Source organism: Canariomyces notabilis (assembly GCF_033297395.1).
Source record: "Canariomyces notabilis strain CBS 508.74 unplaced genomic scaffold N656scaffold_6, whole genome shotgun sequence".
Classification (NCBI taxonomy): domain Eukaryota; kingdom Fungi; phylum Ascomycota; class Sordariomycetes; order Sordariales; family Chaetomiaceae; genus Canariomyces; species Canariomyces notabilis.
Genome location: NW_027041828.1, coordinates 548,748 through 614,254, shown reverse-complemented (window position 1 = coordinate 614,254; position 65,507 = coordinate 548,748). Strand labels below are relative to the sequence as shown.

The 65,507-nt window shown below is 54.3% G+C and overlaps 18 protein-coding genes across 18 annotated transcripts; 8 read left to right on the top strand and 10 right to left on the bottom strand.

The window, feature by feature from the left end:
* Nucleotides 1–1,965: 1,965 nt before the first annotated feature.
* On the top strand, nucleotides 1,966–4,818 carry N656DRAFT_706425 (HD-domain/PDEase-like protein; the record flags this gene model as incomplete). The annotated part of the gene is made up of 4 exons (XM_064811352.1): nucleotides 1,966–2,125; nucleotides 2,213–3,022; nucleotides 3,103–3,701; nucleotides 3,769–4,818. 4 exons carry the CDS (start codon nucleotides 1,966–1,968, stop codon nucleotides 4,816–4,818), a joined length of 2,619 nt encoding a protein of 872 aa, XP_064671794.1.
* Nucleotides 4,819–8,388: 3,570 nt separating this feature from the next.
* Nucleotides 8,389–9,409, top strand: N656DRAFT_843781 (uncharacterized protein; the record flags this gene model as incomplete). The annotated part of the gene is made up of 3 exons (XM_064819106.1): nucleotides 8,389–8,520; nucleotides 8,599–8,836; nucleotides 8,915–9,409. The coding sequence occupies 3 exons, from the start codon at nucleotides 8,389–8,391 to the stop codon at nucleotides 9,346–9,348; spliced, it is 804 nt and encodes a 267-aa protein (XP_064671793.1). The 3' UTR covers nucleotides 9,349–9,409.
* Nucleotides 9,345–11,660, bottom strand: N656DRAFT_777385 (uncharacterized protein). The gene is made up of 2 exons (XM_064814813.1): nucleotides 10,872–11,660; nucleotides 9,345–10,815 (listed from the first exon to the last, which is right to left on the bottom strand). Exons 1-2 carry the CDS (start codon nucleotides 11,389–11,391, stop codon nucleotides 9,653–9,655), a joined length of 1,683 nt encoding a protein of 560 aa, XP_064671792.1. The 5' UTR covers nucleotides 11,392–11,660; the 3' UTR covers nucleotides 9,345–9,652.
* A 944-nt stretch (nucleotides 11,661–12,604) lies between these two features.
* On the top strand, nucleotides 12,605–13,585 carry N656DRAFT_796706 (Shwachman-Bodian-diamond syndrome protein; the record flags this gene model as incomplete). The annotated part of the gene is made up of 1 exon (XM_064817559.1): nucleotides 12,605–13,585. The coding sequence occupies one exon, from the start codon at nucleotides 12,605–12,607 to the stop codon at nucleotides 13,583–13,585; it is 981 nt and encodes a 326-aa protein (XP_064671791.1).
* A 439-nt stretch (nucleotides 13,586–14,024) lies between these two features.
* On the bottom strand, nucleotides 14,025–15,893 carry N656DRAFT_777382 (ribosomal protein S13). Its single transcript, XM_064814812.1, has 6 exons — nucleotides 15,798–15,893; nucleotides 15,395–15,716; nucleotides 14,826–14,899; nucleotides 14,741–14,769; nucleotides 14,516–14,637; nucleotides 14,025–14,456 (listed from the first exon to the last, which is right to left on the bottom strand). The coding sequence occupies exons 2-6, from the start codon at nucleotides 15,416–15,418 to the stop codon at nucleotides 14,235–14,237; spliced, it is 471 nt and encodes a 156-aa protein (XP_064671790.1). The 5' UTR covers nucleotides 15,419–15,716; nucleotides 15,798–15,893; the 3' UTR covers nucleotides 14,025–14,234.
* A 567-nt stretch (nucleotides 15,894–16,460) lies between these two features.
* On the top strand, nucleotides 16,461–18,086 carry N656DRAFT_705940 (uncharacterized protein; the record flags this gene model as incomplete). Its single annotated transcript, XM_064811313.1, has 2 exons — nucleotides 16,461–17,984; nucleotides 18,066–18,086. 2 exons carry the CDS (start codon nucleotides 16,461–16,463, stop codon nucleotides 18,084–18,086), a joined length of 1,545 nt encoding a protein of 514 aa, XP_064671789.1.
* Nucleotides 18,087–20,869: 2,783 nt separating this feature from the next.
* N656DRAFT_577446 (uncharacterized protein) lies at nucleotides 20,870–22,650 on the top strand. The gene is made up of 3 exons (XM_064810163.1): nucleotides 20,870–21,247; nucleotides 21,303–21,464; nucleotides 21,530–22,650. Exons 1-3 carry the CDS (start codon nucleotides 20,977–20,979, stop codon nucleotides 22,558–22,560), a joined length of 1,464 nt encoding a protein of 487 aa, XP_064671788.1. The 5' UTR covers nucleotides 20,870–20,976; the 3' UTR covers nucleotides 22,561–22,650.
* A 1,391-nt stretch (nucleotides 22,651–24,041) lies between these two features.
* On the bottom strand, nucleotides 24,042–25,892 carry N656DRAFT_706055 (uncharacterized protein; the record flags this gene model as incomplete). The annotated part of the gene is made up of 3 exons (XM_064811323.1): nucleotides 24,042–24,483; nucleotides 24,548–25,781; nucleotides 25,844–25,892. The coding sequence occupies 3 exons, from the start codon at nucleotides 25,890–25,892 to the stop codon at nucleotides 24,042–24,044; spliced, it is 1,725 nt and encodes a 574-aa protein (XP_064671787.1).
* Nucleotides 25,893–26,689: 797 nt separating this feature from the next.
* On the bottom strand, nucleotides 26,690–29,433 carry N656DRAFT_728448 (PLP-dependent transferase). The gene has a single exon (XM_064812597.1). It carries the CDS (start codon nucleotides 29,118–29,120, stop codon nucleotides 27,132–27,134), a length of 1,989 nt encoding a protein of 662 aa, XP_064671786.1. The 5' UTR covers nucleotides 29,121–29,433; the 3' UTR covers nucleotides 26,690–27,131.
* Nucleotides 29,434–31,117: 1,684 nt separating this feature from the next.
* On the top strand, nucleotides 31,118–33,425 carry N656DRAFT_796700 (acetoacetate-CoA ligase-like protein; the record flags this gene model as incomplete). The annotated part of the gene is made up of 4 exons (XM_064817558.1): nucleotides 31,118–31,318; nucleotides 31,438–32,021; nucleotides 32,078–33,226; nucleotides 33,296–33,425. 4 exons carry the CDS (start codon nucleotides 31,118–31,120, stop codon nucleotides 33,423–33,425), a joined length of 2,064 nt encoding a protein of 687 aa, XP_064671785.1.
* A 971-nt stretch (nucleotides 33,426–34,396) lies between these two features.
* Nucleotides 34,397–37,750, bottom strand: N656DRAFT_767218 (uncharacterized protein; the record flags this gene model as incomplete). Its single annotated transcript, XM_064813543.1, has 4 exons — nucleotides 34,397–34,803; nucleotides 34,877–36,618; nucleotides 36,673–36,981; nucleotides 37,056–37,750. 4 exons carry the CDS (start codon nucleotides 37,748–37,750, stop codon nucleotides 34,397–34,399), a joined length of 3,153 nt encoding a protein of 1,050 aa, XP_064671784.1.
* Nucleotides 37,751–39,894: 2,144 nt separating this feature from the next.
* N656DRAFT_706343 (uncharacterized protein) lies at nucleotides 39,895–43,012 on the bottom strand (the record flags this gene model as incomplete). The annotated part of the gene is made up of 8 exons (XM_064811347.1): nucleotides 39,895–40,358; nucleotides 40,415–40,563; nucleotides 40,624–40,658; nucleotides 40,683–40,684; nucleotides 42,034–42,231; nucleotides 42,296–42,557; nucleotides 42,616–42,813; nucleotides 42,941–43,012. 8 exons carry the CDS (start codon nucleotides 43,010–43,012, stop codon nucleotides 39,895–39,897), a joined length of 1,380 nt encoding a protein of 459 aa, XP_064671783.1.
* A 1,337-nt stretch (nucleotides 43,013–44,349) lies between these two features.
* N656DRAFT_680390 (uncharacterized protein) lies at nucleotides 44,350–46,809 on the bottom strand (the record flags this gene model as incomplete). The annotated part of the gene is made up of 1 exon (XM_064810548.1): nucleotides 44,350–46,809. A coding segment is annotated over one exon (2,460 nt), but the record flags the coding sequence as incomplete, so codon positions are not given.
* Nucleotides 46,810–48,460: 1,651 nt separating this feature from the next.
* Nucleotides 48,461–49,386, bottom strand: N656DRAFT_788442 (thioredoxin-like protein; the record flags this gene model as incomplete). Its single annotated transcript, XM_064816693.1, has 2 exons — nucleotides 48,461–48,709; nucleotides 48,766–49,386. The coding sequence occupies 2 exons, from the start codon at nucleotides 49,384–49,386 to the stop codon at nucleotides 48,461–48,463; spliced, it is 870 nt and encodes a 289-aa protein (XP_064671781.1).
* Nucleotides 49,387–56,335: 6,949 nt separating this feature from the next.
* Nucleotides 56,336–59,031, top strand: N656DRAFT_705977 (potassium transport protein TRK1/TRK2; the record flags this gene model as incomplete). Its single annotated transcript, XM_064811316.1, has 2 exons — nucleotides 56,336–56,432; nucleotides 56,483–59,031. 2 exons carry the CDS (start codon nucleotides 56,336–56,338, stop codon nucleotides 59,029–59,031), a joined length of 2,646 nt encoding a protein of 881 aa, XP_064671780.1.
* Nucleotides 59,032–60,090: 1,059 nt separating this feature from the next.
* On the bottom strand, nucleotides 60,091–62,589 carry N656DRAFT_767212 (DNA repair helicase-like protein; the record flags this gene model as incomplete). The annotated part of the gene is made up of 1 exon (XM_064813542.1): nucleotides 60,091–62,589. The coding sequence occupies one exon, from the start codon at nucleotides 62,587–62,589 to the stop codon at nucleotides 60,091–60,093; it is 2,499 nt and encodes an 832-aa protein (XP_064671779.1).
* Nucleotides 62,590–62,824: 235 nt separating this feature from the next.
* N656DRAFT_577030 (zinc finger protein) lies at nucleotides 62,825–63,983 on the top strand. The gene is made up of 4 exons (XM_064810162.1): nucleotides 62,825–62,838; nucleotides 63,103–63,185; nucleotides 63,301–63,344; nucleotides 63,448–63,983. The coding sequence occupies exons 2-4, from the start codon at nucleotides 63,181–63,183 to the stop codon at nucleotides 63,765–63,767; spliced, it is 369 nt and encodes a 122-aa protein (XP_064671778.1). The 5' UTR covers nucleotides 62,825–62,838; nucleotides 63,103–63,180; the 3' UTR covers nucleotides 63,768–63,983.
* Nucleotides 63,710–65,202, bottom strand: N656DRAFT_777366 (proteasome component PRE6). The gene is made up of 4 exons (XM_064814811.1): nucleotides 65,081–65,202; nucleotides 65,011–65,017; nucleotides 64,517–64,957; nucleotides 63,710–64,432 (listed from the first exon to the last, which is right to left on the bottom strand). The coding sequence occupies exons 1-4, from the start codon at nucleotides 65,109–65,111 to the stop codon at nucleotides 64,102–64,104; spliced, it is 810 nt and encodes a 269-aa protein (XP_064671777.1). The 5' UTR covers nucleotides 65,112–65,202; the 3' UTR covers nucleotides 63,710–64,101.
* Nucleotides 65,203–65,507: the final 305 nt, after the last annotated feature.

Sequence of the window (65,507 nt, the reverse complement as noted above, 5' to 3'; positions counted from 1 at the left end):
TATGACCCGATGTGAGTAGAGCGCCGAGGACAATAACGTGTAAACTACTCCGTATTTTACTACATCAATATGATACAATACACTAGCTGCCTGTAAATTACGGATTTCCCTGTACAATTACTACAATACCACGGTAGGACTGACGCTCTTCTCCGTCCCGAATTTGCTGATCCAGCCTTCGCGCCCTCGCGCCCTTATCCTCCTCGCCAACCACTTGCATGCCGTCTGGGCGGCGAGGTGAGATTCCATTGTCAAATACTTGCTACCGGGCCACAGCCATGCCTCTGTAGATGGGCTAGGTTGGGCTAGGCCCGGCCGGGCGGTCTGTCGCAATTTTTACACCAAAAAATACTACAATTGCTGCGAGCGGGCGTCTGGCACAGCGCATGTGGATTTGCGCTGCATCCTCGCAGGCAGGAAAAAGCGTGCAATTGTTGTCCCTTTATTTTTGCGCGACGGGGCCTGCAGCAGCTCGTGCCATGGCAGAGTCGAGCTTTTTGGTTTGCAGACGCAGTGTTCGACAGCTCTTCGAGAAGAAAGCCAGAAGGCCAGGGGCAGCTTCCTTGGCCTTCGATGGACCAGTGAGGACCCACCCCGGCTCTGCCTGAGATTGCACCTTTGCCTTCGCGCGGCATCCTCCATCCAAGAGAGCCTTCTGACTGGCTCTCGCCACGAGGAGGAGGGGAAGCATGCATCCACACCTGCACGCATCCCCCGATGAAATGCTGCCCTTCCACGCAGCAAATGCCCCCGCAGTCCTCCGTGCGATGTCGTTCACATCCCGTTGCGAGGTCCTTGCACTGATCAATCACCATTCATCAACCATCAAATACCAGCCCAATCGTAGAAAAAGGCTTTATTTCCCTTTCAATTGATTTGCACCCGGGTCTCACTTGTTTCTGGCACTGTGATTGCCAAATACGGTTCACCAGCGCCGGGCTTGGGGCGACACTGTGCACCTGCTTGACGAGTGCAGTACAACATGGTCCCTGCTAGGGTTTACTTGGGTTTCTCTCTGATAACTTTAGCGGCACGGCTGGCATCCATTCACCTCACCCGGCAACCTTAGCTTTGTCCGCTTCGTCCCTTCACATCCCCGCGACCTTCTGTAGGTTCTGGTCGTCCTCCAACCCATCTCTGGCATTGTCCATGGCCTGGGACCCTCTACCGTGTCACAAGACAGACATCACGTAGTAGTTAGACACTGGGTAAGGCGCAGCTCATTGCTCTGTTCCCCTACACACACGTATTTCCAACGGTCCCTGGTTCATCCTTCTCCCTCTTCTCCACCTTCCCTTCTCCCGTACTCATAGCCCTAAACCCACACGCACCCCCTATCCACAACGGTCCGGGCCTGTCATCGCCGGTCGCGCCGAGTGCTGGTCTGGGCTTTTCTCCCTCTCTCCCAAATCTTCTCGGCGCACCGACCCGGACCTCTGCTTTTCTCAATCCAAGGCCCTACCCTCCTCAACCCCGTCGAGGTCACCGCGAACGTCGTCTCAATACGGTCGATGAGTATGGTATGTCTAATCTGAAGCGGACAGACCCTATAGACGCCCCCGCCTTCTGCCAGTTACCCAAACCTTTATGCCTCGAAATTCCTGATCAGCGCCCGCGAATGTTTCTGTCCTAGGCCAGACGCGAAAACGACACCTCCGTCCACCGCGGCAATAGGATATCTCTAAGCGACTTTTCGTTGTCGCATCACTCTTCACTCTTGGGGCCGCATCCATTGGCTTGCTCGCACCTTGGGCATTCACCTGGAGAGGCCACCACCTCTGAATCCCCCGCCGAACGCGATCGGAGCCGAGCCGCCGTCGGAATCTTCGGACTGGCTGGCCTTCCCTCTTGAGAGACGTTTGCTAAGCGCGGGCGCCGTATCCGGACCCTGTCTGGCCTTGCGCACGTTTAACCCCGTGGCGGAAGCGTACCTAGTCGCAAGACTGGTCGCTTGTCAGGGCCACCATGGAGCATGTCGAGTGTAACGTTATCTATGTTGACCGATCCGTGTCACGGGATCGTTTTGTTAGAGCCAGCGACGAAAGCGGCGACAATGGCGCTGTCGAGTGGGAGTCGGCGCAGGTTGCAGAGAATGTCAAACTTCTACTGGACGTCTTTGGGGAAGGTATGTAATTTACCAACCCCCCGTCGTACATGCATATATACCTTTTGCTCGGTATCGCTCTGGCTAACAACTGATGTCTGGAACTAGTCCATCTGTGCAGCACCGGAGTCGCATGCCTGACTCAATGGCTGGATCTTCAAGAAACCTCGATGGTGGCCCTCAAACCAACACTTTTCCTTCTAGACACCCCATATCAGGAGCAGATACCCGAACGACCTCCCTCCAGATCCCCATCGCCGCTCTCTTCGTCCGCCGACGGCACAGAGAACCATGAGGAGCTATACGGGCTGGCATTGATGCGGAAGATTATCTCAGAATCGTATGTTCGGAATTCGACAAAACTAGTTGTCACGATTCCCGTCATCGCTTTCCCCAACGGTGGCAGGCCAGAAGAGATCGAGCGTTTGGACGGATCCAGCGGCGAAATCCCCATCAGGCGAGCCAATATGAAGATGCTCAAGAGGTGTCTCGATCTCGGCGCCACTGATATCATGGCGAGCCCTATGACCGCCAACTGCGTTACTAACCTTGAGGTTCATGCCTACCGCGCCCGTCGAGACGCTGCCCGCGAACAAAAGGCCATGTTGGAAATCCGTCGAGGCCGAAAACGATCATGGGTTGGCATAACCGAGGAGAAGCCGTTTGCCTATCTTCGAGAAGCCATGGTGTCAAAACTCATGAGTTGGATTTGCCGCATCGGTAACGAGGATGAGGATGGGTTAGGGAACATCAGAGTGTCGGTTCCGGTGGAGAGGCAGGCCGAAGTTTCGCTGGCAGTCGGTCGATGGCACTTTTGCGCCCATCGTTTCACAGACGATGAGCTTGTGGTGGCAGCTGCTGTCATGTTTAAACATGCATTGTCCATGCCCGAGTTGGAACCATGGCGGATCCCAACAGGTGTGTGTCTGTCCCTAGCCGTTCTTCCTGGTGCCTCCTGTTGGAATTCATCTCGACAGACTGCTGACCGGCTTTCTCAGACCAGCTGCACAGCTTTGTTTTAGCCTGCCGGGCTGCTTACAATGGATTCGTCCCATACCATAACTTCCGCCACGTCGTTGATGTTCTGCAGGCAACCTTCCACTTCCTCGTCTGTATTGGGTCGTTACCGCCCTATCCGTCGACCAGTCCTTTGCCTTCTCAGGCAAGACCAAAGTCCCCGAGTGCGCAGCTTATAGCGCCGTTTGAAGCTTTGACGCTCCTCATCACGGCTATTGGCCACGATGTCGGGCATCCGGGTGTCAACAATGGCTTCTTGGTGACATTGAACGCGCCCCTCGCGCAGCTATACAACGACCGGTCCGTCTTGGAATCGTTTCACTGCGCCGCTTTCTCGCAAATCCTGCGGAGGCACTGGCCTGCGGCTTTTTCCGATACCAAGATGCGCAGCCTCATGATCAGCTCCATTCTCGCCACGGATATGGGCCTCCACTTTGACTACATGAAGAAAATGGCGGATCTTCAAGGCCAGTTGCGCGCGAGCAGCTGTGTTGACGGTTGGATTGAAAGCACCTGGAATGAGCAGCAGAAAGCTCTCGCATGTGCTCTGATCATTAAATGCGCAGATATCAGCAACGTGGTGAGTAAAGGCGACCGGAATGTATCGTGAAGAAATTGAGGCGCCCTACTTACCCATCCTTCAACAGGCACGACAGCAGGATACGGCTTTTCAGTGGATGCACGTTCTCGCCGATGAGTTCTCCCGGCAGGCTACGATGGAGAGAGAATTGGCCATCCCTACGTCTCTGATGTCGGAACCGAAGAAGGATATGATGTCGCTGGCCACGGCCCAGTTGAAGTTCATGACCTTGTTTGCCATTCCTCTATTTCAGGGCGTTGCAGATATCCTACCCGCAATGCAGTACTGCGTGGACGAGCTCCAGCTGAACAAGCGCTTGTTCGACAAATGCCTTGCGGAAGAACAGGAGCGTGCCTCGTCCAATCAATCGATACAGAAAGCCGTCGGTGAAGATCTATCACCCAAAACCATAGCCTTCACAAACACACCGGAACCGCCAACTGAAGCGCATCCTGCAAGAGGTCCCACGGAGCTTGTCCCGGGATTCGCCGAACTTCAATTTGCCACAAGCACCGCTATCAAGCAAACTGACTACGACCATCGGCCGGCCCGCGGTTCCGTACGAATGGTGGATGGGATTGTAACGACCTTTGGACCAGCGAATGACTCGGGTTGCAGCGACTCTAACAGCATGGATGACTACCATGCTCGCGGCCTCACCAAACAGAGATCTAGCGAGACCACCGAGGGCAGTTCGGCACCATACACGACAGATTGGGCTTCACAGGCAAACAGCGCGACAACGGGTAAGATGCCGTTGTCACCTAGCACCCAGGGGACTAGCATCGTCAGTAGGGATTCATTCGAACATCCCGGTAGTGTCCCGGTGACAAGCGTGACAGCACCCGAGTCGACAACGACTGTCCCGGAGTCATCAGCGGAATCGTCAATGAGCCAGACGGAGCTGAAGCTCGACAGATATCCGCCGGACGAGGAGGCATCGGTGAGGAATGGCTACACAAACGGAGCAAAGAAGTGTCTTCTAGTGCCAGAGGAGCCCAGTTGCAGGCAGCTGAAAAAGAAGCCTAGCCGTTTCCGAATCAACGGCCTGCATGCACTCTTCAGGAAACACAAGAGCTCGAGTCCGCCCATGCAAGCCGCCGACACGGCCGGATAGACGGATTGCCGTGGATGCTACTGCTTAACCCCGCAACCTCATGCCCGCCAGGCAATAGAGGATATAGGAAAAGCAGGCAAAAACGAGATTTGCAGCGGCGCGCTACGCGGAAGAGCGGGCATTTCAGGGAGAAAAACGCTGGACTTCGAGCCCGATGAAGGACCGCCGATTTGGGTTCCTCTAACTGCTGGAAACAGCCTCCTTAAGAGCCCTGACATGCCTCCTGCACGCCGTCTCGTTCTCGGACTGCAGCATGGACTGAATATAACAGAATGAGACTCTCCTTCCGCATCCTAAGCGGAGGAGGGATTGTACGAAGTCAAGACATTTAGCTGGCGTCGATGTTTGCGATTTTTTTTCTCGACATGCTACGTTGACGCCCCGTGTACGATAATGCCGCTGGGCATTGAACTGTAAGGGGTGATCTCTCGCACCCCTCCTGTTTGCTTACCCTCGCAATCTCCGTCCCCCTCACTCCTTCCGGTTTCACAAAACACTCTTCTCCTGGTGATCCCGAAACGACTTGATATTGCGATATTACACCTATAGGCCCGCCTCGTGCCGTCAACCTCATAGGGATAGCGTTGATGTGAGGGAGAGGCTCTCATATGGCTTGGGAATAACCGGAAAACCGGAAAAGGGAACCGAAGAAGGCATGGAGTCATCTGACAGGCTGTTTCTGCAGATAGCTCTGGAGGTAGGGCAGGGTTAGTTGGATTTGACATTCTACTGGTGTGGTGGTGGTTGCGACTCTCTCACATCTTCACATTGGTTTTGTGGCTACGCGTTTTGTCCGGGTTTACTACTCTATGGTGCTATTTATGGGTTTACGGATGGGATGCGATTGGGGGGGGAGATACCCCTTTGCGGTGCCTACTGCCAGGAGTACTAAAGGAAGAAGCAGGGTGGCTAGGAAGCGGGATATCGTAGGAACGAGACACATGGAGGGCTTGGGAGAGTGGAAGAGGGGGAATGGGATGTGTATATCTGTATGGAAAGAAGGGTGTAAAAAGCTGCGAAATACAATACCGACATGTTCACCATCATCAACTAGCTGGCCAACAAATATCGGGCTGTGACTGTCCCTATCTACCTTCCTTTCCAATGCTACCTAACGTTTGAGGTGTGTTGTCATATCTTGGTCATGATGTTTGCGGTTACTCACTGAGTCACTGGCAGGCTTGTGTACTGTACTGTACATGCAGTCCATTCCAACCGACACTACCGGTATATCAAACTTGTAGCTCTTACACCTTTCACCCCCACTGGGTAGTATGGTAGAGTGGCAGACATCCGAGCCAGCAGACCTGGAGACTCGCAGTTCGAATCATGCTCCAAAGAAGTGGCTTTCTCCAGTTTCAAACTATTGGTATTTCAAAGTATAGCAAGGACTCAATGAACTTCAACTCCCAATTCGCCCCTATGTGCTTAAGCATCCAGAACGCTTCAGACAGCTTTCATGCAAAGTTCAACGGCTTCCTTCCTCCCCTTTGATACCGCCTACGCTCCGGCGGAGCAATCCCATACCGGCGCTCATAGCGGGACAAATCATCCGCGGCCTGGTTCCTGGGCGGCCAAGAGCTCTTGCGTCGCAGGAGATTGACCGCGATATCGTCGCTGTGACGACGCAGGAACATTGTGCTCGGCCATCCAGAACGCTTCAGACAGCTTCCATGCAAAGTTCAACGACGCTGCGGCTCCCTTCCTCCCCTCTGATAACGTCTACGCTCCAGAGGCGCAATCGCATAGCGGACCTCATACGTGGTCAAATCTTCCGCGTCCTCGTCCCTAGGCGGCCAAGTGCCCGTGCGGCGCAAAGGACTAACCGCAATATCATCGTCGTGACGATGCAGGAATATTCGGCCGTCCCGATCCAGGGGCTCGACTGGAGCCCTTCTGAAGCCTTGAAGATCGCCCTCGGGATGGTATATGAGGCCGATTGGGGAACGCCGACCGCCGTTGTTGTGAGCCAGTATGATCCCGCGGGAGGGGCCAGGATCGTTAGGGGGGTTGGCCATGATATCGGCAGCGGTGCGGTTTCGACAATTCTCGACCTGAGTATAAGAAGCAGCGGCTCTGTTCATGTTGAAAGACACACGCCCCGGAACGTTGACAGGGAATTCGTAGAGTCTCTCCCCATCTCTTAGCTATGGTCATTGAACAGCTTCGCAGGTGGCAGCCCTGGTCCTCTGGGTTCGTCTCTGTTCCTGTACACATGCGGAAAATATCGGTTGTTCCGCCTGCGATAGAGATCGTCAGGAATGCTCTTGGCCTGATCCTCGACCACTCTCACAGGAATGACACCGCGTGGGGTATAGTATTGCCATAGCGAGTGGTATTAGCAGCCAGACACTATAGCCCCATCACTTCCATGGCCATGAGCTAGGTCTTAGGGTCCCTACCAGGTCCTCATCCCTCTGTTCCGAGCCACGCCTTGGGCTAACACGCGCGGAGCGGAATGGATCCATGGGTTGGCGTTCAAATCCTCTGACCAGTAACGAACAGTAACAAACGTTGTATATATAAGACAAGGCACTCTATGTCGATCAATCTGCTCACAGTCGTTCAACGAGCGGAACGAAGGGACAATGAAGCTTAGTGGGTAGGAGATGTTGAGGAAATCGTGGTTCACTGATCAATTCCCAGTGCTTGCCTGCCTGAAGTCTGGGGAGGGCTTGCCTTCCCTTTTGTACTTGTCATGGTGACAAGTTCCAGGTGTCTAGAAGAGTACTTGTCATCATGATAAGTTCCAGGTGTCTAGAAGACTGGATCAAGAGATGAAAATCGCCAACTACGCGCCAGCTATTCGTCATACGGATCTGACGCTCTCCCTGCATAGGTTAAAATTAGAGGAATGTCCATGTTTGCCCCGTGATGCCCCGGAACGCTTCAGATCATAGGAATCTGTTGACGCGCCGGCGAGGTCTGTATCCAAGGGCCGAGGCATAGCGTAGCGCTTCCCAAGGAAACCGAATACTCCTATGAACAATAGATATTGGAAAAGTGTTGAAACCAGATCCTAACTTCTATCCACATACGTCGTTCAGAACTATTCCATCGGGCCTAGCTACCCAATGATAACTCACTTGCGGTGGATATGAGGTACTGACGAAACAGGAAAATCGATTGGCCAGATCTCTTGCCTGCGCTAAAATGTGTCAAGTCCACAAAAGATGGCCGGCGCTTCCAGCGGCTAGGGTGTAATAAGCGCTCTGGTTGCGTTGATCGGCTTAAACATGTGTGAGGTTTGTAGAGCACAGCCACTCATACCCCTCAGTTACCTCCAAGCAAGACACATCGTAAGTACGGACGTACACAGTAGTTCGTAGAGCTTTGCGATAAAATCTTAGGAGAGGCCACAGCAGATGGCTGGACTAGCGACCTCGTGTAATTAATAAACAGCTGCACCAACATTCCACTCACTCAACCTGATTTGATTGTGTCCACAGAGTGCCCCTCGCCATAACGCGCTTCGCATTCCCATCATTCCTTAGAGGACCTACAACTCGCTTACAGACTCCTTATCGACTTGCTTTTACTTGTCGCTCGATTACTGCTGCACCTGCGATCATGAATCCTGAGGACACCAAGTGGTTACATTGTCTTGAGGAGGTACAGAAGAGTGACCTCTCTGACGAGGACGAGCTGAAACTACTTGTCTTCGTGAGAGATCTGCTTCTTGCGCCGGATGAGGACGAGGACGTGACGACAAGGACACTCAACGCCATTCAAGAGTATTATCGGGCCACATTTTTCTTCCCAGACGAGCCGTCATGAAAGAAAGATCCGGGGTACGGGAGTGCTATAGTGGTCTCGGCTCTTGTCAACCTCGTCTTCCAAGTCGCTCGGTCGGTCCCGTACAACGACGTCAGGCTCAAGCGGCTTGCCGATCTGCTCATAGGGCTCAAGAAAAGCCTTTGTATCGACGCTGAACATTACAATCCAGAGGATCCTCGGATTATTTGGAAAGACGAGCACTTGCTAGAGGCTGCCAGCGGGACTAGCCATGCATATTCCCGTACGTACGCAATTGCCCACAGCACGATAGCTAATAACAGTGCTTCATACTGACTTGTTTTTGATATACCCGAACCAGTTGGCCCTGACGACAAGCCGGAGTACTGCAGAATGGCTCTCAGTATGTTCACCTTGTTGGCCAGAATCACCGGCGCTGGACTTTGGGGCGACAGGGGAGTATTAGTGGCGACGGATAGCATCGATGAGGGTCTGAAAGGGCCTGCTCCAGCTATTAGATCCAACCCCTGCGCTCTGAATGCCGCCGCCGTCATCGCGGCGCAGTACATCCTACTTGCTGGGGAGGTCCTGGTCAAGTACGCCAACTCACTGGACAATCATATTTATCGTGAAGCCTGGCCAACCCAGGAGAAATGGAAGATTTGGGCCGCGAAATTCAAGGACATCGCGAGATCGGCCCCTGACGAGGACGAGTGGGACCTTAAGAGAACTGCTCAGAAGGCGTACGAGAAGATGATCAGTTTGTGGCCAGAGTTGTTCGAGAGAAATTCATGAGAAGGAGGGCACAATGTTGATTAGTTACTCAATCAAGCCTACATCACATCTTATTTTGAGGATCGATCCAAGGTCTGCTTATTCCTTATCAAGCTACTCGAGCCCTCATCACATTTCGCTGAGAATTGGCCCCAAGTCAGAACTTTCCAATTGTGAGATATGAGATGTGGCAAAGAAACAGTGAATGCGCCATGTCCTTCTGAGCTCAACTCGTTTAAATTCCTACATACAAAAAGTACTTTGACTAACTATTCAACGAGAGCAATCGAATAGCAATTCTCATATACAATACTGGGCATAGCTATCAATGCGCGAACCACTCACCGCCCAACCAACGGTTCAGGAAGTTGAGCGAATTCTCGGGTTGGTCCATGGGCACCATGTGGCCAGCCTGATAGATGCGCATGAAGGTAAAGTTGCCCGAGGCCTTGACCTTGCCGTACTCCTTGTCAGCACCGGCGAGCTTCAGGTCCTTGATCGAGGCCTTGTTGAAGTCCTTCTGGCCCGGCCATTCAAGCGCCTCAGTCCACGCCTGGTTACCGAGCCAGTTGCAGATGTAGTCAGCATCGCCGGCATAGATGAGGACGGGAATTTCCTCGAGGATCTTGGGAACCAGGCGATGGAATGGCTGCATCCAATCGCCCTGGAACAGGAAGTTGCGGTTGATATCAAAATTGCAGCTCTCGTAACCCGAGACCTCGACGCCAAGGGCATCCATAACCGATTTCTGGTTCAAGTAGTCGCTGATATAACCAAGGGCGCTGTAGCAGAGGTTGCCGCTGTCCTCGCACTTGCCACGAATGTCATAGACATTCTGGCCGGTCCGCTGATACGGGCCAATCATGGCGTTGTTGCAGTAGATCGAAGCTGGAACGCAGCTCCACACGCTGCCGCTCTCATAGCAGTTTCTGATCAAGGACTGGCACCGCGGCAGAGCGTTGTCCATGCTGCGGCACTCGGATTCGCTGAGGACAGCGGGATAACCGCCCTCGCCACAGGCCATAGGGCGGTAGTACTCGTACTGCGTGAGGCCATCGGTCAAGCCATTGCCAATGAGGACAGATTTGAGATTGATGTTCCGGTTCTTGTGCGACAGGATCTCGGAGGCAAAGACGGGAATGTAGTGCCCGGCATACGACTCGCCCGCAATGTGGAAGTCTTGCTTTGCGTACTCGGGGAATTGATGGAAGAACAGAGTCAGGAGAGCATAAACATCCTTGCCAGCAGCAATGGTGTTGCTCACGGAAGATCCAGAGTACGAGTACCCAACATTGACGGGTTGGTCGAGGAAGATGACCGAGGCATTGTTGTTCCAGCTGAACTCGTTGTTGACAACCTTGAGCTTCTTGTCGATTGATGAAGGACCAAGCTCAAGGAAAAGGCCAGTCAGGGATGAACAACCCGGGCCGCCATTGAGCCACAGGACGACCGGGTCGTTCTTCGGGTCGTTCCGAGATTCAAAGAACCCTGAATGCTTAGATCAGCAAAACCGTTCTCACCGGCGAGCCAGCAATAGCACTTACAGTAGAACAGGTGCTTATCGTTGGCCTCGTCGTCAAGATAGCCGCTATATTGCTTGACCGAATCGACGCCGAGTTTGGACGGATCGACGGCCTTGACGCGGAGGTTGAAATCCTCAATGCGGCCGTCGACCTGGCGATGGCTTTGGCCATCGGCATCCTGTACCCACAGTTTCTGCACATCAGCACCCTTGACGACATGGTCCCAGTCGCTGCGGCGGCGATGCGGCTTCGGCTTGCTAAACCAAGTGGAATGCTCGAAAGCCTTTTCGGGGACGAGGAGCTTAATCTCGTCCCACAGTGCCTTAGCTTCGGCGGTGATGCCTTGGAAAAAGTCCTTGGGCAAGTCCTTGGGCTGGGAGCTCTCAATAGGACGAGCAATCGACTCAGCGAATGCGTCGCTAACAGGCTTCATGGCTTCTTCGGCCCTGCCGAAGCCATCTGAAAGCACATGCTGGGCTTGCTGCTGGAATGAGGCTGCCGAAGCAGCCCCGAGCAGCACTGTTGAGGCAGCGATCCTCATTGCACTTCCGGACAAAGGACAGTTGCTTTCTTTGATGATAGCTGATGGCAACAAAGGCGAAACTGGGAATTGAACGGTTGGAAGGGTGATGGAGTGATGAAGGGGAGGATGGGGAAGAGAGCTTGGGGGAAGGAAAGACAGTGCACTATGAAACAGAAACTCCAGCTAGACTTGGGAAGCGCTTGCGTCAATCAGGCAGGCAAAGGTTGCGCCACGGCCCCGTTGCTGGGTACCTTGCAGGACAGGTCACGAGAAGGCAAGAAAGTGGGGCATTGACAGCGGAGAGTCGGAGACACCATTCTGCCTCATCTGCTTATCGCGGAGCAGCCAATTGCAGACTAAATACAAATCGGCTGCTAGCCTCCTCCGCACGCTGATAAGTCGCCCTGGACCATCAGCTTCGTCATTGATCCGGCAACCGTTAGGAGATAAGTACAAATTATGCAGTCCAAGCAGTCCTCATGTGCTTTTACATCCGACCATGATGAGATCCTGTAATTTTATTCCTCGCTATCAACTTCAGAGTGTTTGTCCAGAGCGTTGGCCTCTCTCATATCGGCGATTCTGCTGGCGACCGAGACTTCCGCGACACCGCATCAAGGGCAAGGCAAAGGTGAGAGCTCTGATACGGTGCCAGCACATCCCGCCCCGCAGGTGAGGCGAATCCAAACTCTTGACTCATAACGAACCTGCGACAGTAAACGGCCTTACGAGACTCGTCTTCAACAACATACTAAGGTCTTAAATAAAGGTTACAAAACTGGAGGGGGAAATAGACGAGAACGAAAACAGAAAGTGGAAGAACAGTAAGTTGGACTTCGAAGTAAGATCTTGATGCTTACAAACGTTACGGTGTTCGAGCATCTGGCCGTGGTTGTGGTTGTTGTTGTGGATACTGCTTTAGCAGGTTAGTAGATCCGGAATGGCAATTTGGATGGAGAATATCCATTCGTACAGTGCCGCTATTTAATTGTGTTCAAACTTCACATTCTAATGGCGGGGTACATAGGACAGCAAGATTCAAGTAGTATCTGTAACTTGAATGGGAAAAATCTGAAGATATCGACTGCTCACATTTTGTACAACCTGCCGCAGAACACAACCCCAATCTCCCTTCCTCCATCTACCTATATGCTATCGGCCGAGGGCCTTGACTCCAGCGTGAAAGTAACGCAGTCTCGTCCGAACGGAGTCGCATCACAACCCCGCCATCATGGTGATTCAACAACCCTCTGGCCAGATCAAACTCACCAACGTTTCTCTGGTACGCCTCAAAAAGGGCAAAAAGCGTTTCGAGATTGCCTGCTACAAGAACAAAGTCCTCGAATGGCGCTCGGGCATTGAGACAGACCTCGACAACGTCCTTCAGATACACTCCGTCTTCCTCAACGTCTCCAAGGGCCAAACCGCGCCTTCGGCAGAGCTTGCCAAGGCCTTTGGCAAAGATGCCTCGGTCGACGATATCATACTCGAGATCCTCAAAAAGGGCGAGCTGCAGGTTGGCGAGAAGGAGCGCAGCGCGCAGCTCGAGCGGGTGCACAACGAGGTCATCTCCATCGTGGCCAGCAAGCTCGTCGACCCGCGGACCAAGCGCGTCTACACACCGGGCATGATTGAAAAGGCGCTCGACATGCTCAGCTCACAGGCCCACCACCAACAACAACAGGACAAGGACAAAAGCCACACCCCGACGAGCGGGGCGAACAGTGCGGGCGCCACTCCCGCAACGGGCGAGGCAGGCGAGAGCAAACCCCAGCAGCCCCCAGCGAAGGAGCACATATGGACCGGCGTGACGACCAACAAGAGCGCCAAGTCCCAAGCGTTGGACGCGATGCGAGCCCTCATCGCGCGCCAGCCTATCCCCGTTACCAGGGCACGCATGCGGCTGCGTATCACCTGTTCGACCAGCGTGCTGAAGCAGGCCGTCAAGGCGCCTAAAGCGCCAGGGGGCAAGGGCGGCGCCGGTGCCGAGGAAGATGAAGCGGGGGAACAAAAGGCTCCCGGAACGGTCAAGGACAAGATCCTCAGCTTTATCGAGCAGGTCGAGAATCAGGACGTCATGGGATCAGAGTGGGAGATTGTCGGCTTTGTAGAACCGGGCGCCTTCAAGGGCTTGTCGGATTTCATAAGTGGTGAAACAAAAGGGCAGGGGAGGGTAGAGGTCCTGGACATGGCAGTCACTCATGAGGATTAAAAGGATGAGAACGATTTGCGACCATTCTCGATACCCCAGCTCTCCTTTTGTAGCATATGTTGAGAGGCTTTTTGGCGTTGGGCATCAAAATTTCCCCCAAAGATATACATCATATGATGAGGCATCTCTACCAGCACGCAACAGCACCGCAGGAAGACATACCCGGAGAAAAAGGAAAAGAGAAAAGGGAAAAAGAAGACGTACAACACCGAGGATTCGCTGGTCGTCACCGACCCAACTACTAATTCGGCGATCGGTCGCTTATCTAAGGGAGAGCGGACGGGATCCCGAGTTTTCTACCGCCTATGGTCGTACGTGCTGGGCAGAGATTCGGAATGGGTTCATAAGGGCGTTCTGTTTCCGCTCCCCCTTTCCCAATGCAATCCATCATGGTCTATACTTGCATCATCACTAAAGAGCAGGCCACGAGTCCATGTCATTACTTTTTTCATATCCGCGCCAGTGTTGTCATGCTGTAAATCATGGTGGTTCCCTTTATGTCCAGCGAGTTCCCTAACGGATTGCAGAGATCTTCGCAAGGTAAAAAAATCAACCCGAGCCGTCCACGACCACCCCTTAGCCTTGGGATAACACCGCCAAAAAGCCAAGTACAGCAATGCCAAAGAACCCCGCACGCCTGAGAAAATGCTTAACCACCCTTCTTCTTGGACACACCAACGGTCCGGCCGCGACGGCCAGTCGTCTTGGTGTGCTGGCCACGGACACGGAGACCCCAGTAGTGACGGAGACCGCGATGCGCCCTGATCTTCTTCAGGCGCTCAAGATCCTCACGGAGCTTAGAGTCGACACCGTTGGCAAGGATCTGCGAGTCCTTGCCATCGACGATATCGCGTTGACGGTTGAGGAACCACTATCGCCCGGCTGTCAGCTAACAATTGTCACGCATGACTTCGGCGGGGCATAACGTACCGTGGGAATCTTGTAGGCGGTGGGGTTCTGGATGATGGTGACAAGACGCTCAAGTTCCTCAGAGGTGAGCTCACCGGCGCGCTTCTTCAGGTCGACATCGGCCTTCTTGCACACGAGGTTGGCTATCCCCATCCAGTCAGCATCGCATTCTCGAGGTATGCTCGCATCGAGACGGGAAAGGGTCTCTGTCAAGTTGTCACGAGCTCGTGGTGCGGAGGGACATACAGTAGCGCCGACCAACGCCCTTGATCTTACTGAAACAAGCGTTAGTTTGGAGAGATTGAATATTGGATCGATGCTGAGCACTCACGTCAAGGAATAGACAACCTTCTGCTTGCCGTCAACGTTGGTGTTGAGCAGACGCAGAATGTGGTTGAAGTTGCTCTGCAACCCGTTAGCAGGCGCTCCTGGTTATGATGCGGTTCAACACAATTCAGTCCTCTTGGTGGAAGGGAGAAATCCTGCTCGAAATCCGACTTCCTGAGCTGCGGCGGGAGTCGGATAGAGTCCGGTTGCGATGAGTAGTCGCTCCAACACATGGAATGGCGGGCCGGGAGTCATCGGGTCGCCGGCTGAGGTAGGTATGCCCTTATCGATGTGTGCCCCATCTTCTTTAACCTCGAGATCCAACATTTCCACCTTGAAACCGTAGTATCGTTCTTCTTGCTCCAAGTGCAATGCAGTCGATAGGACGTAGTCATCGTCTTGGTCTGCCAGTTCAGCACAGTGGTGTGCTTTTCACCGTGTAATCGAAACCTGTCGATCGGTTCTCGCAATATTCTGCGCCGAAATGCCCACGCAGCTCAGGAAGATCGAGTGGATTGAAGCAACGGAAGGTATCGGCAGCCTGGAATCATATATCGTTTGAGTAAAACATACCTTCTCTCCGGATACCAGAGACATGTTGGGCAACTTGGTGCAGACCGGCACTCGTTGTCCTAGAATTGGTTGAAGTCCGAGATCGTGGGAAGGGTACCGGTAAATTTGTGCCGCGATAAGTTTTGGAATTTCTGTGTGATCACGTGGTGGGGCAAGAGGGACCTCTAAGGTGAGCCTGTGGGGCCATTCTTCTCTGACCGAGGTGAAGCTTTTCAGTTACATAGTACAGTAGTGTAGCACCAACACTCCTTGGCAGCAGATTGTTCCATTGATAGCTCGTCCCACTGCCCATTGCATTGAAAACTCAAACATTTCACCAACTCTACAGCTAACCATCAGCGATCTCAAACTGCAGCGGCAATGTCTAGCTTGCCATATCCTCATCTCAAGTACATTAACATACCGTTATAGGCAGCAAAAGCTCTGATCCTGCCGACGAGCTACTGAGTACTGACTGCCAGATCAGTGGAGTTGCAGACGGCCAGCGAATCCGCTTTCATAGTTCTGTTTGCTCTCTCATTTACCTGTTTGAAGCTGACTGCATGACTCCTTCCTTATGTTTCAGTCTTTTCAAGTTCTTTTGCTAGACTGTCGCTCGGAGCCGGCTCGGGAGAGTCCCACCTCACTCGACTGTGGCTGAGCTAAAGACTGAGGCGATGACGTTGGCTGCAGGCGGGCCGCCCTGTGCCTGTCCAACCATGGCGGGGTTGATCGTCTCCCTCGAAAGCGGGTAACACGCAGGCGCTGACCATCCTCCATGTGCCTCCTGAGCTCAGCCTCGTGACTCGTAACCTGATGGCAGTTTATGCAGCGCTTGACTGACAGGATCCTGCTAGCTGTTACATCTGATTCCTCTAACAAGCGAGTCTAATCCTATCTCACCGCGAGAGATTCGTAGCTCGTCACGGCAGGAGAAACGTGCTTCATCCTAGCAACTCCGGAGGTCTTTTATTACGCGCCGAGGCTTTACTGGCTCCGGTTATAAGGTTGTCCACAACCGCTTCAAGTTGGTTGGCGATTGTTGGATACAAGAATTCCCTCACCAGTACCACAGGCTGCTAGCAAGATGCTCGACGAGAACCTCCCAACCTTCCGGCTCAAGCGATCCTCCGAGAACCCGCTCTCGAGTATCCTCTACTTTACACATAATGGCTCAGACCCGTCAGTCGAGTATCTACTACGACGGCCAGACCCCGCGCTACCCGCCTCCCATAACAAGTATGCAGTTGCACTGTGCGATCCCTACAACCCAGAGGTGGTGTATGGTGAGGTGTTGGTAGAACCAGAATGGACGCAGCCAACACTCTCGGCAGCCGAGATTCGCGCACAGGCACAATCGGGTGCACCACCCGCTCAGGCCATGGCGCTTGTTCCGGACAGCTTCACGATCCAGCTATATAATCCGGATCAGGCTGTTGCGGTCAAAATGGTGCCAGGGACGTGGAATAAGAGCGATAGCTGGGAATTTGACCTACCAACCCAAACATTTCGAAAACCGACCACCAGTGAGCTGGACCGCGAACATCAAAACACATCGCCAGCCGTGGCCGACCTGACCCCCCGCATCATGTTTCGTTGGAAGAAGGACGGCCGGCTGAGCAAGGATATGACATGCTCCATGTGCGGCACTAGGCTAGGGACGCGCAAAAACAAAGAGCCCGACATCACCATAGCGATGTTCAGGGCCGCCCGTGAAAGCATTATGACCGTCTACCAACCAAATCTGCACCGCGTTGACCTCGAGGACCGTAAGGGACTCGAGATAGTGCTGCTACTCGGGTCTGAGGTCATCAAAGATCTGTACTTGATGCCCAAGGTAGACATCTTCAACGTTCAGGGCGGAGCGCCGGTATCCAACGGAAAGAGGAAAAATTCTCGTCCCGCCGGGTCACCTACAGGAGCAGCACCCATGTCCGGAGCACTAGCAGCAAACATACCCCCGAGCGCAGCCGCCACAACCGCGACGCCCGCCACACGTCCCTCCGCCGTAGCCGCGGCAAACAGCACCGCGCCCTCGACTGGGCCTGCCTCGAACCCCGAGATCGAAGCCGAAACCCGCCGACTGCAAGCCATGGTCGAGCGCGAAGAGCGGGAACGCCGAAAAGCCGAGCTCGCCGAACAAAAACGGATCCAAAAGATGATCCAGGAGGAGGAAAAGGAGCGGCGGCGGCGCGAGGCAGAAATCGAGAAGGAAACAGAGCGCCTCCGCAAAAAGTTCGGGGTTGAGGGGCAGCAGCTCCCTTCGGACCGGCCTCCCTTACCTCCTCGGGCGCAAGGCAACGCCGGGCCCAGTCCCGTCTTCTCTCCTCCTCCTCATCCCCACCCCCCGCCGCACAAGGCTCATCACTCTCCCAACCCGCAGCAGCAGCAGGGGCTCAGTCCCTGGGGATACCCCACGTCGTTGGGCACGCCGGCGCCTGCGCTACCGCCCAGGCCGGTCAGCGCGGAGCCGTACTCGCGCCCATCTGCCTCGGCCTCCGCGGGGGGCGGGCAGGGCCAGCAGCTCTGTCAGCAGATGCCTCATCTCGGTCAGGCGCTGGGCGCCGTCTTGAAGGGCGCTGCGGGACAGCTGCAGCAGCTGCAGAGTCGGGTGCAACAGCAGCAACCACAACAACAGAGACCGGGGAGGACGAGGCAGGAGGAGGAGGAGAGGAGGCGGCGTGTGCAGAAGAAAAGGAGTTCCCACTGGTGAAGCTAGGCCAATGACGGTTGTAAAGTTGGATGCGTTGGCGTTTGGGAAGCTGGGATAGGGAGTTTGGCGCGCTTGCTGTTCACTGTTTGAATGTACCTATTGATCGTGATCTGGTATGTGCCGAAGGTAGCACGAACTGCATTTAGAGTTTGCCTTGTGCTATGGTAGACAGCCGTCTAGCTGGAATTGTAGTCCTGTTTGCATTGGTATAGAGATGGAATAGTTGATTACATTTCAGCAAGGTGCTCAGCAGTATTACCTGGCCTTGAAAAAGGGGTCGATGATGGCAAGGCGAAGATGGTGACACAGTATGACTACAGTACGGAGTAGTATGACGCTGGATTCAGCTGGGCTCTTACGAGATTGTTACTATGCTCCAAACGGCAGGCTCGTCATTCATAGGTTGAGGGTTATGAAGTGGAATGTAAATCCGGGGCAGCTTGTATATACCCTGCGTTATAAATCGGTGATTGACCGGATCTACTATGCATACCGAGTACGAGTCAGCATTATGTTGGGCGTATCGCGTAAAACCTACCCAGTCATGTACGCGGTGCAGGATGTTTGAATCACAGATTCGCTATCATAGCAGCCGGACAGAACATATATAGCGGGCTGGTGCAAGTTAAGGCAGCCCTTTTGTTTCTGATAGCTCGCGTTTCAACATAGGTCGAGCTAGCGTCCAAGAGGCCCTCCATAGCCATGTCCGAGAGACCTCGTTTGTGACGGGGCGTCGAATCCAAGAGGGAAGACGGCCATCCACCTGGATGCGGAAGAGATCCCGGATCAGACTTAGAAGGTGAAACGCGGGGAGGACCCGGGGGGGTTATGGAAGGCCCAGAAGCCGACGGTTTCAACTTGGCTGTGCTCCAGGCTTGGCTGGGCTGCATGGCGACACGCGGCACTGCAGCCGGAACTACGACGAACCATCTTCTCGAGGAACAAGAGAGAGGCAAGTAGTTAAGGGGAGGAGTATTCCGGAGTAAACGATTGGATCTCGGCGGTAATAAAGGGCGCTGGGGCTGGAATCGGAACTGGGCTCGAAGGGGAAGGCGGGAAACCAGCCCTATCGGTACTTACATGGCTTCGGAGGACGTTGATAGCTGAGTTTTGACGGACAAACAATGTTGAAGCCTGGGCAAACCGGCAGGCGGAATGATCAAGGCCATTTCCTTGAAAGATGTGTAGATAAAGTAGATAAAGTACCGAAATCAATACCTAGTCTGAAAGCCAAGAGCCCTAAGATCGGATTTTGGAGGTTGCCTCGCATTCTCAGGCTACCAAACAGGGCTGCAAGCGCTGTGTTGCAATCAAGGCTCCCAATAACTCAAACGAATCAAATCTGAGCCCCGATTTGAATTGATTTGCCTCCCGTAGACCATATTTGAGTTGAGTTGAGTTGTTTGCAAATATTTGGCTATCCGCCAAGACCATCCGGGCACGGTTACTCCGACCCGGACCCCCTGGCCGCTGCCTAGAGCCAGGACGTACTACCACCTATTCTTACTATCTAGTGTCTTCGAATATAGTGAGGCTATTTTCACTCTCTAACTATCAGTTAAAGTAGATGACCTTGGGAATAAGACGCTGAACTACGATACTAAAGGGAAAACTGCCTCTAACTACCCTTTTGGGTGAGTAGTGGGCCCTATTGAAATCAAATCAAATTGGAAGCTTCTAAATTTGGCAAATTTATGGTCCGAATTGATTTGTTTGGGTTAGGGCGGATTTGATTTGATTTGCTAGTATTTGAGTTATTGGGAGCCTTGATTGCAATATTGGGCGGGGCTTGATGAACCGTCGCTTGGCTTGGGCTCAAGGGCTTTCTCACTTTCAACCAGGCGCTGGCCATTAACGAGGTGCGAAAAACGTTTGTCGGGCGGCCCGATTTCAGCATTGCTGGAACGAAGCCCTTTGCCGGGGCCCGGAAAAGCCACGGGAGCCTGAAGGCGGGTTACACATGACAGCGAAGTAAAGACGATGGCTGCTTCAAGGAGTTGTCGGCATTGGTCCGATGGGATGGAAGTCCAAAAAGAAAAGAGCAAGCCAGGGCTTAGTAGTGTTGCTGTGGTTGGGCTCTTTTTAACTGGATGGTCAGCAGTGTTCGTGAGCAAATGTGACTTTTGTTACTGGTAATGCAATGAAAGGGGAAACCCCTGAATCAAGATGAAGGTTGATGAGACAAGAAGCTGCGAACTAACGTTGCCTTATAGAGTTAGGTCACGAGGTGGGGCAGGTCGGCCAGGGGCCAGCAACCGGAGAGGGCAGAATTAGTCAGTTAACGTAAGGTTAGGTAACTTAAGTTGGCTAGCGCTAGGCCATTTTGGCGGAGAGGGACAACCGTCGAAACGGCCGAGCAAAGCGGCTACGGCAGCACTGGTGAATCCGCAATCAAGAACCTCCGCCCGCATCGACGACTTTGCCCAATCCCGCCTGGTCCGCTTTGCTGCCGTCGGCCTGGCAAAATTCCCCAAACTGAGAGCCTTACTACAGCTGCCCAGGTGTCACAGTGCACCCACAATAGCACCTTCCTTTTTTTTGACTCTTGCGCAGCCGACGACGGGAGCTTCGACCGCGATATCGCCCTGCCTTGCTTGTTTGCTGCTGACTCCGCAGCACCAAATAGCTCGATCGGCCATCTCCAACCCGGTTCCAAGATCGCCCCTCAGCCGCATCTTATCGAGACTGCTATCCGGCCCTGTCCCCTATCCGGGAGTTGACGTTGAAATTGAGATACCTGTCCCCTTTCAACCGCTGCCGGCTGGACAAGACCACACCATCGCCGGGTTCTCATCCCCGCCACTAGCCGTCCCGAAGAAACAAGACGCATTTGATACCCTGGCCCTCGCCGCGATCCTGGCTGTGAGGGCCCAATAGGCTGCGTCTAGCCATGAATTTCGATTCGGGCACCGCATATGCGGAGTCAGACGCCGACGATGAGTACGAGAGAGATATCCCCGGGAGCTCTCCTACAGCCACCGACGTCGAGACCTCCCCCATCGACTCCGATCCCCCTTCAGCCGAACACACGCCGACGACGTACGGGTATCGCTCAAGTGCCGATCGGCTGCCCGAAACAATCATATCCGAGTGGACTGCCGAGGAATGCGCCGACTTCATCGCCACCATAGGTGTGCAGCAATACGCAGACCGGTTTATAGGTATGTGCACAAGCTTGGCCTTCTACGATCCGCGCCGCTGACAGCCTGGCCCAAGAAAACGACATTGTTGGCGAGGTCCTCGTGGCTCTGCAGCACGATGATCTCAAATCGATGGGCATCCACAGCGTGGGCCACCGTCTGACCATCCTAAAGTCTGTCTACGATGTCAAGAAGGCACAGGACGTTCCTATAGAGAGCGACCACTACATGCCGCCAAGTACGCCGTAGCCCTGAACTGCCTGGACCCTGATCTGTTCCTAGTCGCTGACATAGACACGCTAGCCGCTGAAACCGAGGCACAGGCGTCAACCGCCACCCTCAAGGATATTAAGCATCTTGTGGAGCAGTTACGGCTGCGCGACGAGCGGATGGCACTGATGGAACAAGACATGCGAAGGATAACTGAGGATTTCAGGAGGTTGCGAGAAGACATGCTCCCTGCGTTACGGCTGGTCAAGGACGTCCAGCAACCCCTGCCAAATGTTAACAACGGTCAGGCATACGAGTCCAACATATCACCGCCCGCGCCCACACCAGCAGCGGCAGGGCAGTCTGGGGGAGGCCTGAAGCGCCAGTACTCGACCAAGGTGATGCTTGGCACCACGCCCAAAGCCTCGTCACCGACTCACCTACAAACGAGCCACAACCGCTCCTTAGTCGAGCAGACGCTCGATCCTACGAGCGCCGCCGAACAGGCCGTTCTATCGTCGGCGCACTTGGCGGCAATGAACGGAACCTCTGGAAGCTCAACATCGCCATCGTATCCTTCTCCGAACATGCCATCCCCGACATCACCACCCACCGTCTTATCAGGCACCACCCTTGGAGCACAATCTTACCGGTCGGGCCAGCCCACGCCGTCCTCACGATCCACCTTTGCCAGCGAAGACCACTACCTCCAACCGAAAGCCCCCGCCCCGGCGCCGCGCAGAATGCAGACCCCGGCCCCCGAGACGCCCGGGTCGGTCGAGATCTTCAAGTCGTTCCGCGTCAGCATGGAGGACCCTTGCTACAAGGTGCTCCCCGCGGCGCTCAAAAAGTACCAGATCAACGCGCCCTGGGACCAGTACGCCCTATATATTGTATACGGCGACCAGGAGCGCTGTTTGGGCCTGGACGAGAAGCCGCTTATCTTGTTTAAGCAGCTCGATAAGGAAGGCAAGAAGCCCATGTTTATGCTCAGAAAGACAAACAACGCGCCTGTTGACCCCGGGTCCGCCGGCACCGACGCCGCTCCCGGGAGCGCGGGGCTGGGTGGTTCGTCGGCGAGTCGTACTGCTACCGGGTATGACCCGCCGGGGGGCATTATTTAGGGGGCTTATCCAGGAAATCTTCTTTTCTGCACTTTTCTTGTTGTTGGGTGCCTGGATGTGTGGGATGCGGTTTGCATAGCGTTGCGTCGGGATGGCCTTTACTCTTTATGGACGGACTTGTTGGACTTGCTGTGTGGTGTGAAGGGAGTCGCGGTGTTGAATCGTGACTTCCCTTTCTGGATGTGTGTGTATGTGTATCCATGTAGAAGAGAAGGAGAGGGTCTGTGTTCATGTTTCCTCCGTTGTGTGGAGGGATGGGGTACGCGGCCGGCAAAAGAAAGCCCGGGGGAGTCCCGTTGCGGAAAAGATGAAAAATTCACATCTTCTTCGCCTGCTCCTTTCTCTCCGTCCCCGCGAGCCTCCCTAGGAGGAACGCGGATCGCTGGACTTTGTGAGCTCCAAGATGTACTTTGGAGAATAGGGAGGAGAAAAACAAAACGGAGATGGTTTCTTAGTTTATGTCACTGGATTTAGCGGGAGCAACGAGGTATTGGGTTTGCTTTGGATGGTTTTGGTGTTTTTGTTTGCTTCCTGTTTACACTACACGTATGCGTGTATGTACATAGACCTTTTGTCTCCGACGCATGGCTTTCGGAGGGCCTTTTATGGTGTAGGTATTTCTTGGATATGTTTACATACCTCCTTTCGGTTTCCGTCAAACTTTGGATATCCCCCGTTTCAACCCAACCGGATGCATGCGTCTTGCCAAGGATGCTTGTAGATTTGTAGCCTTGTCTAAACGACTGGAAGAATCATGGGCGATGAGGACGCGGGCTATCAGCATTCGATGAAACAAATGAAACAATCGGGAGGTACATTGAAATACTCGGAGTCCTTCTTTCAGGTTCCCCAAGCAGCACGCCGATGCTGACAACCCTTACAAGTATGAAATACTGCGCATCTGGGACATCCGCTCGCGGCAGTTTGAACTTGTGAGGCAGGCGATGATTACCGGGCTAGCGATATATCGAGCCATCAAGCAGATATTCGAGGGATGAAGAATTTGGAGGAACGGTATAAGCTCAAATGTAGGGCTATGGAAGCTGATATACATACAGATGCGCCTGCTGTCACACACTCCTATTTAGAGAGTGGAACGCAACTGACAGAGACGTCGTGACCGTACATCGCCTGGAGGGCATCAATGCCTCTCTCCCTCCACGGCTCCAATACCAAACACTCAGAGACGACGCCGCTCTGACCAGAGTTCCCTACAAACCTCCCTCCGAGGTTACAATGCCAAACACATGAAGACGCCTCTCTGGCCATATCCCTTCGTGCTCAGACCAGAGTTCTTCACAATCCCCCCTCCGAGGTTACAATACCAAACACATAAAGACGCTGCTCCGATCATATTCCCTACACGTCTCTTCACGCCGGCAACTTATCCCTAGCCGGCTGTGTGGTCGAAGAATGGGCCTGAGAGCTCGTTGCTGAACCCTCCACAGCCACTTCTCCAACCGGTAATACCAGCACCCCATTTACCGGTTGTAACGCCCGGCGGTCGACTTAATCCTGGCTTTCTCAATGGACGCCTTGAACTCTTGATACAAGGCCCTGACCACGCCGGCGTCGACCCACTGCTTCAGAATCTCATCGACTAGCTTGTACTTTTGCTTGGGCCTCATGCGTTCCCGCTCGACCAGCTTTTCCGGGGTCATGTACCCGTCGTCATGGAGGCGGGAATCCACCCAGTCGAGGAGGGCATGCTTCCAGTGGATAAGGGTATGTGCGGTTTCGGCATTGGCGCAGCAGACGACGCCGACGAACCACTGTCTGTTCTGCCTTGGGATCTCGTTACCGTCCTCATCCTCGTCGTAATCGAGGCTCGAATCGGAGTCGCTGTTAGCTTCGACCGGATCGAGAAAGGTGTCCTTGCTAGGGTCCTTAAAGTAGGGCGTGCCCGAAAATTGGATAACCCATCTGCAGTCTGGTGTCAGCCGCTGAGGCATACCAAACTCGTAGCTGTAATGCATTTGTGACTTACTTGGCAGGGTGGTTGCTTCTTCCGCAGGCACCGCAGGTTCGAAGATCGCCGACGTCGTTCTTCCCCAGCTCTTGACTGGTGAAGTAAGGACGGGCGCGCAGAGCCTTGGTGAAGTCTAATTTCCAGGCGGCAGATTCGAACTTGGACTGCGCGAGACCGCGCACCTCATCGTCCAGTTTGCGCCACCCCATCCGGTATAGCTCATGGCCCTTCTCCGAAAATCCAGGGTTAATCTTCAACTGAACCAGCCACTCAACAACATCGCGAAAATGTTCCCTGAGCGGTTTGTGCGAATGCGCTGTGAAGTGAAGGGGCATGTCCAAGTAAACGTCGTCGGGTACGCCAAGCGGCTCGTCGCTGTCGTTGACGACGAAGTCGTCAGTGCTAATGCTCGACTCGTCGTCAACAGGCTGCTCGCTCTTCTTCCCCTTTCGTTTTGTGACCTCCACACCCTCTTCGTCGTCCTCGAAGTCGCTCAACGCCGGGTGATCGGAGTCCGTATCGTAAATTGGCTTCCCTTCAGACGACGAAGTCTCCTCAAGCTCGTCAATAGATTCCCCAGCGCGCTTGCGGCGGAGCAGCTCTCGAGCTCGCTCTTTGGCCGAACGCAGCTTCCGTCCGGTCTTCCGTCGGACTCTCGACGATGATGGCGTCTGAGCAGGCTTATCATCACTTTCGGACCCGTCGAAAAGCGAATCCCTGTCTTTCGCAGGGCTCGATGCATCGTTCTTGCGAACGAGCCTGCGCCGCTTAATAGGCGATGATCGCAGAGGCACATCGTCCTCGTCTTCGTCGTCTAAAGCGATAACTCTCTTGCGGCTAGACTGCTTCGCAGATTTGGGAGTGACAAGAGGGTCGTCATCGTCATCGTCATCGTCATCCACGTCGCCGCCACCCCGGCTGATTCTGGGAGCAGAGCGCTTGTTCAACGAGGGACGTGAAGCAAGGCGACTTGTGCCGGACTTTTCACCCCGCACAGGAAGCTTCACCGCGTCCTCGTCCCGATCAGAATCTGACGACGACGAAGAATCCTCACGCACAAGCCTTCTCTTTTTTGCGCTTCCGTTGATCTGAGAAGACGCCAGGAAAGAAGAGGGAGGGGCGATGGGCGAGCTTTTGGCGCCCCGCAGATTCCTAATCGGTGGACTAGAAGATGCGTCGTCGCCTGGTACCTTGCGCTTTCCGTTTCCCTTTGCCATGGGCGTCTTGGTAGCGGGTCTTACCCGCGGCCGGCCTGTATGCACATTAGTAAGGTACTTCGGAAGCATTTAAGATCGAAAAAGGGTAACAACTGACCAAGAGTAGCCTCCAGCGTCTGTTGTTTCGCCTTGCTAGGTTTCACCATCTTGCCATACAGGTCGTATGACTCAAAAGAAGGAATGATGAAGACGACTGTATGCACTCCAGCTAGAAAGATGCCGATTTAGTATCCCATTCATTATCAGCATCAACCATCAGACACAGCCATCCTCCCCAAGTAGCAAGCACATAGCTCTCACAGCCCTGTCCGGGGAACTCCCCGGCGTCTGGCGGCGCCGAGCCCAGCTACCCCGGACCCCGGATTGCTCGCACAGATGCATGCGCATGCGCATCGCATCATATTGCGTCGCGTCGGGATCGAGCCCCCACGAGAGCGGGGCATCAAGTGCAAATCAAGAGATGACAGAACGATGACAGAACATAAATCTACTTACGCAGCGACAAAGGAAGATGAGGAAATGTGAGAAGGGAATAAGAACTTTGACAACAAGGTATGCGGCCAGCCCAAGGTCGAACGAAATCGGGCGGGAAAAGGTGTCGACGCGATGCGATCAGGTAAAATCCGAAAGGGTGACAAGGGTCAGTTCTGAATATACTTTCACTGATTCCTTTGTTTTCTTGGGGAAAGGCGCCTTGTTTTTGCCGGTTTGTGAGAAAAGGTGACTTTCCGAGGATGACTGTACAGATTGCAGAATCCTCTTGTTTATTTCGCGGGGTTCAGAAATTCGTCGCAGTTTATGTGGGAAACAAAGCAAGCGCGTGAATGGCATCACGAACATCACAACGCGATACCACGTGATGCGGGCACGGGCTAATTAATATGGGCGGTGAAGGAGTTCAACGTGCTTCCGTCCCATCTATCCGTACGTAAGGTAGGTATACACACAAATGCCACTTGGATACTGGTTTGTGAAGTCCTACTGGACCGACGGGGTGGTACAGCTTCTATTCCTAGCCAAAGCCATCCCAACGATGGATTCGAAACCCTTCATCCAACAAAACAAGAAGCCGATGCCCCCAACTGCGCCGTCACCCTCAACCTACCCCTTATAATACCTTATATTACCGGTAAGACTGGGCACAACCACCATGGACTCCCGTAGCAACCAGGGAAACAGGCCTCGACCTTCAGTCATTTCGCCGCGTCATTACATCCGCCGTATCTCCGTCAGAATAAGAGTCCGAATCTTACACATTACCGCAGGCCTTTGACATATCCCCTTCCTCTAGGTCCAGTCAGGAAAGACTGTGTGCACCCATCCCGTTTCAATATGTGCATCCGCCAAACTCCCATATTTACCAAGAGCAACGTGATGACCATGTTTTACCTCAGCGGCTGCTTGCAGTCCTCCACGCCGCGGGCAATGACATCTTCCAGCTTCCATCTCGGGGGCTTGATTACGCCCTCCAGGCCGTTCGCCTTGCGCCATTCCTTCTCCATCTCGGGGGTAACGCCCTCAGGCAGCGGCTCCTGTCCGCCTGCAACGCCGGTAGAAAACTTGAGCTGCAGAATGTCGCCCACCTCGTCGCAGGCGGCCAACAGGCGGTCCATGTCCTCCTTGTTGTGGGCGGCAGAAATACAGAAGCGTGCGCGCGAGCTGATGAGGGGTGTGGCGGGGTAGCCGACAAGCACCACCGAGATCTTGCGCTTGAGCATCTCGTGGCTGAAAGCCGACATCTTACCCGGGTTGTAGAGCATGATGGGAATGATGGGGGAGTCGTCGTGACCGTAGACAATGAATCCGAGGCGCTTGAGGCCCAGGCGAAGATACCGCGAGTTGAAGGCGATGCGCTGCAGGCGCTCTTCGCCTTGTCCAGGTGCGATTTGTCCCGTGATGACTCGGAGAGACGAAAGGATCTGCATCAGGACCGACGGAGCAGGTGATTCACCCAGAAGGGCAGCCGGGTTGGTCATTCTGAGCTTGTCAATGATGTGCTTTTCGGCGGCAACATAACCGCCGTTGGCGCCAAAAGACTTGGTCAGCGTCCCCATGAGAATGTCAATCTCGCCCGGGTCCACGCCGAAATAGTCGCAGACACCGCGGCCGTTGGGGCCTACCGCTCCGATACTGTGAGCTTCATCCATGTAGAGGAAGAACTTGTACTTTCTCTTCAGCTCCAGAACGCCGGGAAGGTCAACCATGGTGCCCTCCATCGAGTAGAGACCCTCGACGACAACCAAAATCTTTTTCCAAGGCCGGTGAGTGCGGGGTTGACCCTGAGCGATGGCCTCGCGCAGCTTCTTCTCCAAATCGTCCATGTTGTTGTGCTTGAACGACCGGATGACAGCGCCGGAAAGACGGGCACCAACGCGAATCGAGGCGTGGTTCAGTTCGTCCGAGATAATGAGGCAGCCCTTGGATACGAGAGCCGGGAAAGTACCGGCGTTTGTCACGAAGCCCATCGAGAATACCATTGCGGCGGGTTTGCCCACAAACTGGGCTACCTCGCGCTCAACCTCGAGGACGAGATCCGAGGTGCCGGCATCAGCCCTGGGGCTGCAAAAACTCATGCCATACTTGCGTACGCACTCCTCGGCAGCATCGGCACAGGGACCCTCTGACTGAGCAAACCCAAGATAGTTGTACGAGCTCACATTTAGCGTCTCCGTGTAGGTGCCAGTGAGTTTGTACGAGCGGTTGAAATCGTCCGACTTGCGGTCCATGAGGGTAATGTAGCGCCCGGGAACACCAGTCGTGGGTCGGGCGAAGCAGTCGTCAAGGCGCCTCTTCAATCGTCTTACATAGAAGTTGTCAAAGTCGTCATTAAGCGGGGCGTATCCGTTGAATGCCTTGAGGGGCCGATAGTGTTTCTTGTCGCCGAAGCGCTTGCCGAAGAAGTCCCTCACGTGGCCACAGAAGATTAAGAGCAGGTAGCTAATATAGGTGGTGAGAAGATAGTAGTATGGGGGCTCGTCTTCAATGGGCGGGTCCAGCCGCTTGCCATGGTGCGCACTGACGTATCGATGACTTGGGCTGAGTAGTGGTCCGAACTCGGCCTCGGCACGCTGCCGCGTCCTGGTCTCGTCGGCCGAAGGGGGCTGAAATAGGGTGGTTGGAGGCTCGTCGCTGCTGAGCTCTCCGGCAGCCGAAGCAGTCGACAAGGAGATGGTCGGCAAAGACATGGCGGTGGATGTCATTTGCTGCGACACGCCCTGCTGGTGGGTCTGCGTCGCCGGGGACTGCTCCTTCGATTTTGTTGAGAAGAAGCCGGCCAGGCGGTTGCCCTTGGACTGGGAAGGCCGGCGCTCGCCTGCCTTCTCAGAAGGTGGCATGCTGGGCGAGGCGAAGGGGTTTGAAAGTTTTCGGGGCATAGCTTCCTTTAAGAGCGCATGAGCTGCGGTGCAGAGCGCTTGTCGGGAGTGACGGCTCCAATTGCGACAGTTGTGCTAAATTGAATGCGCCAATTGAGCCTACAGACAGCATACGTGGTGTCAGCGAGATGTCAAAGGTAGAAAAGGCGGAACAAATTGGGGTCTGGGAACAGGAGGGGCGGTGTGTATGTTCGGGACGCTGCAAGCTGACGGCGTCAGTCGCAGCGGGAGGTTTCCGTGAAAGCGACAAGCCGCCCCCCCTTTTTAGCTCCGCTGTCATGCCACCGCTCCCGCCGTTTAAGCTAGGGAACCGGCACTGCCGTTGCTAAGAATCCAGATAACGGGAAAACGTACGCTATCCGGCCAAGACAAATGCCGTAGAGGATCGAACGTTGAGGAGCAAAAAATCCACGGAACTGGCCTACAGGGAGTTCGTCAATGGCGTGCAAGGCGCGACCGGAGCGTTCGGGACAAAAGAAATCGCGGTCGATAGCTGCAATCAACCGATTGAGCGGCAGTTTTTGTCGGACACAGCTATCAATGGATATCCCGCTGACTTCGTCGTCCAGGTCGCGCGACTCAGCTTCGCACGGTTTCGAGAGAAGACACTGGAGGCGAAACCGAGAACAAGAGACGAATGAAGAGTTCAAGGGGAGTGCATTGATACAGGAAGAAGAGGATTTCGGACAGAGTGAAGATGAACCGAGCAGGGGTGAGGAAAATTGTCGAATGGGGATTGGAAGGTGGGTCGGTGCCTTGCGTGCACCTAATTTGTTGCCAGCCCTGCGCCTTTCCGCTTGGTTGGACCCCTGGAAACCATCGTGCCGAGCTGTCCGACGCTGCAGTGCTGCAGTACCACGATAGCGAAAGGAGGCATCCGATGGATAACAATCATAACATCCCTCAGTCAGCAGCAAGTGCTGAAACTACTCAAAACTTCGTCTCTAGCAAGCCAGACTATGGATACAACCTACCTCGTCGTTGTCTTGTCTGATTCTTCCCTCCCTCCCCCGCTCTTTCTCTCTGCCCTCTTGTGGGCACCCACCAGATCAAATGGTGTAACACGAAGCTTACAAGTGGCAATGACACCAATTTCGACGTGCATGCGTGTATCCAGGTGGACGTTAGCAAGTGCCCACCTAGCTGCATTAAAGGGTCTAGATGCCTAGTATGCTGTAACATACAGCTAGGTAGCGGAAGTGCCGATTCTGTTCCTAGAAGGCTAGCCCGATAACGTTATATAAGCAACTGCCGTGCCTCTTTCCTGTCGGACTCTTGACTGACTGCGGTTTCCCAGGGCGGGGACTGTAACGGACAGCGATCGTCTAATAAAACTCGGATCTCCAAGCCTCCCCTACCTTTGCTTCCGCGTATTTACGTGGGAGTAATTGATCCTCCAAATCGAGTCAAGACAGTGTGGACCATGGACCGTCCCGTCTCCAAATTGGAAGGGCTTTAATGGCATCTTCTGGTTTTGTTGTGTCTATTCTTCTTCTTGGCGGCCAATAGGCGTGCAAGTGCGACACCAACAAGGCAGTGGATGGGTAGGGGAATGGTGAAGATGCGCCGGCGGAACCCGCTCGGGCCTTGCCGGTACTTGTACCTGCATGAAGAGGGAGGACTTGCATCAGAGGGGCGGGGATGCCATCGCTTCCATCAACGATGGAAAGCGTCGGCTTCGGCCGGACTTTGGAGAGACCCAAAGCGGCGGGTCAACCCCATCGGAGCTCGGGACTGGAATCTGGGAATTTGGCCTGTGACTGGCAGGAAACAACAAAACTCGGGCAATCTGCACCTGCCGTTCGTTGCAGAAGGCATGAGGTCCTGATCCTGCTTGTGGGTTTGGTTTTGAGACGTTTTGTGTTCGGATCGCCAATGTAGTTGCAACTGTCGGTCGCTCCTGGAGATCCTTCTTTCCGTAGCCATATCTGCCTTGCGCTTACTCAGTTGTAACAATCACCGTCCATTCACCATTCTATCTCACCCCGCCGTCCAAGATGGCAGTCCCCGAGATCTGGAGGCATGAGAATCCCGAGGCGACACAGATGTGGAGGTTTCTGCAGCATGTCAACTCCAAGTATGGCCTGAATATCCAAGACTACCCGGGACTGTACAAGTGGTCCGTCGACAACATTGCCGACTTCTGGGCCGAGGTTTGGCATTTCACGGGCATCAAGGCCTCAAAGCCGTTTGACCAGGTGAGTGGATGGTTTCGTGCTCGGTTTGACTTAAAGACACCCTCAGGTGGTCCCTGAGGAGCCACCTCCTGTTCTCTCCTGTGATGATCCCCACAAGGCCCAACTAAATATTCCCCTAGATCCTGCCGCTCTCGGCACCTATGTTCCCAAGGCCCGACTTCTTTGCCGGTGCTCGTCTCAACTTCGCCGAGAATCTCCTCTTCCCCGGCAACGCCACCATCGATGATTCGGCCACAGCTGTCATCACGGCAACCGAAGACGAGAGCCAGCTCACCGAGACCTCGTGGGCCGAACTCAGGGAGCAGGTCCGCCGCTGCTCTAATGCCCTGCGCGCCGCCGGGGTCAAGGAGAACAGCGTCGTGGCCGGTTTTGTCGCCAACCATGTGCAAGCCCTGGTGGCTCTCCTGAGCGCCGCAACCGTCGGTGCCATCTGGACGGGTATCAGTCCAGACAGCGGCGTGAGCGCAGTGCTAGACCGCTTGGTCCAGATCAGGCCACAAATCCTCTTTGCCGACAATGCAACGCTGTATAATGGCAAGGAATGGTCGGGGAAGGCGAAGACGCTAGAGGTTGTTGAGAAGCTGAAGATGTGTGGTCTTCAGCAGGTTGTGATTATCAAGGGCCTTGAGAATATTGAAACAGGGTTGGACGAGATCCGGGCCACTGGCGTCCAGACCGAGGAGTACGACGCGTTTTTGAACGGGTATGCTTGTTATTCATATCCTTCCACTCCTTATCTTCTACTGACCCCAATCAAAGATCGCCGAGTTCGCCCTTGTCTTTCGCCCAGCTGCCCCCTTCCCATCCTTTGTACGTCCTCTACTCAAGCGGCACCACTGGGCTCCCAAAGGCGATCGTTCATACCGCCGGCGGCACCCTTCTTCAGCACAAGAAGGAGCACTTCCTCCACTGCTCCCTGAACCCGTCCTCCCGCATGCTTTACTATACCACCACATCATGGATGATGCACCACTGGAGCGTGTCCGCCCTGGCCTGCGGTTCCTCACTCGTTCTTTACTCTGGTTCCCCCTTCAAGCCGCACGGCTACCTGTCCCTACCGCGTCTCCTCTCTTCCCTGCGCGTAACTCACTTCGGCACCTCGGCTGCATACCTCACCACGCTCGAAGCGACCGACACCCGACCCATCGCGGACCCCACCTTAGACCTCTCACCCCTCGAAGCAATCTACTCAACCGCCTCTCCTTTACCTCCCTCGACCTTTTCCTTTGTCTACGAGGCCTTCCCGAAACGGGTTAACCTCGCCTCCATCACAGGCGGCACCGACATCATCTCGTTGTTTGGCGCGCCTTGCCCTCTCCTCCCCGTGCGCGTGGGCGAGGTTCAGTGTGCGGGGCTGGGCATGGCCATTGAAGTGGTGGACTCGGCGTCGGCCCCAGAGGACCCGCGGCCCGTGTCCCCACCCGATGCCCCGGGGGAGCTGGTCTGCACCAGGCCTTTTCCCTGCCAGCCGCTCACCTTCTTCGGCGCCGACGGCCAGGAACGGTACCGCGCCGCCTACTTTGAGCGGTTTCCCGGCCTGTGGCACCATGGCGATTTTGTGCGCATGGTCGGCCCGGCGGGTGGCGGTGGTGGTCTGGTCATGCTCGGCCGCAGCGACGGCGTGCTGAAGCCGGCAGGCGTGCGGTTCGGGAGTGCCGAGATCTATAACATCCTGACGAGGTTCTTCGCCGCCGAGGTGGATGACGCCGTCTGCGTCGGCCGCAGGAGAGAAGGGGACGCCGACGAGACGGTCTGTTTGTTTGTGGTCATGGTTCAGGGTAAGGTATTTGATGACGGGGTGAGGAGGAGGATTGCCGACGTGATTCGCCGCGAGCTGAGTCCCAGGCATGTGCCGAGGGTGATTGAGGAGGGGAAAGGGGGCGTTCCTAAGACAAGTAACGGGAAGAAGTATGTTCCTCTTTCCCTTATCGAGGTTTCTTCGCCGGAACGAAAGGAAACGCTAACACGTCTCTACAGGATAGAAGTAGCCGTTAAGCAGATCCTCTCGGGGATGCAGGTCAAGACCAACGCGAGCGTCGCGAACCCTGAGGCACTGGACTGGTTCAGGGAGTGGGCGATAAGGGCCGATGACAGGCTGCCCAATTAGGTCTATGCCTGTGATAGGTATCTGCTTATAAGACGTGTAATAGAAATGAAATAATACCCAAATCCCGTCCACGATGCAGAAGCATCGTGTATGAGAACTGTTCACTAAGAGGGACAAACCTACGATCCGAATCTAAACCGATGACTTGGGAAACGATTGAGCAAGAGCATCCATAAGCCTGATAGAAAGAGAATGTCAAGTCAAGCATGCTATTCTGCTGCATGTTTTCTCTAGCAGCCGCTGTCTACCTTCAAACAACCAGTAATAGACAGTAAGTGAAGTAGCGGAATGTCGTCGTATCACAGCCCATAGCCCCTTTCGCCTTTTCATCATTCTCTTCCTTTTGTCGACTTCCGTCCTCTCTCTCCTGCGCAGCAGCTGTACTAGTATCTCTGTAGAACCGGCCACTGAGTGTTCCATGGCAAGAAGTAGCTCAGGGGATGGTGTATGCATTGTACAATACATACAGGGACAGACATAGCCTGTTTGAGGTAGCAAGCCCTTCCAATGAATCATGAAATGTATATACGTCGGCGTTGTGGGTAAGGTGAGTAGGACCTTGTACAACCTGGTAGGTAGGGACTAGCAGGAAGTGAAAGCTAGAGAGCAGAAGAAATGGCAGAAAACAAATAGACATGCCTAGCTTTTGATGTTCCTCTTCTCGAATTTCCCGCCTCCTTCCTTACAGCTTCATCAGGGGTATGTATGTCATATACGTAAGTAAGTACAACGAACGCCGGAACAGAACAAGTGATAACAGCCCTCCCAAACATAGCGCTGCACAAAACGAAACCCCATCCTTGACGTTTTCTCGCACTTTCCCACCCATTTTGGACGTGCAAAACAGAATAGAAATAGAAATAAAAGAAATCATCCCTTCCTCAGCAACATTTTCTCGTCTTCTCCTTCTTTAAATTCACCTTGGCCACAGTCACACTCCCCAGACGATCCACCCCTTCCTTGTGCCCTGCTCAAAACCCTTGATCAACCCCAAATCCGTGCGAGTCCATCGGGTCCATGGCCATGTACTCAAGTAAATCAACTCCGCCCACGTTCACGCCCTCGGCCGTCATGGACACGCTCGTGTTGTCCAGGTTCGAGTAGAAGGCCGGCCCCGGAGGGAGGTACCACATCTCGTTGGCCGGGTTGGCCCAGTCCGAGTTGTCAAACATGACACCGCCACCATTGCCACTGCCACCGCCGCCGCCGCCGTCAGCTAAGACTCCGTTACCGTTGCCCGTGTTACCGCCCTCGAACCCTGTGGTCGCGGCCGGGGTGGACGGGCCAAACATGGAGGCGGAGCCAGATGGGTAGGGAAAGGTGCCCGTTGTGAGGTCCCAGGGGGTGGCCGAGATGTTCACCGGGGTGATGGAGCGCTCTGCAGCGGTGCGGTTAGCGAGAGAAAACGGGGAGAGGGCGGAAGCAGGTAAGAAACATGAAGAAGAACTTACCAGGAGCCAGCCCGTCCTTCATCCGGGACCACATATCATTGGGATGTGTCTGGTTCGGCGGCTGCCCATGGCCGTTAGCGCCGCTGCCGCCGGGACCGTCGGCGTGCGTTGCGCCCGGCGATTTTCCTTCGCCGGTGGACACGGGCGGGGGCGGTGCATGGATGAACCGGTTCCTAAGCCGGCTGGTGAGTGTCTCGAGCATGTCGGCAAAGCGGATGCCCAGGTGGACGTCGTCCACCACACAGTTCCTCAGCGCGTCTACCGTCCGGTCCATCAAGCCGATGCTCAGCTCAACGTCGGATTTGGGCGCGCCGAGCGCAAACGTCTTGAGCAGGAACATGGCGCCGCTGATGATGCGGAAGTAGGTCCGCACGGGCGCGTGTTTGAGGTAATCACGGGGTAGCAGGCCCTCGACAACAGTCCGCAGCAAATTCCGGCTGCCGTTGACAACTTCCCTTACATACTCCTGATCCTCGGCACCGAACCCACCGAGCTGCCCGAGCGGCAGCTTTCCATAGTAGTTTTGCGTTTGCGGCGATAGTTGCGGCCCAGAATGGCCCGATACACTCCCGCCGGAGCCTCCACCCGCGTTACTGGTACATCTTTCGACTACGGCTTGCAGAGACAGAGAGTTGATGTATATCCGGACGTACTCATACTCGATGGTAAGAATGTGGCGAATGTAGGGAGGCATCCGAAAGCGCTCGAATTGGTTCCACCAGTCCTTCAGCATGGGCTGGAAGTCTTTGAGAAGTTCGATGTATTTCCCGCTCTGGATGATCTCGGTCGTATGCTTTCGAGATCTGAAGAGTCGTTCGTTGCCTACCTGCATGGCATTACTGATCCCCGCCCAGCAGTGGATAATCTGGTCGTCCAGCTCCAGATCGGGTATATAATTGAACGTATTCGAGAGAGAAGACAGGGTTGTCCCTGGCGTGGTACCATCGACCGAGTGTCGTCGCCTCCTTGAAATCGCAGGATCCGACTTGCGGAGCTGCTCGGGCACCATATTGGTCCACCCGAGGCGTCCGGCGAGCTGGCTGAGGTAAATCAGCAGCAACCTCTTGATGCGGCTGGCCCTCAGTCGGTATGATTCGTCCTCATACTCGGGCCGCGCGAGGGCGCCAGCCGCTAGTAGCTCATCGATGTCATCGAAGACACCGAGCTCGTACGCAAGGCCCATACCCGTGCTCAGCAGCATCCAGCACATCCGATCGCTCCGCCAGGCCGGCTCCAGCCAGCTCTCAATCCTCCTGCCGCCAATTCCGGCTGCCGGCTTCGGGTTGCCATCGTTGCCCTCTGATTGGGACTCGTACGATGGGAGGAGCAACTCATCGGTGGCTTCGTTAGGGGGGAAGTGCAGCGCCCGCGGATGCCATTCGGTCAGTATCATCAAAGACTCGATGGTTCCCAGAGTCCTTAGGCTGCCCCTGCGCAGACCCCGCCACGGAGCCGTGCTCGAGTTGATATCATCTGCCCCAGAGCCACAGAAGCCGCCCCCAAACGCCTCTTGCCCCCACACCACCCGCTCGATCATGCCCCTGAGATAGGTCCACAACTGTTCGTGTATCGCGTGTGAGCGACAATGGCCTCCGGTGCCCGGCAAGCGGCGGTATCTGGATGCAATTGTAAGAAGCGTCACCGTGAGGATAGGCTCCTCTGTCAGTAGCGTCAGGTGGGATGCCGGATTGTGGAATGTCGGCGGTGAGATAGGGGTCAAAGGAGATAGGTATTTGTAGTAACTGTAATGCATTAGTACTAGCAGGATGAGCAGGGGCACGCATAGATTGTCGTACTAGTCTATGTATTCGATTGCCTCAGCTGCTGTGAACCAGCCCGCGCGAACAAAGCGAAACCTCCCCCAAGCCTTGAGGGCATCGTTGTATCCAGGTTCAGCGGATGGTTCCCGCTTGGTCAGCACTGGATCAATCGTCTGCTCTGCTGAAGGCCTATCCTGCCGTGGGGTGTGGCGGCCGTGGTACCTCCCGGGTGCTGGGGTGCTGGATGACACATGCGATTCGGTGTATTGGCGGGTATGGTAAGAGCTTCGCTCCGTGGTGGTTTGGGGAGGGGCCAGCTTTTTGTCCGGTTGATGTGATGAAGTGCTAACAAATCCCACCATATCAGCTGCCTACAACTCTCCCAACAAAGGAGGCGAAAACATGGAGGATGAACTAACTCTTCAGTAGCTGCCTTATACAGCAGATCCAGGGCGTCTTGAGGACCGTAGACTTCCTTCCGCATAACGGCGCGGGCCTCAAAGTTCTCGAGTGGCGTATTGGGCTCCCCATTCCCGAATTCACCGGTGCTATTGCTGCGAGCGCTCTTAGACCCATCGCCGGGTCTCCTTAGGGGTTGCGACCGGCCCTGACTTCCGCCGGGGGTGAGGGGCACGTCGCTGTATAACCGGCGGTCAAAGGTACTACCGGTGGGCGAGCTGGTGCGGCGCAGTTGTTTGCGGCCGTTGCGAAGGATGTAGTCGTCATGGTCAAGGTCTTCGTCGACCGAGCCATCGTCAACCTTGCGCTTGCGGCGCGTGGCGCTGAAATAGCACTCTTTGCTCTCGCGACGGCAGCGTACGCAGGGCGGGTCGTGAGGGTCGTCGACAGAGCCCAGGTCGCAGCGCACTTTGCGGCGGCGGCAGGGGATGCAGGCCTGATAGACACGCTTGTGCTGGGGCGGATGCGGATGGTGTGCGGACTGCGACGTAGGTGTTGCGGCCGATGCTCCGGCTCCGGCTCCGGCTCCACCTGCCCTGGCAGACGGCGGAGGAGGGGGAGGAGCGGGCACTCCGCCGGAGGATGTGGACGAAGCGGCGACGGGCGAAATGGGTGACACGGAGATCTGCAGAGGCGGGCCGGTAAACTGCGCCATGCCGGGCGGTCGTACTGCCGAAAGGTCACAGAATGTCGCTTTCCTGCCTTCTTTTTCCCTCTGTGACTTAATGGGTCCGGGACCCAGAACTCCGAGTGGTGCGCCGTTGCGATCGGCTTGAAGCGGTTTATGATGTGGCGAAGCGGGCAGAGAACCTGGAAAATACCGGGGACGGACGAGCTTTTGGGGCTAGTTCAGTTGAGGGGCCTCCGCCTGCTGGGATGGAGTCCTAGGATCCACTGCAGTTGCTTTAGGGCCTTCGGTACCGCTGCGGGGTGCGATCAAGCTCGCGAGGGGCACACGGCAGGCCTATCAGGCGTGCAGAATCAGATTTCGCCCAGACGAGGCCGCAATCCCAGCTCCCAATGTTGAACGATAGGTCCGGGCCAGCAATTGCGGCCGGATTTCCTAGTTAAAGAAAACTCTCAATTGCCTTCCAGCTTCTGCGGAATTCCTATGTAGCGTGGTTCCACACCCCGCCAAAACGGAAGGCGTAAGGTAAAGTTAGTGTAAGTTGCGCTGCTCTCTCATTGGTCTGGGGTTTGGAACGCCCAAATCAGTGTCTCTCTGTCCGTGGATGCCTGGTAAACCATCAATGATGAGGAATGTGCCCGAGCTAAAAGGAAGAATGGAATTGTGGCAGGCAACAGTGCCTCGGAAACTTTGTCTTTGTCCCCTCGCCGGTGTCGGTCCGTTGTCCTCTCGGGTTATCAAGCTGCACGAAAGCAGCCATCAGCCAGCCCTGCAGGTCCTTGGCGAATGAGACGGGATGATGGCGCTGTTTGCAGGGATTCGCTTCTCATGCCCGCTGACGGAGTGTGTGTATGGTTGATAAGGCACTCCGTCCACTCACCTAGCAAGTTGTATGTACTTGTACATATAATACCTACATAGACATGTTTAATTGTCCAACCAAAACACAAAAGGGAGGGCAATTAGTCAGTATTGGTTTGATTGAATCAAATCGAACCAACATTCTACCATTGACACTGCAATGATTATGTAGCCAACCCTGGTCCATCCGGACTTAGAGTCGATCTGCGCCATTCTCTGCAGGTCACGTTAATGGTAGTCACGCGGGTGCTCGGCCCATTCCTTCACCTTGCTCGGTGACGACAAAACCGGAGGCAGGGCAGGCCCGACCAGAACGAAGATGCGGCGTGGTTCTGGTTGGGAAAATATGGCAGTACGGTATGCCTGGATAAAATAATCTAGGTCTTGTGGACTCGAGTTTGAGGCAATGAGGGTGTGAACCGGGCTTCCTCAGTCCAGGATTATGTACCGGTATGTCAGGGGCATCCATCTCCGAGCCCTCAACGTCCCGATCGACAGTCATCCCGCTGCATGCAACCGAACAGCCCTACGTTAACCTGCCTCGCACAACGCAGGAACGACCCAGCAGTTTGGAGAACCCCATGCGCCTTCTGTGATGGCTGCAAAATGTTTTGCACATGTCGTCAGCAGCCCACCAATGTCACCTGCCGTAGGAAATCCGTGAAGGGTATGTAGACTCGGGCAAGTCCTCGCTGATTTCGCTATCACACGTGGCCCAGGGAGTATGGTAAGCATCAGCCACATCTGGCAACGGCCGACTAAGCTTCCAACAATCAACCCAGCCTTCTAGCACCTTGCCCCTTCCCATAGTCACTCGCCATCAGAGCGGGACGAGCCAGTAACGTTCGTATTATGTCCACGCAGGAATGGCGCCGAGATGCCCATTCCGAGAAAAGACACCCAGTACCACAACGCAATGCAGCGGAGAGGGAAACCAGGGCAGAACTGACCTCCGTGTTATGCTGACCGAACTTGAAGTGCAAGATTACCCCCATCTCCCGTGTCTAGCAGCAGAGGCATCCCGAATCTGTCCAGCCAGGTGTCTTCCTAAAAAGAGAAAAGGAAAAGCCAAAGGTCCATGTTGAACCCTTCGCCACATGTGCAATGTGTGAGGCCAAATCATCAAAGACCGCCAACCGACACCTCGACCTGACGCGGCCATCCAACCCTTCCGTTTTGGCCCCTCCAGACGCCAGACGCCATCGAATGCAGATATCACGCCCGCGTATCGCTCAGGCAGTAATGACCTGAGCCTTAACCTATATGCGGCGTTATGATCAGTAAATTCGCAGTGTTCATCCCGGGGGTGATCAACTTACCAGGAAGTCCCAGAGCATCTTCACGAGCGGATCCGGAAGCGTATACAGATCGACCGAGAACTCACCCGCATCGACGTTGTTTTGAATATAAGTGCTATCATCCTTGTGGTCGTGGATCATCTGGATAACCTGCAGGAGGTCGTCCTCGCTGAGCTTGACCAGGCCGTCGGCCATCTTCTCAACGTCAAACGACTTCTTCTTCTTGCCGCCATCGGCTTTCTTTTGCTTGCGCTCCTCGTCCGAGGGCAAAGGGCCCGTCTCGCGCAGTATATTTTGCAGCGCCTGGGAGGGGTTCCTGAAGACAATGGTGTGGATGTTCTCGTACTGCGGCGCCGAAAAGTTGAGGTCGTGGGTGATGGTTTGTTTTCCGCCCTTCTCAGTCGTGAAAAGATCAATCTGCATCTCAAACTCACCCCATCCCTCGTTGGTGCACGCAAAGGGGGGTTCATGAAAAGCTGCTATGATTAGCATCTGCAGCCTTCTAGCCATGTCTGCGAGCACGAGGACATACTCTGAACGGGGTTCTCAAACGAGGGGTGAAGATGATAGACGGCCTTGGTGAAGCATCTCGCCGGCTTCTCCTTCCCGTCCTGGTCGAGAATGTAGATTTCGACCGTCCATTCTTTCATGGGAAAGCCCTCATTGACAGCAGGCTTGGGACTGTTTGACGCGGTCAGAGTACAGTTCTCCGAAAACGTGTCATCTAAGTGGCTCGCCTACATGTTATGCTGCTCGGTGACAACCTTGATTTTACGCTGTAGTTCCCGTCCAAGTTAGACAACTTTCCGCTGTCCTTCCATACCACAGAAGCGGTACGACAAGCATCCAGGTGGCACTCACCTCAACGATCATCTTGGCGACGACTCTGGCCCGGGTCGATCTGGCAGCAGCGGTCTGATTGGCGTTGAGCGGCGCACCAGAGACAACGATTTGCTGCTCCTGGTCTTGGTGCTGCGGATGGTGCTCCGCTGTAGTTCAAGACAAGAATCCCACAAGCGTCAGTCTTCCCCAGTCTTCCAACACAATGTCAAGAATAAGTAAAATATAGCGCTTCAAGAGGAACGTGGCACGATCGAGTACAGCGTGTTCGCGACGCTGGAAAGACGAGGATGTGTTCGAGGGAGTCGCAGTCTTAGAGGGCCAAGGTATCCGATATGCGTTCGAGGCTGAGAAAGACAAAAATCAGGGATGAATGGGGGTTGATACACAGAACTGTAGTAACCAAGTAAGAAAGTTCGAGTTGAGTCTGTGGCAAGGGCTCGTGGGCAAATCGACGGGCGGTGGCAGGCGAGTTTGGTGACTTTGGTCGACTAGCTTGACGGTCGCAGGTGGTCGCGATGCGACGTGCAGCTCGAGCAATTGCGCGACCACGACTTTGAACAGGGCTTGGCATGTAATTAGGTAACGTACCTTGGTGTGGCGCACGAAGCGCAGCCGACCGGCTACGAGTGGCGCGCGGTGACATGACTGTGGCGGTGCGCTACTTTAGTGTAGGATCGTCGATTCGTCGTCAGCGAAGCTTTGCGATCAAGTTTGTCCGTGCCCAGTCTGACGAAGCGACCAAAGATGGGTCTGGAGTTTTGCACCACAGGTTGTCGAATCAACTGGTGTAGGCATAAATCAGTGCAAGAGTAGAAAGCAACTTGATGCTTTCCAGGAATCGATGGTTGGATTGGGGATTAAGTCATGTGGAATTGCTGTGTTGCGCGTTTTCCTTCTTGCTGGGTTCAAACTCATTGCCTCAGTAAGTCCAGTTTTCCTTCATCGGCAGCCCAGGCCTCTTCTTTGGAAGGGTCAAAGACTCATAGTGCATCATCGCACGCACAGAAGATAAGGAGACTTGATGCAATTTGCTCTATCTACAGCTATCGGCGCTGGTCTTTCTCTCCCGGGAACGGAGCTTCCTCTCTTAGTCTGACTCGATGGGTGGTCGCCTCTGTTGTTGGGATGTTGCGTATATGTGATCGTCATCCCCGCTTGTATCGCGCTTGGAGAAGCGGATATATTGTGTTGCTAGGGGAGGGGGAGGGTGTTCTTGGGACGGGATGGTGCATATTCCTGAGCTCATCGCTTCCATTAACAGTCATAAATTCCTGTCTTACGCACCCTCCTCCTTCTTCTCCTCCTCACTGGTCTTAGCAAACAGAGGCTCATTCTCCTTCTGAGCCTTGAGGAAGGCATCCTTGAACTGGTTGGCGTTGTCCGAGTTGGCGAAGCGGATAGCTAGTGTGATGGCTTCGGGCTCGCCCTCGCTCACGTCGGCAGTTGCATTCCAAACCCAGCTTCTGTCTGACCCAACGTTGGGGGAGAGCTTCAACTCCGGGACAACTATGAAAATGTAAGCGTCCAGAACGATATCACTCGTCGCTCAGGATATGAGGGCGTTACATACCGTAGTGGTTGGCGCAGACCTTCAGAGTCTTGTCGCGACGCATGACCAACCTGGTCTTGCCGGTCTCGCGGTGCTTGAGGAGGCGCACATCGCCAGTACCACGCTCCTTCCACTCGCGCGTCTCGGCAACGTACTTGAAGAGCTTGGCGCGCATCTTGAAGACCTGCTCCTCCATCTCCTCGTTGGTCTTGGTCTCGACCTTTTCGGTCAGGTGGATCACGGGCTCGAAGTGGACATCATCGGACTCGGGCACTTGCTCCTCCTATCCGCATCACGTATTAGCGTAAATCTTGCGCATCAACCTGAAATTGGTTACTGACCTCATCACCCTCCTTGTCCTTCGCAGCAGCAGCGGCGGCTGCAGCAGCAGCCTCGCGCTGGGCCTTGTTGCTGCCAGACGTATCGCCGCGGTCTTCATCTTCATCCTTCTTTTCCTTCTTCGCGCCACCACCAAACATGGAGAAAACAGATGAGGAAGTAACGGGCTTAGCCTCCTCGGCAGCAGCGGGAGCGGGAGCCTAGACGCGAAACAAAGACAGGGATTAGCCAAGCTACACTCCAAACAGCATCAGGACGGGAGTATAGCAGAAGAGGCCCGTTCCCATCCCGCGACTGCTGATGCGCTGATGTTTTGTTTGGACATACCTCTTGCGTCTCCTCGGCCTTGGCTTCAGGCTTCACCTCCTCGAGCGGCTTGTTGTCGTTTTCGGCAGACATCTTGATCGCGAGTTCCTAAGCAAACGACACTGCGTAAATCCTAGGCAGAAAATGGGAGTCGTTAGTCAAAGTCGGTTTCCTCAAGAGCCCCCCGTGTTCAGGATACCGTCACGAGCGCGTTCGCCCCTCCCCCGCCATGGCCTGGCCAGGCGCCTGCACGCAAAAAAATTGGGCGGGGTAACTATGGGCGGGGCTCGGAAATAAGACGCAATGGAAGAGGCCATACCGGATGTTGCAAAAACTTGGAAGCCTTCACAACTACGTGTGTATGTCTTTGCGTGTCGTGATGTTGGGTAGGGACGTGCCTGACGTTGGAGAAGTGGATAAGGCAGGTAAGGTAAGGTAGGGAGGGCACTTTTAACAAGATAAAATGGTCCTTAACATGCAATGTGGTGGTGGGTGGGATGGGAGATTCGATTTGGAAAACGGCTGCCCCTCACTTCAGTTGATCCCAAAAACCAACAAATCAAAACCGAATTTTGCATGAGCGGGCCTGTTTGCCCGGCGCCGATTCTTGATTGACTGCAGAAGCAATTCTTGATATCTGCATAACTAATTATTAGGCAGCTTCAGGTACGGATACATACCAAGCATACTCCGTACATACATATCGCTTTATGCAGACCACCCGGTTACACAATGTATGCAACAATCTGGTGTCTTAATCGTCGAAACCTGGAAGTTCGAAACCCGGAGCATTTCCCACAACTGTCACGACATGTTCCGAACATCGTCTTATGAACTTGCATGACTGCTGTGTATTGTTGATCCAGCCGCCACCGGGATCATGTTCTTACAGCTGAACAAGATGGGAAGCCCGAGCTATAGACGGATCACTGTGGTAGGGATACGTACTTGGTTAAGCCAGGGGAGCGCGTGAAGCAATCGTCCCAGCCAACCCGGCCATGCTTCAGGATAACGCGCATCACAGATGAGGAAGAGGAGAGTTAGGGCCTGAGCCTCAGGTGGTAAAGAAAAAGGTAGCCATAAAAGTGAATTTACCTAAGGTTGTCAGGGTGCACATCCCAAGCAAAACTCCAGTCCAGAACCCCCGGCACCCTTAAACCCTATAGAACCACAGGCACGTACCCCGGCCACCGTCCCGTTTGCTGTCCGTTGGCCCAAACCTATAACAGGGAAAGCAAGAGAAAAAGGGAAATGCTAGTAGAACCGAAAGCCGAGCATCAATCTCCTCCCAGTATCATCTTCTTCCACCGGTTGTCCCGACCTCTGTCCTGGTGGTTGGCCTCCTTAACTCCTTGGCCACCTCTTCCAGAGTCCCGCTTGCATGACCAGCAAGATCCATGCCGCATGCCGAAGAGCAATCTCGACCCTTTTTTCTCCTGGACTTTCTGGACCCTAGCCAGCTCGTCGTATTTCAGCTTGAGAAATTCGGATGCTTTGCGCTGGTATTCGGCATACTCCTCCATCCTTCCCTGCATTTTGAGGTACCACAGCCTCGAAGCGATCTGTGCCTGAAGGATGGAGACATCAACGCCTTTGCGTAACTTCTCAGCCGATTCGAGTTGGCGCACAATGTGTTCCCTGGCTTGGCTCGTGGCCCGGCGCACCGCTGACCTATGATCCCGAGCGGCCGCCAAGGCGTGCCCGAATGCAGCTGACAACTTGGATACAGCGGGTACATAAGTGTCTTCAACCAATTGCGATGCTTCACCGAAGCGGGCGGACACCTTCTGGATAGCGCCTTGAAATATTTGCAGGCCCGCGTCAATGGCCTCGGAAACCGCGCTCTTGCCAAAATCCACCTCAAACGTCTCGTTTATCTTTGGTCGGCGACTCGTGACAACAGAGACGTTCAGAATGCCATATGCGTCTTTCGCCGCGAGCTCGACGAGAACTCCTTCATCCACTGAGGAGAGCTTTGTCTTGAGAGGCTCGGTGCCACGGTACACATCGATATCGATCGCGCCGTGCGCGAGCCACAGTGCCCTGTTTCGTCCAGGGATTGCAACCAACAACTCGGTGGGGCCGTGGATGTGGACAGAGCAGGTCGTCTTCTTCGCTGAGCAAACTGGCTTCTTGATCTCATGGTCGACAGGGGCAGTCAACGGCCTGTCAGAGAGAAGTCCAGCAAAAGACAACGCAGAAGCCAAAGTACTAGTTGTTGGCTTTGCCTGACTAACCTGAACGGTCCTGGTGGAAGTGACATTGATCACAACCGTTGTTGTAGAGGTAGCCACGGTCGGAATATGACTGGTCATACTGACTCCCAGACTATGAGGCAGGTTTGAAGTTTGTGAAGAGTTTCCCGGTCGTGGTGACGCCGGGAAGACCATGGTGAGGAGTGAGACAATCAGGGACATAAGGATGGGCGCAATGAATGCAAGAAGCAACCATTGTTTCGGGATGGGGGAATCGAGGAACTTTGCCCACGCCCGCCTGGCCTTTTCTGAAGCCTCAAACAGCCCCAGTTCTTGGATACCCTCAAAGGTTGAGGTCTCCAACTCACTAATTGGCTCTTCCGGTTCAGTCAAGCCGGCCAAATACGCTAGGTTGCGGTTCATCTGCCGTGCGTCGATATCCACAAAGGATGAATGGTCAATGGGAAAGCGCTGAGGAGCCATTGGTCTCTCTGGGTCGCGAGACTCTAAGCACATATGAACTGTATGCTCGTTTACATACTTCGCCCAGCGTTTCGCAGGCTGCTTGCCGAAACTCTGCCGCTCAGTGATGAATATGGACGGCACACCGTGGCGGTTCATGAAGGCCCAGGCCGCGTCTCTGGTGCGCTGGGACTCGGTGTCTTCCTCTTCAGAACAGTAGAATATCGCGATATTTGGCAAATCCCACTTCGGTTGAACGACCGAGCCGCTGGGGGAGAAGAGCGACAGGTACGATTTGTTATTCCCGACGGTAATAGAGTAGACGGTGTCGTTTGGGAGTGATGCCCCTTCAAAGATGATTTCCTCAGCAGCAGTGCAGTGGTCGACTCTGATTTGGTAGGGAGACGCCTCCATGAGCTCAAGCTCGGGAGAGGGACCAAACGAAGAGATGGGCACGATATTGTATACGCCTTCACGATGGCGGTTGAAATAGTCCTCCTCCTTGGCGCCGTTCTTTGGCGACACCCAGATTGCACTGCAGATCTTGAGCACAATACTCCTCTGTGCGTCCGGACGGCCCACATAGAGGAGTTTTAGAGGTTCCTTGGTCGAAAGATATGCCTGGGACATTGTTTGCCGAATGGTGGCAACGAGCCGCTTCGGGGCGTCGGGCAAGTCCAGGCTTTGTGCCAGTGCGGAAGACTCGACCTCAGTGAACTCCCGAATAGTATGTTTGACAGATATCTTCTCCAGGAGGACCTGGCCGTCGCTGCCGTCGCCGCCGTCGCCGTTGCCTTCTTGAAACTCGATGGAGCGGACGACAACACCAGACCCTTCAGTTGCGGATCCATATTCGAGGCTGCTCATCGGCGGCTGTGTCGAAGGATTCTGGAGTGCCTGATCGGCGTATCTGATAGAAGACGCATGTGAAGAATGGTCGGATTCCTCGTCTGAATCGCTGTTGTAGTGGGCTTCGGATCCGTCTAGGCTGTGTACGTCATCGGGCCGGGAGACAGACAGTGAGCCCGTCGACTCGGTGAGGCGGCCATCCTGGCTCTCACTGTCTGTGCCATTGATGATCTCATACGCCGAGTCCGCCAGCAAGTTCGAGTCGGACATGTTGGGCGGCTGCTTGATGTCGGGGGCGCTGTTAGAGACCCAGTTGGCGAGGTATTGGCTGCCCTGGGGCTTGGGAAACCGGAGGATTGGTAGTGAATCCGAAAGCTGTTGTTCCGAAGGAGGCCGGTATAAGTCGCTCGAGGCGTCGGCTGCAGTAGATTGTGTCTTTATGCACTCGCTGGTCTGTCGTTCCATTACGATGGGCAACTGTCAGCCTTGGGCATGCAACTACATAGCCCGACCTCTCGGCCGATGCATGAAAGGATGAGGAGGTCGAAGACGGTAGAGCACAGTTGAGGTTCTCTTGTGTAAAGAAAAGAGAGGGGCTCTCGAGAAAGATGAGCTCGTCTCGGATATGTGAGGAGATACGAGAGGAAGAAGGAAAACCAAGCGGGCAACTTTCTGAGAAGTATCAGAACGAAGGGAACTAACACCCGGAATCTGATTGCTTATGTTATTTGCTTCAGAATCCTTGAAATAGTTTGTTGAGTCCAAAGCTGTTGCGTTGCGATGGCTACTCTGGGTTTCTGCCTGTGCCGGAGTTGCCTTACAATGGCGGGGGTGGGGAAGGCAGGCTGGAAGCCCAAGTCGTGTCAGCTTCAGGTGCGAGCGAGCCTCGGAAGGCCGTCGGTATGTCGATGACCAACAAGCAAGCCAAATCAGAGCGGCTGCGCTGTTAATCGATATTTGCTGGCATGCGTCCTAAGCAGGAAGGTATTGTACAGGGAAGAAAACGGGTTGTCACCATTGAACAGTGACGATGAGAAGGGGAGGAGAGTCAGGCGGGGCGGTCCTGATGGTGAAGAGCTGAAGATGGTTTGCTGCAGTGCTCGAGGCCGGCCGCATGGTATGGTAAGGTAATGAAGTCACATATTGTCCGGCCCATGACCGACCTCTTTGTACCTAATGCGAGTGCAGTGCTGCTTTGGGGTCACGTTGTTGCCTATCACGGAAAGCAGTCTGTCTCCCCATTAAAGTGTTAGTCGCTGGTGGGGTTGCGAGTCAAGTCTGGAACAAGTACCGGTGCCCCACTATGCGGAGGTGGGGTCGAGGGTAGGTAACGTACCTTAGTTTACATCGTACCTTGAGTTGATACCCAAGGTACAACTGCATAGATATTTCGCCAGGGAACCAAGTGTCAGACCTTGAGTGGATTGAACGGACAGGATTTAATAGCTGGCAAGGCAGTAGTTCTATACCTCATGTCATCCACAGCAGATTGCTTCAAGAGTGGTGCCGGATCTCATGGTTTCCTCGTTTCGCGTTCCAACAAGATTGTGTATCGTTGCTGTATCGTACGGTACCTTATCTTTGGGAACACGTAATACGTCCAGATCCTCGGCTTGGCACCTGCCTTGTTGACGCAGGCTTGCATGTCCCAGTGTCTGCTGAGGACAGTTCCAAACGCCGCCATCAAGCGCCAGGTTTGAAGAAGAGTTAAGTGCTTGATAATAAGATTTCCCGAAACGCCGGCCGGTGATCAAAACAGAGACTCCCTCGCCACCCTGAGAAATTACAATATAAATACAAAAACCAAGAACTCCTGTTTTTCGTCAACCAGACCGTGCAACTCCTGACACGGGTTTATCGTGGTATCTCTCCATGTATCGCATCTCATGCCTTCCAGACCCTCGGATGGAAAATGGGTATCGCCCTACCCGTGCCGTCCTTAAGATGCTGCCAGGAGAAGCCAAGAATTACCGAAACCCTGGCTCTGAACGCAGGGATGTTGATCATAAACGAGAAGGTCATGAGCAGCCTCACGCTACAAGATAGAGTGCTTCATGAAGATCTTCTTGAGTGAATCGGTGTCGAAATCGTCTTCGTCGGGAATCATCTCCAGAATTCCGGTTAGGTTGGCAAAGAGATCGCCCTGGTTGCGATATGCGAGGATCGCCGGGACACCGGCATTGTCAAACTCGATGTCCTCGTAGTGAACCTTAACAAAGCGGATAGCAGGGTAGAGGCCAACAAGGGGAACGAGCGCCGACTCGATCACCGCTGAAACGTCGCACTGTTTGCCGGTTAGTCCGATGCAAGGTATGGACAGTTAAGGAATCAATGGCTGACCTCATTGTCGTAAACAAACACAACGACCACCGTCTCCCTTCCGACCTTTTCTATCGCGTCGAGATAGCCGAGCGCGTCTACTTTCTCAAAGCGGCCGTACAGCCTGACACTAGGGCTTGTTCTCCTGTTTCGAACGGGCTTCCTGCTCTCCTCCTCGAGTTCACGTCTCCGACTCTCCCGCCAATGCCGTATAAAGGATTCCTCGTCAGGATCCTCGACGCCGCTGCCGTCGCTATCAGGCCCGCTACTGCTCCGGTCGTGTCTGGCACTGTCCAGGCCGAACACACTGCGGCGGGCGGCGCGCACCTTCTCCTTGAACTTTGCGCGCCGGGCTGTCTCGTAGGACCTGGCGTCGGCAATGACGCCTTTCACTCCGGTCGACCGGCCCGAGTCGAACGAGGCGGGAGGAAGCCTGATCTCTGTCTGGGCATCCATGGTGGGCATTCGCATGGCCGCGTCGATCTGGCGCGACCGGTACAAGTCTTCCTCGTCTTCGCTTTGTTCCTCGGCCTCTCTGGCTGCAGCGTCGCGATCTTCCGGATGGAACCGGTCAAGGTCCGAGCGGTTGTTCTTGTCGAGGAAGGCGGCAAACTCTTCCTCAGCAGGTGTAGGATTCGACATGGTATGAGAAGGAGTAGTGACCTTTTCTCAATGGGGGGGTGCCGACTTAATAGGAACTGCTTTGTTTCGGGACAGGGGCAAGGGGGGAAACACCGGGTTGGAGGGTAGGTAGGGCGGACTGGGCTGTTGTGCACGGCGAGCCCGGTAGACAGGGGCCACTAGTGTGGATGATCCTGTGGAACGTCGCCTCTGCCAGAAGCAGCAGGTAATTGAGGCTATGTAATAAGGTTGCAGACGCTGAGCTCGGCTGAAGACGGGCTGGTAATTGAGTGATCAGTCGAGTGATTGGGCGCCGCAACTCGGACTGTAAGGGGTTAAGAATCGGGAAAGTCGAGGCCCTGATCTCCTCCTCGAATCACGGTCGGAACCAGAGCACAGAATGTGAAATGCTTGATGAGCCTGCGCTTGATGGAAGATACCGTACGTAGTGTAGTATTGGCCACCACAGAAATACACGTCACTTAGCCGGCCCTGTCTAAAACCGGACTCGAACCCCTGAAAAATGCGTCAGAGGGTTTCAGATGAGAGGGAAGTAGTCACGACGTCGGGGCGGTCGCTCGGAAGCGGGGATGCGCTACCTAGCTGATGATTGGTGGTGCCTCAAGAACGCCAGCAAAACAAGTGCATAACATTCGGGGAAAGCGGCGACTTTTCAGCCTGTCTCACTGGGAGCAAAGAGCGGAAAGAGGAGGGGGTGCAGAGTGGGATCGGCAAGCGGAATTCTGCACTTGCTGCATGCCAGTCGCGTGGTTGACAGGGATCTTAACAGACGCAAGTGTGGAGTCGTACAGGATTGTGGGATTCGGGACAAAGGGTTCGACGGGGCTCATACATTTGTACTGGACCATATTGTACAGTACACTACTTCCCCATGATGTTTGGACAAAAAGGGAACGAGCTTCTCACCCAACGAGCATTACACTAGTGTAAAGGCCGGGGCTTTCGAATTGTGTGGGAGGAAGGCTGAGATGCAGGCGGTGTTAGTAGTAGAGGGGCACAAGGGGCGCTGTTACTTACACTTCGTCAGCTAACTCGAAAAAAAGTCGTTCTTTCCTCATTGCCCATGGCAGCATCACAGTCAGTCCAAATATCTGCTTTGGCCCATTGATCTCTCAGTTTAAGCCCAGGACCAGCCGCTATGACTATGCAGCATCCATGATGCGCAACGAGGCGATGAGAGGGACCAGCGGTCGAATAATGAGAGTACGAAACGGTTTGCTGTGTAAAAAGGATGCGATGGCATACAAAGTAGGGTACGAGTTCCTCCGTACGTGAGTTTCCCTCAAATTGATGTCCCTTAGCGGCGAAGCAACACCAAACACCAATGCTGTGCGGCGGCACGCTTGTAAATTATTGATCCTGCAAGAGTCACAGGATCCGTAATCTTGGAATCCAACGTAATTCAATTTGGAGGTACTAATCACACCTTTGCTAGACTTGGGAGAGTGGCCAGATCAACAATGCGTTCATCTCATCCATTTGCCTGATGATGATTTTTGTATACTCTTGACGTACAATTACATACACACTCGTGGCCTCGATTGAGGTCCATGGCACGAAAGAATCCACAAGTCGGCGCTAATTTTCCGGCTAAAACAATAAGTTTTCCCTTCCGGTACACATCATCACTGCATAGGAGACGTTTCATGCCCTGTTTCATCGTCCCTAGCCTGCCGAGACTGCCAAGACACCCTTGTTTCCCTCTCTTGACATGTGTGGGTCGTCCAAGCATTATGCTAACTTCTCGGTCCACCTAGAGAATTTTTGTTCCCACCTTCCAGAAGGTTTTTCACGTGTATTGCCGCCCCTGAGCCGGCCCCAGACTGGTGCTTCCATCACAGCCGCAAGGACCACGATCATGGTGTCGTACGTTTTCCATTCCCGCGGGACTGGATCTGGGAAAGCGCATCTTGATAGTTCTTGATGGTTCGGGCAAGTCAGGCCACCCGATCGACCCCGATGGTTCGACTGGTGGCACTTCAAGTTTGCGACGACTGAGAATCGAACTCAAGTTCGCCATCCTGCATTCGGGTTCTCGCGTTAACTGCTAATGAGTAGATCGTGGTGGATTCCAATCTGGGATCAGTCGGCGACTCCGTTACTGATCCGTATCGGGTTGCGCTACTGAAACAGGCGTCATTGGTATGATGCCGAGGATGCGTTCCCATTCCAAATCCTGCCTCTTGACCTTACGAGTTGCGACAGCAGGCGATTCTCGATTTTTGAGCCCCGCCACTCGTCTCCGTGACCAGTATCTGCCGTCTTCAACATGGGCTCTTCTTGGTGGCCCAAAAAGACGTTTTGTACCTTGCTTGTTAGTATTTCCCCGAGTCCTCAACTCAGTGTGTGAGTCTGTTGTAACTTTCGCGATGACGACTACGCCACACCTGGAGTCTAAGGCTATACCTAGCCTATCCTCCAACTCTGTCCACCATCGCTGGTACAACAACCTAGCCGCCACCTGACAGATTGGAAGCCGCACCTAGATACTTAGCCCTCTAGATATATCTCCTAGCAATCAAGACCCTCTCGGCGGAGCAGCGGCTTAGAATCACGAACAACTTCACCAGGGCTAGTACAGCCCGGCCAGCAACCTACAGTGGACGCTGCCCTTCCCATTTATTAGATGCTTCTGCCTAGGCACCTGCTAGTATACAATTTGCCGACATACTCTCCTCTTTTAAGCTCTGACCTCCGGAGCAGGCAAGGAACGGCCCTCACGCCTGCTAAACCCCTGTTCGTGTGCCCTTGTGCCATAATTCATTAGACCAGCAATCCCACCTCAAACTCGGACCATTCATCTAGACTCCGTATTGCCTCTTTGCGGTACCTATCAACGAAGTCAGGCGCTACGTTAAAACCAACATGTTTACAGGTAGCCTAGGGAGCGATGGGCCGAGGCCTAGTCGAGTCACAGGCAGTTCCAGTAGTTGACACCTCTGGATAATGAGAAGGCACCAATGTCATTAGGTCATGACTCCGGGTTGCAGTCAGGGGTAAGTCATACTTATATACTGGCGATAATATAACTGCTGCCTCCCGGAAACGCGCTGGCTCCGGCATAATGACTTAAACCTCGTTATGTTTACAATGGATCCAGCACACAACGACAATTCAATTGGTCTCTTGATGACTAGAATGGCAGATCCTTTTGGGCTTGGGGGGTGAAAGGGGAAAGAGGGCCTGAGATATTACCAGTAAAGAAGCAAGTAAACACACAGACACAGTAATCGGAAGACAATAAAAAACCTGGGATGAAAGAAAATGGTTGATCGGAGAGTCAACCCTTGGACCTTGAAACCGAAGACTGAGCCCGGATAAGAGTCTAGAAGAGTAACATTTCTTCAACCTAGAGGCCGTCCGAAGGCATATCAACCAAGGAGGGCTACGCCATCACCCGACGCCATTGACAAGCTCAATGCTCTGGCGGTTCTTGTTGTGGATATACCACTGTAAACTTGCCTGGTATATCGATCCCTAAGTACGGTAATTACCAACTGAGATGCTTCTGAGACATCGTGGATCTGAGGCAATGAGATGAACGTGACCGAGGTTTATAAGTCAAGTTACCCGTCCTACTTTCAACCCTCCACCACCCCCCGGGTAGAGTGAAGTAACTCTATTTCCCTCCTGGCCACACAAGTCAAGAACCGCGGCGGGATACCGGTCAGACACAGGTCATTGTCTCAAAGGGGCTGGAGCTGAAGTTCACCACATGTCGAAATCAGGTTGAGACTTGCACTTCGTAAGGCCCAACGATCCGAACTCGGTAACCTCATTCGTCAACTGACTTAATGCTGGCTTCAACCAGCGCAAACGAGGAATGGACAGACTGGACTCGTATGCAGGAGGTGATAGACAACCCGCGGAAGCCAACCCAACTTTGACTGGAAGGTAGGAACACACAACGCACTTACTTACGTACGTATCCAAGAGCAAGAAAACACATCTCCGCCACTTCCCAGGGACCCAAGTCATATCGTGGACGACAAATAAGTGACCTGAATCATCTGCCCCTCCCGGTAGCGATCATGATGCTGGAGAACCCAACTGAAGTTGCTGTTTCTCCTTTGAAAGTTCTCCCTGAGCGTAGTAGTACGTCCTCTGGCCCACTTTTCCTATCGCCTGCCCGGGAAGGTCGTCCCACAATAGACTGGAGCCTGGGATGTGTTCAAGGCAGAGCCCGTCTTTGACACTCTTGTCTCATTTACTCGATGGCCATCCACGAAAAGCGTCACGGTATGTGCCACTTAGACCTCTGTCAGTTCAGGCCTTCAGGGTGGCATTGCTGCGAACTATTAGTATAGCTACTAGCTGAGGAGGGCCAATGCGTCAGATGGATGGCTTCTGTTGGCCTGGTTCGGACAGAGGGAGGGCATATGGGCCCGGGACTCTACTAGCAGTTGTTCATGCGAATGTGGGCCCCATCTTCATAGTAAGTCATTTACTACTTATACTATTCTACTAACTATAAGCCTGGTTTGTTGGGGAAATTTCCTAGAGATCGTCGAAATTTCCTATATCTCGGGAGCTAGATGACAACAAGTGTTGTTCTCGACAACAGACCTATCCCCCTCTTCAGCCTTCCTACTAGTAGTGAGCAACATGGAACTGGAACTCAAATGGAGGTTCTGAGAGGCTAGGGCCAGCCGGACCACGGGCAATTTTCCGTAGATACGGGGCCGAACACATCGAGTTTGCCCAAGTCATCCGGTTGATACACGGTAGGGCATATCCGTCACGCTGGAATTTGATACCTTTGTGCATACGCCATACCCAGGTACTTAGGGTACGCCTGCTGGAGCATATGACACTCATGGTAATCCCAGAATTTCTCTACTTTGTTGATCGCCGGGCCCTACTGTGTATGAAGTTGTTTTCATTGCCAGGGGGGTTTTTTTTTCTGGTGGCGGAAAGACGGGAAGCCCTCAAGACACCCGATTGGTGAAAGGCCAGCGATCCCAAAGTTATCACAACAGCGGCGCCGATGGCTTCATGTGCGGCGCTTGAGGTGCAAACAGGGGTTGCGAGATGTACTCCAGGACTATATGCGCTGCTTAGGTCCGGCGAGGAATGTCCCCTTCCTTTCTGTTATGTGAGTAAGGTACCCTCTCGATCACCAGCATGCTATTCGTATAGGATGAAATGATCACAACACAGACAGAGCCGGGCCTTTTGAGGGAACAAGCTGCCAACGTCGGAGACGCTTACGCTGCCAAGGGTCCAGAAATGTCTACAAGGACCTGAGGCTGCAGCCAACAACCGGATGACAAGCTACGTTCAGCGCGGATGGGAAAGACATACATGTCCACGAGAGACATGGCGTCACTGGGAATCCGGGATCTGCCGATGTGCGAAAAGCACTTGTCTGCGAAACTGAGAGAGTGTGTGTGTGACGAGGGCGGTGTTAATCGTTGAATCAACGCACCTTGAAGCCGGTGGTGGGCGATCTGCGGCCAGCATCCCGCGAACCTTAAGGCCTCATACACCATCATCACCCTCCATCTCGATGTTGGATGCCATCCTCCCCGCGTTCAATCCACCATGAGTCGAGTCCTCCCGTGTGGGGGACGGGCCGGATGGTGTTGCGGAAACTCTTAGTCCGGGAAAATGCCAATCTTGAGCCGCCCTGACATCATATAAATTGGTCGAATATTCGGTTACTGTACATACATAAAGGTAGGGTACTGTAAGGTAGGTCGTTGACATCGGGTTTTTGAACCTACCACGTATCAAGCGAAAACGTACCAGCTCATGTAGTACTTTGCATCCCTATACCGTAGAGTACGACCGCGGAATCCTTCTGCTCCAGAGTGATATAATCGTACCATGGTACACGAATGTGGGTTGTTGACATCAAGGTTCCTTCTCACTCCGTGCCTCAGAGGCTCAGGGGGAACAGGTGGTTCTCTTGATAAAGCAGAGGCGGTGAAGGCTTTGAGTGCAACCGAGATGTGTGATATGCTTTGGCGACTTCAATATTTGCTCAAAATTTTATGTTCCCAATGCATATTTCCGTGCAGGACCGAGCAGCCCGTGGAGTCGTTATTGCAGCCCTCGATAAGCTTTCTTTGAGAGTTTGGTCGTCCTCAGATGTTGTTTAGGTCCCCCACGTGCTCGTCAGGGTAGAAGTACGGTTACGGAACGGAAGACAGATCGCCTCCCTCCCTACCTGGGAGTTAGCTACACTAAACAGTGCGCTAGCGCTCTCATTAGCGCAGATCCGCTTCAATTTTCGCCAACGCTGGGGGGGCTCAAGCCTCTTGGCACAGTTCTTGCCGGTGCCTGTGGTTCTTGGCGGTGCTTCCACTGCTTCCACTCGCCCAAGTTGCAGCATCAACAAAGAGGAGCCTCTGCCATCTCGCTGTCTGCTGACCCTTGTCCGATTTCGAGAATCGTCCAGTGAAGGTCAGATTTGGGCAAGATCGAACATCCCTGCAATCTGCAATCTGCAACCTGGAACCTGCAGCCTCTCACACCGGCTTGCTCCAACAAACTCACACACAGCATTATCATCGCTGCGAGATAGCGTTGGTGAGAATCAGACACTTTGTATTGTACACTACTTGTACAGTAACGGTGGCAGCATCGGACTGAGTCTTCGATCTCTAACCGGGGGTTGCTGATTCATTCACAGATTGTTCCCCTGCCTTTTTCAGGTTGCTTCTGTCTCAATTCTCTTCCATCTTCATTCTTAATATCCTACTACTCCTCCCTCCAGCGCATCGCCTCTCTCCGCTACAGTCCCTCCGCGTCATCCCCTGATTGCAGTCATGTCGGCCTCGAACACCAAATACAGTTGATTCCTGCTCTGCAGGGATTTTGATATCGGGAATCGTTATCCAGTATTATCTGTCGCCTGGTTTCTCTGAAAGCCAATCCCGGTCAAGTCCCATCGGCCATCCTGCCTCGTCGCTCCATACGTATCTTCAAGCTATCATCATCCGGCATGGAGGGCTTCAAGGAATTAATCCTGAGGCAGATCAAGGCCCTCCGTCCTTCGTTCTTCTCCAAAGAACCCCACTTCAATTTCATCACCGCCCATTGTGAGTGTCCCATGCACCGACCCGTAAGCGGCCCGCTAACCGAGTGGCAGACTTTTGGATCATCGGTCTCACCCTGCTGGGATCCGTCATCGTCTACGGCGCAGGCCGTGGGAATCTAGCATACATAGACGCTCTCTTCTTTGCCAGTGGCGCCTGTACTCAGGCGGGCTTGAACACAGTCGACATCAACACACTCAACACGTTTCAACAGTCCATTTTCTATTTCTGGTCCATGTTGACGAACCCCATCACTATCAACTCGTTTGTTGTCTTCCTCCGTCTCTACTGGTTTGAGAAGCGCTTTCAACACATTGTCCACGAGTCTCGCCTGAGGAGGGGCACAATCTCCAGGTCCAAGGTGGTTACGAGGCCTGGCTTGGACGACGCTGAGAGGGGTGTTGACGGCCGAAAGATCACCGTCGTGCTCAACGGCGCCAGGGCACGCATTACGAATGACGGAACCCTGCTAGAAGATGGGCCCCCTGCGCCAAAACCCGAGACCGCAAACCCATCGTCGGCGGATGGCGCCGTTGGCTCGCCGGAGCCCCGCAAGCCCGAGATCAAGTTTGCTCGCACCGTCACCAAGAGCGATGGCCTAGGCGAGGATGCCCTCAAGTTTCCGCCAGCGCGGTCAGAGCAGGAGCACATTGCTATCCTAGAAAGACAACGGAATGCCGACGATGAGGTGCTGCGAATTCCAAACCCGAGGGATGTCGAGCGCGGCATCCGTCCGAAGCGTGTCGAAGCCGGAGATGTTGAGGATCCTGATCTTGCGTCCCCCCGGGCCGAGGGTTTTGGCTTGGGTATTAACGGCGAGCCACGGCTGCCTCGTGCTGACAGCCGCCAGCAAGCCATCACAATTGAAGAGCCTGACCGCCGCAGGCTCCAGGAGACCGACTCGGACGATTTGGCAGAGAACGCTAAAGCTGCGGCTCATGCCTTTTCCTTCCTCAAGATTCGGAAGGCCCGGTTCCAGGGCCGCAAGAACAAGACACTGCACGGCGAGGAGCCGGATGCCAACGTCCTATCACCCCCTAAGAGACGGCAGTCCTTTCAGACAATCCGTACCGCTTTAACAAGGGACAAGGTTGAGGGAACGCCGTATCTCAGCTGGGAACCGACAATCGGACGAAACTCGGCGTTTCCGGATCTAACCGAGGAGCAGAGGGAAGAGCTTGGGGGTATCGAATATAGGTCTCTGAAGACCCTCGCTCTGATTCTGACGGCCTACTTCTGGTTCTTCTCGGCCATTGCCGTTATAGGCTTGCTGCCATGGATTCTGAACCTCGATACCTACGGTCGGGTCGTAGACGCCGCCGGCATCAACAGGGTCTGGTGGGCCTTTTTCACTGGCAATTCGGCCTTCATGGACTTGGGTTTCACCTTGACCCCTGATAGTATGATATCGTTCAACACAGCCACGTGGCCGTTGCTGCTGATGAGCTTCCTCATCGTCATTGGGAACACAGGTTTTCCCGTCATGCTTCGATTCATCATATGGGTCTCTGCGCATCTCGTCCCCGTCGGCACGGGCATTTACGAAGAGCTCAGATTCCTACTTGACCACCCCCGTCGTTGCTTTACCTTGCTGTTCCCCTCGGGCGCTACCTGGTGGCTATTTTGGCTTCTTATTATTCTTAACGGCGTTGATGTCATGCTGTTCATTGTTCTCGATCTCGGAAGCGGACCAGTCGTCGACCTGCCTGGAGGCATCAAAGTTCTGAACGGGCTGTTCGAAGCCGTGTCTACCCGAACTGCAGGCTTTTCGTGCGTCAACCTAGCTCTCCTCCACCCTGCCGTTCAGGTCTCGTACATGATAATGATGTACATTTCTGTGTTCCCAATCGCCATCTCGGTACGTCGGACCAATGTGTACGAAGAAAAGGCGCTCGGAATCTACGGTGACAACGATTCCGACGAAAAGACAAGTCAGAGCGACTTATCCTACGTTGGCGCACATTTGAGGCGGCAGCTGTCCTTCGACTTGTGGTACATCTTTGTTGGCTTCTTCATACTCACCATCACCGAGGGGCGCCGTCTCCAGGCCAACGACTTCTCCATGTTTGCTGTTCTCTTTGATGTTGTCAGCGCTTACGGCACTGTCGGTTTGAGTCTCGGCTATCCCACCGTTAACGCGTCGCTGTGCTCTCAGTTCACAACGCTCGGAAAGCTGGTCATGATCGCCATGATGATACGTGGCAGACACCGCGGCTTGCCTTACGGTTTGGACCGCGCCATCCTCCTGCCTAGCGAATCCCTCAACGCCAAGGAGGCAGCGGACGCGGAAGCCAGAATGGCTAGACAGCATTCGCACGCGTCTGGTGCCACGGGCGGACCCCGGGCGGCCAGCCTGAAACGCCACAAGAGCTTTAGCGGCGACCAGGGCAACATTCTGACCTCGTTTCTGCACCCGGGCCCTGCCGTCCCCGCAGAGCCGGTGATGGCAGAGCTACGCAGGCGGTCCACCGATCCCGGCGCCGACGAGGAGCCGTATGCGACCCGGGTCAGCTCGCGCCGGACGGAGCCCGGGCTTACGAGAAGGTCTGACGCCCTTTCCGCTCTGTCTCGACCGTTTACACATGGCGACAGCCGAGAGTAAGTGTAAAATGGAATGGCATCTGGTGTGCATGCAATCTTGAGGAATTTGATAGATGATAATTTTGCGGGAGCACGCGGGTTGCCATTCAAAGCCTGCGTTTGGGTCAGTGTTTGGTTCGTAAGGGAATGTGATACCCCTGATGAGGATTTGAGTAGGGTAGGGAAAGGTATTGACAGATGGACACTTTGGTTGCGTTTTGTTCTGCTTCTTCTGCTATTGCTTTCTCTTCTGCTTCTTCTGCTTCTCCTTCTGCTACTGCTTCTTTCTTCTTTTGTTTGTCCTAGCTGCAAGCTGCAAGCTAGGCACCCGGGCGTTTGGGCGAGATCACTGCTTATTGAATGAGCATTGGCATTGGCTTTTGGGTATCACTACTAGACACAAGTGCATGGGAAGCACAGGGAGGGACATAGAAAACATTTTGGAGTTTCTGGAAAGAAGCTGTTGCTAGTAGTAGGCCTAGCGCGCGTACTACTACCAGTACAGCACATCCCACACGGGGTCATGGGAGGCACTGCTTTGTATTTCAGGAAGAGAAAAACAACGGGCAATGCAGGATATGCGCTTGGGTACGTCTTGGAATATATACACCTACTTTATTAATACAAGCCAGCATCTACGTACCAGATTGATTGTTACCCAGTAATTGACTTGAAGAGGAAGAAGTTGATTGCGTTAAGTTGAAGATGGTTATGGACAATTATAGTAGGAGTATCACATCCCTCCCGATGCCACAGACGTACCTTGACCCGAGAGCCGTAAATGCTATATGCACATGTATTAGCAACGTTGCAGCAACCCCTGATATATTCAAGGCCATCTTGTGTGCCCACAGCGCACTTTAAATGGTCGCGTTAGGACAGCAATGACCACGCTCTGTCTTTGGGAATAAACTTGTTTATATCGTATCTGACTTATCTGCAAGTCCGGTCTATAAAGTTCATGGTCTGCAGTCAAACGCCTCCCATCCCGTTCCGTTTCCCAAGCATAGACACACAACAAGGCGGTGAATAACTAGGTCGACACCTTTCCCGCCATCCTTTAAAGTGATAAAAAGAAATTCTACTTGGCCGCCCGAGTCGCCTGCTTGGCCTTCTCCTTCTCGCGCTGCAGTTTCTTGAAGAAGGCACTTTGGTTCTCGCCCTTCTTGGGCTTCTTGAGCGCCTTGTTGGCCGCCTTGTTCTGCTCAATGTAGGCCATGTCCTGGCCGCCGCTGAGCTCGCCGAGGGTGCCGGCCATGCGACGCACCCCGGCGAGCCCGCCGTTACCCTTCTTCCTACGACCGCCGCCGCCGCCAACCTTGCCAAAGAGGTCGTCCGTCTCGACGTCCTCCTCGACGCCCTTGTCGTTGTCGACGAGCGTCCGCTGGAGCAGCTCCCGCATCTCCTGGGGCGTGGAAAAGGCCAGATCCGGCGTCTGCTCAATGTTGGCCAGCTGAGTGATCACCTTGAAGGCATAGCCCTGGTCGACGAGGAAGGCTTGGCGCTTGGATGAGTAGTACATCTCCTGCGTGTCTTTGGAGACGAGGGAATAGAAGAAGGCGTTGAAGCCTTCGTCGTTGCGGCGTTTGGCTCGTAGGATGCGGCCCAGGCGCTGGGCCTCTTGACGACGAGAGCCAAAGTGGGAGGATATCTGGATGAGGCAGGTGGCCTCGGGCAAGTCGAGCGAGGTGTCGCCGATTTTGGAGAGGAACAGCGTGTTAACGTCCGGATTATGCTGGAAATTCTCCAGGACGTGCATGCGTTCGCTCTGGCTGGTGCCGCCGTAAATGAAGACCTTCTTCAGTTTGAGCGCGTACTGCTTGAGAGAGTACAGCTCGTCGGAGAAGACAATGATCTTATCGCCCCGTTTCTCATGGTAGTTGATGAGATATTGGCAGGCCTGGAATTTGCGCGGGTTCATGGCGTACAGAGTCCGCTTCATTCGCCCGTCTGCGCGCAAGTATTGATCGTAGAACTCTGTCGGCATGGGGCACCAGACCTCGGCGCACTGAACCTTGGCGATGTGTCCTTGTTGTGATAACTCCATCCAGTTGGCCTCATATAGCTTGGGCCCGATGAGGAAGTTAAGATCCGAAATTTTATCGTCCTCTCTCAGGAGGGTTGCCGTTAACCCGAGCTTGGAGTGGGACTTGATGGAGGATATGACGCGCCTGAACATCTCGGCCGGGACGACGTGGACCTCGTCCAGAAGCATCAGGCCCCACTCACGCCCTCGCAGGAAGTCCATCATCTTCTTGGAGTCGTGTGAGCGCTCCCGGCTGTTGGTAACCATGGAGTATGTGGTGACGATGATGCCGGTACTGCTCGAGAACTTGTTCTTGCTCTCGGCTGTGAAGATGGCAATGTCGTCCGGATTGATGTTGGACCACTTGAGGAATTCCTGGCGCCACTGTTGAACAGACATGGAGCTCGTACACAGGACGATAACGCCCTTCTTGATTGTGCAGGCGGCCGTGATACCAACCAGCGTCTTGCCCGCACCGCAAGGCAGCACGATGATGCCGCTCTTGGCCCGGCCGTTACCGAACATCTTGCTCAAGCTCTTTTCTTGGTACGGCCGGATCTGCGTGTTGGGGCGAAGGTCAATCTCAAGGTTCGGGTTTACGTCGTCATTTCTGAAGTCATATTCTTCCAGAATGGGAAAGCCAATGTCAAGGCAGCGCTTTTGGACCGTCTCAACCGAGTTGTCCAAGATCTCAAAGGCATGGACGGCTTCTTTATCATCGTCGTCTTCTTCTTCATTCAAGGTGGCAAAGAGATCACCTTCGCTGGCGGTAGCGCCTTGCTCCTCATCGGACTTCTTGTCCTGTTGCTTCAGGTTTGCTTGGTGGACGCCGGCCGCATTCTGCGTGCCCGGGATGACCAGGCCGCCCATGGTGGGCGCAAAGCTGGTGGTGTCGGACCCGTGGACGCGAAGGGCCCCGATCACCTCGTCCTTGAGGAGAATCTGTAATATCTTGGCATCCACGCTCTCTACGTAATACTTGTTCTTCTTCAGAACCAGCTTCACCTTGCCGTATTTCTTGGTGGTTTCCTCGATCTTCATGCGGACCGCCGGAGGCAGCGGTGTCTTGAGGAAACGGTCCAACGTGTCTATGATATCCTTCGGCCGCAGACCCACCGAAACTGCCGCATAGAGGCTGTGCATCGTCAGAACGTACTCATGAAGAAACGTGGGACGAGAGCGTGGCTCGGCAATCGTGGTGAGGAAGTCGGTGGCCTTCTGGGCGGCCGGATGGAAACGCTCGAGGATGATTGTGAAGTTCTCCGGGTCTATCCAGAGTGGACATTGCTGATGGTTTGGCTTGAGGGGGATTTGGGAATAGTCCCTTTTCCTAAAGAAACCAGTGGCAGCGTCGTAGCGCCGCAACTCCTTTCCCTTGTCATCGCTCTGCAAGCGCTTCCCCAGAGTGAACTTGTTCACAAAGTCATCGGCTTCCTTGGCCAGCATCGCCTCTCGCTCTTTCTGGGCCTCGTCGACATCTTCGTCAACGTCATCGGCATCCGACATGACATCGCTTTCCAAGCTGCGCGGTGTTGCCGGGCCCGGAGTCGACATGGCAGATGTTCGACCTGCCTTTGAGGCAGCGGCCTGCGCCGAGGGCGCCTTTCGCTTCGGAGGCATCGCGCGATGCTCCTTCACGACGCCGTCACCAGCGTGTGAGCGAAAGAAATACACTCCTTTGCGGTATCTGGCGGGGTGTTCTGACGATTTCGACGCCAAATGCCGATGAGCGAGTGCGAAGGGAGCAGAAGTGGCAATGGGATGAGTGAGGTTCACAATGGAAGGGATAGAGAGGATGCCTGGGTACGTTAATAGACGCTCCTTGGTATTACTAATCCCTGCCCCAACGTCTTCCCAAATACCGGTAACTTGGTCCCAGCCTCTGCCAGGCGGATTAGCATACCGGTATCCGTACATACCTCCGTAATTACCCCACTAAAAGCCGCCAAGCTAACTGGCAATTGCTCCACTGGAGTCAACTAATCCACCCCTCCACCTCGATGCTCAAAGTCCGTCAACCGCTTCACCACAACGACAAAGACATTGACGATCACACCAGCACTTCAGGCCCCTTACACATGTGATTCCGGCTTAGACTTCTGATTTCTAGAAACAATACCCCAGAAGCAAGATCTCCCTTTCACAATGTGGTACGTCCACGGCAACCACTCTACTCTTTCCCGAGAGAGCTGCCTCAGCCTGCCTGACAACTCATTCCCCATCTTCTACCCTCCGGCGTCCCTAGAGCTAACGTTGTTCTCTCAGCAAACACATCCTCAACGCTCAAGTGTCGATCCGCTCGCCATGCTGTACGCTACTCCCATCCTCAGACACCTAGCAGCCTTGCCAGTCCAAAACAACCACTTCCTCTTGAATGCGACTGACACAACCCAACTGGAACAAAACACACAGGCCGGAAATGGTTCGACTGCGTAGAATGTCACCAAGAGTCCGAAAACCACCCGCTCCTGCAAAAGTTTGAAATGACCTTTGCCTGCAAGAAGTGCAAAAAGTGCTTCCGCAAGGACGCCCAGGAGTTTGAGGAGGCCGACGAGTACTGCCCGCACTGCGACAACCACTTTGTGCTCGAGGCCGTGACGCCCAAGGCGGCCATCACGGTCGAGGGCGCCGACGTGCGCGTCGACAGCCGCATGATCAAGGACGAACGGGTCAAGCAGGCGCCTAAGAGGACCATTTTTGATCCGGATGTGGAGGCTGATAAGTTGGGCTGATTTTTCAAACGGGAGGGGGAGTTGGGAGGGGGGGGAGCGGAGCTGGGATGGACAGAGCGATCAAAATTTACAGTAATGACAAGATACCCATACATAGCGAAGGCGGGATACTAGAGGAAAATATGGACAGCCGGGGGCATTTAGATGTCATGTGCATTGCTCGCCATGTCGGGTTCATGGTATAATCTTACACGTAAAAGGAGGGTCTTGCTTCAAGCACGCTGAGCGGTGCAACGATGGAGACGCCTCGCGCCACCGATCTACACTACCTCATGGTGACTTGAAAGCCTCGGCCCGCCTCTGCAATCCCGAGTACGCCAGCCAGTTCCCCCCTTTAATGGTCGCCAGGCTCGTCATGGGTCCTGGTCTGTATAGTGGCCGTCCCTGTCCCCGGGGTCCTGCCCGTCTTCTTCTTGGCCGCCTCCTCCTGCTTCTCCTGTTCGATATTCTTGACATAGCTCTCGATATCCTCGACGGGGAGCATCTCCATGGGCTTGCCGGGCGCCATGATGGCAATCTCAATGTTTTTGGCGCCCGTCTGCACCACCTCCAACAGAGACTTGATCGCCAGCCGCACCGTCGCTTCGCGGTCCATGTCGTCCTTGTAGTTGCGCTCCAGGAACTCGCGCACTGTCTTGCTGGAGCGCCCGATCGCGTTTGCTTTCCTATGGTAGACGTTAGCCCAAGCGCTCCCAATTGGCCCTGTTTAATCGGGCTGTATGTATGTATAATAGGTGGGGCGCGCGCACCATGCAGAGTAGATGCCGGAGGGCTCCGTCTGGTAAAGCCTGGGCACCTGGCTGCCCTTGTCGAAGCCGACGATGAGGGTGCTGATACCGAAGGGCCGGACGCCGCCGCTTTGCGTGTATCGTTGCTGCACGCCGGCGACGTACTTGGTAATGTACTCGATGGTGACGGGGTCTTCTAGGTTGAGGCGGTGCGACTGGGCTTCTAACCTGGCCTTGTCCACCAGGATGCGGGCATCTGCGTTGAGCCCGGCGAAGGCGAGGCACACGTGGGTGTCGATGAGGCCAATCTTGGACGGAGTGATGCGTGTGTCCTGCAGCTTCATGGCGGACCGCTTTTCGCAGCCGAGGACGACGACGTCCTTGCCCTTGACGCCCACCGCGCAGGTACCTCTTTTGACGGCCTCTCCAGCATATTCGACCTGAAACACGTGTCCGTCGGGACTACGCGGGGTTAGTTTACCGTGAGAGCCTCTGTTTCTGCGACTTGCACTGACCTGAAAACTGAGCGTGAGCTAGGTTAGCGACAGCTAGAGGGGTGCAGGTGGCAGGCGAACAGTAACTCACCCGAGAGAGCTCTATCGTATCCCGAAGCCATGGTTTCGGGGTGATGACTGTATTTCCGATCTTATTAAGTTACAATCCGCCGTCGAAAGAAGAATTGTTTGTGGAGTAGAAGTGATCGAAGGAACGGTGTCGTGTAGTTGCGCGTATCTGGTCGTGGTTGGAGTTTGGTTTGGAGATGCTGGGCAGGCTGCCACAGCTGTGACGACGAGCTCGAGGCTGACAAGCTTCCCCCCCAGCTGGGGCCCAAGCGTCGGGTGTGCCTGGTAAGCGGCAAACCAATCAGGTTGGGAGGTGAAAGTTGCAATCAACAAGTCCACTGTGCGGTCAAGGAGGCCTAGTGGCCTACGCTTCTGAGAGACTCCATGAACAATTGAATGCAAATACAGTCAAACCTGCAAATAGCGATTAGAGAAATAGCGATAACCTC

What these genes read in the sequence shown, in the direction of transcription:
- N656DRAFT_777385 (XM_064814813.1), bottom strand. Translation starts at nt 11,391, where the DNA reads ATGAGGATCGCTGCCTCAACAGTGCTGCTCGGGGCTGCTTCGGCAGCC. An exon ending in CGATAAGCACCTGTTCTACT is followed by an intron (nt 10,816 to 10,871) that starts GTAAGTGCTATT and finishes CTAAGCATTCAG; the next exon opens with GGTTCTTTGAATCTCGGAAC.
- N656DRAFT_777382 (XM_064814812.1), bottom strand. Translation starts at nt 15,418, where the DNA reads ATGTCTCTGGTATCCGGAGAGAAG. An exon ending in AAGGTTGTCTATTCCTTGAC is followed by an intron (nt 14,770 to 14,825) that starts GTGAGTGCTCAG and finishes CGCTTGTTTCAG; the next exon opens with TAAGATCAAGGGCGTTGGTC. An exon ending in GGGCGTTGGTCGGCGCTACT is followed by an intron (nt 14,638 to 14,740) that starts GTATGTCCCTCC and finishes GGATGGGGATAG; the next exon opens with CCAACCTCGTGTGCAAGAAG.
- N656DRAFT_577446 (XM_064810163.1), top strand. Translation starts at nt 20,977, where the DNA reads ATGAATTTCGATTCGGGCACCGCATATGCGGAGTCAGACGCCGACGAT. An exon ending in ATACGCAGACCGGTTTATAG is followed by an intron (nt 21,248 to 21,302) that starts GTATGTGCACAA and finishes GCCTGGCCCAAG; the next exon opens with AAAACGACATTGTTGGCGAG. An exon ending in CGACCACTACATGCCGCCAA is followed by an intron (nt 21,465 to 21,529) that starts GTACGCCGTAGC and finishes TAGACACGCTAG; the next exon opens with CCGCTGAAACCGAGGCACAG.
- N656DRAFT_728448 (XM_064812597.1), bottom strand. Translation starts at nt 29,120, where the DNA reads ATGCCCCGAAAACTTTCAAACCCCTTCGCCTCGCCCAGCATGCCACCT.
- N656DRAFT_577030 (XM_064810162.1), top strand. An exon ending in GTCGATCCGCTCGCCATGCT is followed by an intron (nt 63,345 to 63,447) that starts GTACGCTACTCC and finishes CAAAACACACAG; the next exon opens with GCCGGAAATGGTTCGACTGC.
- N656DRAFT_777366 (XM_064814811.1), bottom strand. Translation starts at nt 65,111, where the DNA reads ATGGCTTCGGGATACGATAGAGCTCTCTCGG. An exon ending in TCCGGCATCTACTCTGCATG is followed by an intron (nt 64,433 to 64,516) that starts GTGCGCGCGCCC and finishes CGTCTACCATAG; the next exon opens with GAAAGCAAACGCGATCGGGC.